This window comes from Anabrus simplex, chromosome 4, assembly GCF_040414725.1.
Source record: "Anabrus simplex isolate iqAnaSimp1 chromosome 4, ASM4041472v1, whole genome shotgun sequence".
Taxonomy (NCBI): Eukaryota; Metazoa; Arthropoda; class Insecta; order Orthoptera; family Tettigoniidae; genus Anabrus; species Anabrus simplex.
Genome location: NC_090268.1, coordinates 109,989,811 through 110,061,899, shown reverse-complemented (window position 1 = coordinate 110,061,899; position 72,089 = coordinate 109,989,811).

The following is a 72,089-nucleotide window of genomic DNA, read 5'->3' as shown; positions in this document are numbered from 1 at the left end:
TATTATTATTATTATTATTATTATTATCTAATCGGCAACTAGGGATCATGATATGTTTCCTTATACAATCTGCCTGAAGTAAATGTGCGCCTATTTAAATTAATGTCTATGCTTGTTCTGGAGCCAACGGCCGTAGCCGTGTTGAAACACCGGATCCCGTGAGATCTCCGAAGTTAAGCAACATTGGGCGTGGTCAGGAGTTGGATGGGATGCCACGCGCTCTTGGTGGGGGGTAAGGGAATGGAGAAGCGGAAAGGAACTGGCCACCCTACCCCACGTAAACTCCGGCTCAGGAACACCTCTGCGGAGGTTCGGACCTGCCTTCGGGCAGAATAACCCCTTACCTTACCTTGTTCTGGAAAATTCTTGTTTGTGCGCGCGTATTCTGAGTCTTGAAAAAATTCTCAGCACAATCGGCATGACTGAAGATTTTTTTCTTACAATTTGCTTTACGTCGCACCGACACAGAAAGGTCTTATGGAGACGATGGGATAGGAAAGGGCTAGGAATGGAAAGAAAGCAACCATAGACTTAATTAAGAAACAGGCCCGGCATTTGTCGTGTGAGAAAATGGGAAAACATGTAAAATGTTCTTTAGGGCTGCCGACAGTGGGGTTCGAACCCACTGTCTCCTGAATGCAATCTGCGGAATTTGGGCCTAATTAGTATCGTACGCCGTTTACTGTAAGAGTCTTAATGTGTTTTTGTCAATTAACGCATAGTCATTCATCTAGATTTTGGGGATGGGAGTTATATATATAATAGTTTCAAGGAGTGCTGATCTAAATTTTTGAATTAAATTCTCCACTTTGAAAATTAGTGCTCTTGAATTACCCGTTATTTGTGGAGAAACACGTAGTTGTGTGGTGATGAAATGCTGATAGTTTCTTGAGAGTTAGGTTTTCTGTAGGGAATATCGTTACAAGACACGCGGGCCTCTGTGCAGCTCGTACAGACTCATCTTGTGAAGCAGTTTTCGTGTTGGTGCGAAGCTAGGACCGTCACCAGGGATTTACGTACTGTAGGTCTGTACGGTACTTCCCCTGATTGGCTCGACTGGGACTTCCCTAACTTTCTACCATAGCCACGTGTTACATTCTTTGGTAAGCTAGTAATTATATACATCTGATGCTACCGTTAGTTACAACATCCTACCTGTAAATCCTTTCTATTACGTAAGGGAGGAAGTATTGCTTAATGAATAAAAAGAAAGTAAAAACTATTTTTATTTCTAAAATATAATTTTCTCTTTAATATGTTGAAACAATAATTATCTCCACTATACCAAAAGATACCGCTGTTGACACAGTATACAAAGTTTTTAATGTGGTAGGTTGTGGGAGAACACTCATGACAGTGCGTAATTTGAATAGACTAGACAAGAGGACGATTAATGGGTGGCGAAATTTCTAAAAACAGAACTTAGAGGGAGATGATTGTGGTGGTGGTGATTATTGTTTTGAGAGGAAGTACAACTAGGCAATCATCCTCTATATAACACTAATCAGAAGGAAAAAAAAAATGGAAGGAATCAGACACTTCGAAAAGTGGAGATATCGGCCAAAGAAAAAAAGAGAGTTCGAATCGTATAGATGAAAATAAGGAGCCTGGCAAAAGTAAGTGGAAGCAATGCCAGGACTAAGTTAAGGGCCCCTTGATCGCCACCCATGCTCCAAAGTTACAATTATTACAGGAAAGGAAATGCCGGCCTGAGTAGCTCAGATGGTAGAGCGCTGGCCTGCTGGGCCCAACTTGGCAGGTTTGCTCGTGGCTCTATGCGGTGGTATTTGAAGGTGTTCAAATACACCAGCGTCGTATCGTTAGATTTGCTGGCATGTAATACAACTCATGCTGAACCCACCATTTCCCGAATTCATGATCACAGCTCTTACTCCTACTACTAAGTTTGTAAACTCTGTTCTTACAGCTACTTGTCAGGCGGACCAGATCCTCACCCGTGCCCGTAGTGTTACATCACATCCTTTTGCCCTATTCTGCTGCCGATGTCAGAGTCATTGACACCCATTTGAGTGTGTCTTGAAACATATGAGAACGGAATTTCCTCTCCTTCCATTTCTAGATATCTGCAATAGTAGCGGAATGGGGCCCGAATTGTGAATCACTTTGTACGTTTTAAAGTTACCGTGTTACTTAGATGAACATCGTGCTTATGTTTCGAACTCTTGGATGGGGTTCAGATCTTCCTGACCAACCCGAAACGAACACAAACACCCAGTCCCCGAGCCAGAGGAACTAACCATGTACTTATATACGCATGTTTGAAGTGATGTGATAGAAAATGAGGATGTTCTTACAGAACGAAACATGCCATCCTTTGTAACATAGTGTGCTGCGATCGTTATGCTGATTTGAATACTTATTTATTTTTATTTAAAGATATACCTGTTAAGACCGGCTTCATTGTTCTCAGTATTTGCATGCTGATCTCGGTGGTATTGTCGATTTTCGGCTGTCCGGGTATTCTCAAGGTAACTGGTTCGATCCTCGGTGAGATCAGTGACATTTGATGGCGTTGACATGCGACAACTCCGTGTTCATAATTTTCAGCTTGTTGAAGAATATATTTCTGAGGTATAATAATAATAATAATAATAATAATAATAATAATAATAATAATAATAATAATATTTTGTGCTTCAGATCGATTTTTCGAAAGTTTGAAGAATGAGATGATGTCGCCTTCTTTTTCTGTAAATTTTATACGTTTTTTTTGTAAATTCTCCATAAATGAAACGCTGATTTAGAAACATTTAAAAAGTACGTTATGCAGATTAATTCTATTGTTTGCACGTGTCTGATTATTTCTATTGCCTTCAAGATTTTTATTTGCATAAATTAAAAATGTCCAAAATGACCGAGATTAGTGTTCGGGTTCGCTAGGCTGATTGGTGACAGTTCCAATGGCAGTTTTTATACATTGGGCCGATAGCAGAAACGATGACTAGTTTTAAGCCTTAGACATCGTCTACCTAAACAACGTCTAAATCAAGCACGACCTTCCATTGCATAAACAATGTTCAGTCGATGTTTAACTAGACATCGCTTAAAGTTTCAATTTTGGTTTGAAAATGGAGACAGAAGTATCTTTCATGCCACTCTTTGCTTGTCGCAAGCAATGAAATTCGTCGGTGCGCGCGCCGAACGCCAGTCAGCTGTTTATCTTCCTACACATTACTCAAATATGGCTGAGCATGACTTGCCCACAGATAAAAGTATCGCTTTCGGTGGAAATTAAATATAATATTATCGACACTGAAGCGACAGTCCACCATACGGAGAAGTGTAGCTTTCATTATAGAGTTCTTACAGTGAGTGTAATCTGCTCATAAATATGGTAGCTTTGACGAAGGCAAGATGAAACAATAGTAATGTGTAACCAAGTGTGCTGTACGGGCCATATAGATGTAGCTTGCATTCTGGAGATCGTAGGTTCGAAACGCATCATCGGCAGCCGCGAAAATTGTTTTCCGTAGCTTCCCTATTTTTACATCAGGCAAGTACTAGGGCTGTTATTATGACCACGGCTCTTCTTCCCCAGTCCTCTTTAAACAATAATCACCACCAATTGCCTTTTCCTATCTGATGATTGCCGAAAACTTATACGATTATATATATAAAAACCCATACAACCTACTTTTTAGTTTTCACTATTATGTGTGTTTACTTGGCAGTAAATGTAAGTGAATCCCTCCCGGTCGATGTATGTGAGTCCTCTGACGATCGGGACACGCAATTCTGATGACTTTCGACGAGCTTTTTGAAAGCAGATCTATCCTGCACAGTGGTTAGCGGATGCCAGTAGCCTTCAAATGCTCCCTAAATTCCTTCAGGCAGTTATTTCCCGTTAGTTTTTGACCCTTCAGACCTCCATGTCGATGGTAGCTGAACTTGGACTTAAGTGTCATAGAAATATCACTGTTCATCTCAGCGACCCCGAAAACCATGGATTCAAGACTAATATAGGTCGTTTTCGATTATATTCATATGTCATTGCCAACGGCCGTAGCCGTGTTGAAACACCGGATCCTGTGAGATCTCCGAAGTTAAACAACATTGGGCGTGGTCAAGATTTGGATGGGTTGCCACCGCGCTGTAGGTGGGGTTGTAAGGGAATGGAGAAGCGGAAAGGAACTGGCCACCCTACCGTACGTGAACTGCGGCTCAGGCATACCTCTGTGGAGGTTCGGACCTGCCTTCGGGCAGAATACACCCTTACCTTTACCATATATCATTCCCTCCCCCAGTCCACATAGTGTTTCTCTCCAGTGGGGTAAGAAGCGTGAGGGTTGAATGGCTGGACAAGGAATTTACTAGAACAGAACATCAAGATCAACGTACCAGCCACGTCTCCCTCTTGTCTAACATACACTTTCCAAAGCCAGTGCAGGGTTCTCATAGAATGACTATCATTATTTTATGGGTTAGTTTTTTAAGTATTTCGTACTAATTGTAAATTCTTTCCGGTTCCTGTATCTGTTAACCTTGATTTATTGCAAGAAAAGGATTCATTACCTTAACTAACGAGGCAATTAATTAATTAATTTATTTATTTATTTATTTATTTATTTATTTATTTATTTATTTATTTATTTATGTTATTGCTGTAACGTGGCACGAGCACATCGAAGGTTTTCGAGGACGCAAAGATCGGAATAGGCCATGGCCCTATTTAAGGTACTGACCCAGAAAGTATTTGCCGGTTATGAAAATGGGGAAACCATGTGGTATTTGAACCCACCACTTCCCGAATGTAAGCTACAGCTAAAATTAATTAATCTATCGGCAGCCGGAAAAATTCCTATCCTCGCCGCTAGAAGGGACTTTATTAATTCCATTCCTGACCCGGTCGTATGACCGGAAACAGGCAGTGGATTTTCATTTCTTTCATTTGTAATACCTATTAATATACGAGAAAGTAATATGAAGTGTATTACGGAAAAGAAGGTTGAGTTTCTTGGGACATTTGATGAGGATGGATGAAAACAGGTTAAGAAAGAAGATATGGAATGCGGCATGCTTAAGGTGATTTTTTTTTTTGCTATTGGCTTTACGTCGCAGCGACACAGATAGGTCGTATGGCGACGATGGGACAGGAAAGGGCTAGGAATGGAAAGGAAGCGGCCGTGCATGTCGCACTCCTCTGGGGCAATGAGTAATGACTGACAGATGAAATGAAATAATAGTGGAGAGTGTTGCTGGAATGAAAGATGACAGGGAAAACTGGAGTACCCGGAGGAAAATCTCTCCCGCCTCCGCTTTGTCCAGCACAAATCTCACATGGTGTGACCGGGATTTGAACTACGGTGGCCGGCGGGCTGCAGCCTGAGCCACGGAGGCTCTAGGTAATACAAATCCTAAGAGTAAACCCGGGCAACTCATGGAGCAATTTCATGCGAAGACACGTTATCTCACCTATGTATGCTGTGGAGCAGAACGCGACATCTAGCCTTTCCTTAAATTATTTCAAAGAACTTAGAAATATATCGAACATTTCCTTTGAAAAATTATTTCAATCCCTATATTTGCCCCATTTTTTCCTCTTGAATTCCAATTTTCTCTTTTGCTATGCTTACGAGCTGCATTCAGGATTATTCATCTACTAACGCCATTCCACGCCATCTCTCCATTGATAGTCCGGCTCCATGGCTACATGGTTAGCGTGCTGGCTTTTGGTCACAGGCGTCCCGGATTCGACTCCTGGCAGGGTCGGGAATCTTAACTATCATTGGTTAATTTCGCTGGCATGGGGGCTGGGTGTATGTGTCGTCTTCATCATCATTTCATCCTCATCATGACGCGCAGGTCGCCTATGGGAGTCAAGTCAAAACACCTGCACCTGGCGAGCCGAACTTGTCCTCGGACACTCCCGGAACTAAAAGCCATACTCCATTTCATTTCATTTCATTTCCCCAGCTCAACGTTTGCAACATTTTCGCAACACTACTTCTCTTGTCGGAAATGCATCGCGCTCTTTCATCGATTTCACCGACGTTTTATCCAGGTGTATTAAACTGTCTGTCTGTTAGGTCATCAGCCCAGAGTCTGGTTGGATCCTCAAATAGCACCACCAAAGGTCACGGGGTTATAAGTAAACCCCAAAAACCAATGGCAGCACCAAAATGAGGCGTACTAGGCAAGGCGAAGAGTGAGGTAGTTTACCATTGCGTTCCTCACTGGGTCAGAAAGTGCTATTGCAGCACGACTGACCCTATGAGCAACACCTTTCATAACACTCAGATGCATTAGTCGTGCTCTGAATGTCATTACTCAGCACCACCCATACCCCAGCTGCTTCCATATTGTCACAGCCATGGATGAGACTGGGACTTCGGTGAAAGCTACATTTTACTCTGGCCTGTGCTAAGAGATGGATACAGAAGTACTGTATCCATCAAGAAATGGCAGCAGGCAAAGTATTAAACTAACATTCCTGATTTACTGCAATTAAATACCTGAGATTTTCAAAGTGCGCGAGTATAAACTAGAATTATTCTGAACTGAAGGTATTTCCATTGAGGGGTGATAAATATACAATAACGAAGGGAGGAATGTTTTGTTAGCAAGAGACATTAGAGGAAATATAATCGGAATGTAAAGTATCGGTGGAAAGTAGGGAGTGTGAGTCTTCCCGCTGGCTATTACCAGTATGAGACTCACGGGTATAAACAGGCTGGTGAATTCATTTCCTCTACCACCTCTTAGAGCAATGCCATTTACGTTCCTGGCGATACAGGAAGAAATAGCTCCAATTTTTTGTAATTGACTCCTCGTTTCGGCGCCATTCCGCTCACAGGAGAGAAATTCTCGGAGCGCTTTGCAGAGCTGAATAATGTTATCGTTTCTTATCTGCCCAATTGATCGTGAATACGAATGGTACTCAATGAGCAGCTCACTACTGTGTGGAGGTGGTGGTAGGGTAAATACTTATTGTGGGTTACTCCACGCCGCACTCTCCCTTTCCCTTTCAAACACTGAAACTTACTCCTTATACAGGATGTATCATAAGTTGACCGACAAGTAAATATTTTATTCAAGAATCCGCGTTCGGCGACACAAGGACGGGAAAGTGATAGGACTGGGAAGGTAGCAGCCGTGGCCTTAATTAAAGTACAGCCCTAGTAGTTTCCCATCTTCACACCAGACTAATGCTGCGGCTGTTCCTGTGTTACAGGACACGGCCATTTCTTTCCTAATCCGAGTCCTTACTTATTCGAACGTCATTCAAAACCAACCAATGTTAGTGTGACATAACATAGCTAAGACTAGAACGTCTGGTTTCAGGCCAAGTACTGTTTGGTATCATGGATAATCGGTGATATGAAAATAAATTAAATCAATAAAGTAAACCAACCGTTCCAGATTCTCACTTGACAAACTATTAGAAATATAAAGGAAAATATACTTAAATTAAATTCTTATAAAATAATTTTATTAAAGCGTCCACCTATTTAATAGCTCTCTTGTTACAATAACAAATATTTAAAACGTCAGAACATGTTTCGGCCAATCATATTTGGCCACCTTCAGCTGCTATAAAATAAAGCTGTACACTTAAAAACCTTAGTGCCATTACACAGATACATGTTAAAAGAACATATTAAAAACATAAACTACACATTGATTTTGCAATAAAATTGTATGCTGTAACGGGTTTTGAATTGCTGATTGTAAGATGGAGAATGTTCCAGTGTTTCCTTCTTATCAAATCAAATGACCAATGCAAAGATGTCACCCAAATGTCACCCATTTTTCAATATGTCATTAAGTTTCGAATCTGCAATATAATCGTCTGCATTGCTATAGAAAGCGTGTCAGGGTCCGGCACACAACAACATGCCAGTATTTTATGTGAGGGACGTCTTTACATTGGTCATTTGACTAGATAAGGAGAACTTCCTAGGCCTTTCCTCTCCCATCGTCGCCGTAAGACATATCTATGTCGGTGCGACGTAAAACAAAATAGCAAAAAAATAACTAGATAAGGAGAAATCACTTGAACATTCCCATCCTACAATCATAAATTCAGCACCCGTTAAAGTGGACATTTTAATTGCAAAATCTATGTGTATTTTTAATATGTTTTTATATGTTCTTTTAGCATGTATCTTTCTGATGACACTCACTTTTCTAAAACGTACAGCTTAATTTTGTCAGAAGCTGAAGATAACCAACTATGATAGACCGAAACATATCCTGGCGATTTAAAGAAAGTTTTACTATGACAAGACAGGTGAACTAATTAATAACATTCTTTTTAAGAATTGAATTTACGTATATGAAACTAGATGATGTACCCGTGCTTCGTTCCAGAATTCTACATTGTACACAGAATTCTACGTTACGTACTGTACACGTTGTGAGTAAGGTTGTATTAAATTTCATAGTTCTTAAGGTTACCCCACAAACGCGAATGGGAAGTCACCATATATCTTTCCTCATGTGAAGACTGGGTCAGGGAATATTCATTGTAATGGTAAGCCATCTTGCCTACCATCAGTCACAATCAATTCGGGGAGTTTTCATTATAATGGAAGGGTCTCATTCTCCAGCTGCCTTTTTACATCCTCAGAAAGAACTGTTTTAGTGGTTTCCCCAACTGAAATCAACATAGATCATTACAATGACGTCAGTAGGAATGTCGCAATTGAAAATCAATGCTATCATATGAAATATTCGATCAAATGAAAAACCACACATTTTCTCACTTTTAACGAACAGTGCTATGCTACCGATCTAACAGTCCAAAGTTCCAGAGCTGGAATGACCAGGCCACAGACAGCCGCAGATCCAATAGGTGAAATACTAAGATGGAACATCTTGACAGAGGAATGGCATGTTAAAGAAGAAACTTATCTAACTCCCCGGCTATTTCCCGCCATTATTCAGGTAGGCTGTTATACTCCGTACGCAGTAGCAATCCCATCAATCGGAGATGAGTGGCAGCAGAAGAGACAAAGAACATCACAACAAATAATGGTCAATGTAATGTTATTGTTGATCAATTTTATGGGCTTTCGATACTGTAGGCCTTCACATTTAGTTTCCTTCCGACTCTGATAGAGCACTCTTATCATAGTCGGTACGGTTAAACCGAATTAAAAAATGATCGGATATTGTGTTTTCTATAACTTTTGTTATGTAGTCCTTTTTAATAGGACCAATGATATAGCTATTTAAAAATGAAATTTACCGAGCTCGATAGCTGCAGTCGCTTAAGTGCGGCGAGTATCCAGTATTCGGAAGATAGTGGGTTCGAACCCCACTGTTGGCAGCCCTGAAGATGGATCTCAGTGGTTTCCCATTTTCACACCAGGCAAATGCTGGGGCTGTACCTTAATTAAGGCCATGGCCGCTTCCTTTCCACTCCTAGCCCCTCCCTGTTCCATCGCCGCTATAAGACCTATCTGTGTCGGTGCGACGTAAAGCAACTAACAAAAAAAATATGAAATTTTAGGCACCTTTCCCTAAACTACCATATCATCCAGTGTGAATAAAATTATTTATAGTCTAGTGTGTAGTCTATTATTCCCCGAGTCTGTATGTGTATGTTGGGTATTCAGCCCGAAGGCTGGTTTGATCCTCTGCAGCTCCGCCAACAGCTGTCATAAATAGCCTAGGCGTCACTGAAGAGGCGTACTAGGGAAATGAGGAGTGAGGTAGTTTCCCGTTGCTTTCCTCACCGAGCCAGCCGCTGCTATTACATATCAGTCTGCCAAGCCCTCTGAAATGCAGGCACCAACTGACCCTATGAGCGATATCTTCACACCATTCATAACAGGGACTGGCTGCATAAGCAATGGTATTACTAGAATCACCCATACCTCAGTCACTTTCATATTGTCAAAGCCAAGGATGAGACTGAGACAGGTCAATGAAAGTAACAAATTTGATATAGCCCATACCAGAAGACATAGTGCACTGTAAACACTACATCTCGCCAGCAAGGGCATTCCCCGAGTCTACATACCAATTTACATTAAATTCTGTTAACCCACTTTCTCGTGGTTCGGCGTTGATGTGAACTTAGCAATAAAAGTTCAAATTCATGAATATCTCTGTTATCATAGCCGGTACGGTGAAAATGTATAAGACATACGTGATCGCAAATTTAATTATCTATAACCTTCGTTATGCAGTATTTATCGATTGGGTCACTAATAAATAAATATTTGACAATTAAATGTTAGGCCTTCCCCTAAACTACCGTTTCGCTCAGCGCGAATAAAATTATTTATAGTCTAGACTGCAGTAGCTCATTCCCTGATTTTACGTACCGAACTTCATTAAATTCTCTTCAGCCATTTGTCGCGATGGGCGTACATACATATATACTGTCCCGGTATTGACAGTGCATTAACTATTTCATAAACAAAATACGTCATAAGCAATTTATGAAGTATTAGCGAGTGTATTTTCAGCGGTCATACTGTGAAGTCTCGCAGGAGGAAGTAGTCAACCCACACAACGCTGACTTCATCACTCACCCAGCACGGCATCATACGATCTGGAAACATCCAAGCAAGAAATTTTCTACAGGGTGAAGCGAAATTCCCGCACTCGGGCGTCGCAGCGCGACTGCTCACTTGCCAGCAATTAAAAAAAATGTCTCTCACAAAAGTTCGTCCTTCGAGTAAATCCGGCAGAAAAAGGGCGTTGAAGAGTGGCAATCTGGCAACACTGTAACCACATGTAGGGTAACTACCTCTATCAGCACGTATTCTTTGTGCTGTACAGTTGGTGTAGTGGATACAATTTTGGATTAGCATTCAGGAGGTCGAGGGGTCGATCCTCGGTTGAAGCGTATGTTTTTTATTTCATAAATGTAGTCCAGGTGGTATGGTATCTGGCAACTAAACAGCGATTACAGCGGGTCCTCTAGAAACCATTTGCATTTACGTACTACGATCCTACAAATGGACGAACAATTCTTTTCATTGGTCAGCTTTGAAAGACGCCCTTTCCACGTCGTGGACGTGAATTTATTTGCACCACTTCATATACTAAATGCGAAACCTGTTTTCTCTGTACCCTCCTCCAATGATCTCATAGATTGGTAGCAACTATTATTCTTGTCTCATTCAGGTCCATTACATTTCGTTAGGGCTTACGTTACCAGTAGGCCTAGCAAAGTATTTGTTGTGTTCAGCGTTACAAAATGTTGTAACCTAAGGTACGGTGTCTTACTGTATTACAGTATGTAATGTCCGATGGAAATTAGTAAATAAAAATTGCGCCTCAACCTAGGATCGAACCCTCGACTTCCTGCATGCCAACCCAAAACTCTATCCACTGCACCAACAGTACAGCACGGATTATTACTGCTGACAGAGGTACTCACCGTACATGTGGTTACAGTGTTGTCAGATTGCCACTATTCAACGTCCTTTTTCTGCCTGATAGACTCGCAGGACGAACTTTTGTGAGAGACATTTTTTTATTGCTGACATGTGAAGAGTCGCACTGCGACGCCCGAGTGCGCAAATTTCGCTTCACCCTGTATATCCTAAAACAATTGAAGTATCGATTCAGAAACAACGACATCATATAGTGCACATTTTAAGCGTCTCCTCATGTTAATTTCTCCACAATCGATCCAGGGATTACGGAGATATTCAAGCTTTTATAAAACATTACGTCAGAGCTTGATCTGTTAAAAAAGGCCATAATACTTCGTCCTGTCACTTCAGTTCACACCGGCTAGCCGCATGATACGAAGTCGGCCTGCAGGGCGAGATTACGATTAAGTGACGTGGCGAGTTGTGGAACATAGAATAATTCCGGCGTTACGGTTCTTATAAACTTTCAGTAAGTAGAAACTCGTTGAGGGACTTACAAATATTGAAGAAGGTGATTCTAAGACTTGTATAACTAATATTTACGTGTATACTAGAAGCCATAATAGTGATATTTCCAAGTGAACTCGACTTAAACTTTTTTTTTTTTTTGTTATTGGCTTTACGTCGCACCGACACAGATAGGTCTTATGGCGACGATGGGAGAGGAAAGTGCTAGGACTGGGAAGGAAGCGGCCGTGGCCTTAATTAAAGTACAGCCCCGGCATTTGCCTGGTGTGAAAATGGGAAACCACGGAAAACCATTTTCAGGCTGCCGACAGTGGGGTTCGAACCCACCATCTCCCGAATACTGGTTACTGGCCACACTTAAGCGACTGCAGCTGTCGAGCTCGGTGACTTAAACTTCAATATTACAATGTGAGTAACAGAATATTCAGAGACTTTACTTTTCGTACAAGAAGTGTTTAATAATTCACTTAGACACTATATCAAGTGCGATAGTGAAAGTGATATTTTTTCTGCGTACACACTTTTCATAATAATAATAATAATAATAATAATAATAATAATAATAATAATAATAATAATAATAATAATAATTTGCAGTTGCTCTACAAGACCAAGTAATAGCTACAAACAATTACAAAAAGTACATCATCAAAGACACCAGCGTACACTCCGACAAATGCAGACGATGCTCCGTACATCTCGAGACCATCGACCATATCACTGCGGGCTGCCCAGTACTTGCCCCCGTAGAATACACGAGACGACACAATCATGTCTCGGGAATCATACACCAGGCACTTGCTCAGGAAAACCAATTAATTCAAGAGCGTATCCCTTATTACAAGTACCATCCAACACCATTCCTGGAGAACGAGTCGATTAAGCTTTATCGGGACACTGCTGTAGTGACAGACAAAACAGTCAACCATAACAGACCAGACATCATACTGGTAAACAAGAAAACTGGGACGGCTTTCATTATTGACATCGCTATCCCCAATGACACCAACATTGACAGGAAGTACAGTGAAAAAATCTCCAAGTACAAAGAACTTGCAGGAGAGATAAAGAGGATCTGGAAGATGAAACTGGTACGAATAGTTCCTGTGATTCTGTAAGTCAACGGCCTCATTCCACACACACTTCACAAGAGTCTGCGAGAACTGGGTCTTCCACCGAACATCTACAAAATTATGCAACATTCTGTCCTCCTGTCAACATGCAACATTGTGCGATCGTTCCTCTCGCAAGAATGAAGATCCCGTGATCTACAGTTTTGTATATACCTGTACATCAACGTTTGTATTATAATGTGTAAATACTTTAATTATGTAAGGCACTTGGTGCATCCCGTGCCCCATTACTACCCATATTTCCTGTGGAGAAGTGTATGAATAATAATAATAATAATAAATGCTTCGCATAGAATGCAGTAGTTAGTATTGCTAGTGACTTTTTCCTAGTGATTTACTCTACACAAATAGACGCAAGTGCACTCATAGACATTCATATACGATGTATGTGAAATTTCCATGTTGTGAACTGAGCTTTTAGTAGGTTGCTTTTGTAGGTCAGTTTCTTTAGAAATATAAATAATTGTAAAGGTGCAGTTATTCCATCAGACGTTCTATTTCTCGACATGAACAGGAATAAACTGTGTTATGATGAGTTCCAATGAGCAGTGCAAATTTTAGTTTGGTAGAAAGACTCTACGCAAGTGACAAGAGTCAAATTTTAATTATTTTTTATGTGGAAACCCACCACAAGTTTCCCAAATGCAACTTATTTTTTAAATTTTACGGTTTGGGTTCTAAGTTAGACTGAGACAACGATTACAATTCACAAAGTGCTGTGATTTGTGTGAATCGTTCCGATACTCAGAGGACAGTTAAAGATGGACACTCGTATAACATAATCAGTGAGCGGTTACCCCGCGCCGGGACCTTCGAGTAGCATTTGTCTGTCGGTTATTAATATGTTTATTACTCTACGCGGTACCCCTGAAAAGGTCCTTGGATCTCTCAGAACTAAGGTGAGCGACAGTTCTCGGGAGCTAGACTATCTTTGAATGATCTCCTGGCTAATAGTACACAGGAGGACGCCACCATTCTTCAACTCTTTTCAGAGCCAATCAAAAAATGTAGTGTATGGGACCCTCACCAGTATTACTTGATTTGAGAACTGGGAAAAAATCCAAACGAAAGCAGCTCGATTTGTTTTGAGAGATTTCCGACAAAAGAGTAACGCTAAGAAATGTTGCAAAGTTTGGACTAGTAAGACTTGGTCTTGCTTGACTAGGTCGTATGTTCAGAGCTGTCGCAGGAGGAATGGTGTGGAATGACTTCAGTAGACGAATAATTTGAGCAGTTTTCTTAAAAGTATGCAAGATGATAATATGAAGATAAAGTTGGAATTCAAGAGTACAAATTGGGGCAAATATTCGCTTATAGAAAGAGTAGTTAGGGATTAGTATTATTTACCAACGGGGATGTTCAATAAATTTCGAAATTATTTGCTATTATTTAAAAAAGCATTAGGTAAACAGCAGATTGGGAAGCTGCCACCCGGGCGACTGCCATAAATACAGAGCACTGGTGATTGATTGGCATAGATTGAAAACCATCTGGACCAGTCTTGAGAATGCAGAAGTAGCAGCCATGTACATGTTGTTGTTGTTCTCTCCATTACATCGGTATTCCAAATTGAATATTAATGCTCGGTGTACGACTGCCTTAAGGTCTCCACACAAATTTTGCACTTTTGTGCATGGTCCGCGTTTTACGTCGATCGCGTAATTTAAATTCAAATTACGTTAAGTATCTATACTAACACAATAACCTCCTGTTGCTATTTATTTTGGCACAGAGCGAAACGTAGCAACCTAAGAACTTGCAGTTCCATTTCATGACTGCTGTTCGGATATGGGTAGTGACGTTAGGAGCATAACCATTGCGTCGGGATATTATGAAGTGTGATAATCATGGGTTCGTTAGTACTGCAGTAGTACCCTCTGGCCAGCTGAGCCTCATCCTGCCTTGTAAGCCTTATCATGTGGATGCTAGAGATTGTTGCGGTTTCGTTACCTTAGGATATAACCACATTTCGGAATGAAGTTTCACTATAACCGCATAACCTTAGGTGGGGCTATTTAGGATATAACCATCCTACGGAATGAAGAATCCGTATAATCGTATAAAATTAGGTGGTGCTTTTCAGCATCGAACCACACTCTAGGATGAAGATTCCGTATAACCGTAATAACTTTAGGTGGTGTTTTTCAGAATTGAACCATCTTTTTGGATGAAGATTCCTTATAACCGTATGAACCTAGGTGGCTGAGCATTTCAACCAATGTAATAACGTGGAAAAAATATTTTCTGTCAAATTATAGTCAGTGTGTATACATCAAGGAAAGAACATCTTCATGCAAGCAAGTTGGGACAGGGACGCCTCAGGATTCTATAATTTCTCTTCTTTTTAACTTTATGTATATTAACTATATTTCATCAAATATTGACAACTCTAAATGTCATCTATAAGCAGATTTACAGGTCTATGCTCAAACGAAAGTAACCGGTTATTACGAAGTAATGTGTAAAATTAATCAAGACCTTGGGCGCGTCGAACTGTGAACTGGATTAAACGGATTCAGAATGAACCCCGTAAAATCCCAAGCTATAATGACAGGTACATCCAAGACCAATTATCACTTAACGCACATAGATATCCCCCAATAACGTTGAATCGAATCATTATTCGTTTAGAAAACAAAGTTAAAAATTTAGGACTAATACTGTACAAAACCCTTGACTGGACAGAACACGCAAGAGCTATATGCCAAAGAGTGTTCTTCTCCCTTCACCCATTTTGAAAGATTCATTTCCTTTCAAGGTCAGAAAGCTGTTGGTTCAACAGCTAATAATACCTCTGTTGACTATTGTAACTTCGTATACGTCAGACTAGTGGCATCTTCTCTAATAGACGTCAGAGAGCTCAGAATGCTTGTGTCCGCTTTATAATGAACATTCCAATGACCTAAGAGACACGCTATCTGAACCGGTATTAAAAAGAAATGTTGGCAGCGATACTTGGACGGACCAAATTGAATGTAAATACACGAATTCTGTTTCCTATTTTGTTCCTTCATTCCGTGTTACTAAATTTGTTTTTATTGACGCATTAGAACAACTTTATTCTGGGTTATTTTACATACGTTTCATTTTTCTTTCCTTTAATGTGTTTTAACTACCTGTACAGTTTATTATTAAGGTCTGTGTGTAGTACGTATGTATGCATTTATTTATTTATTTATTTATTTATTTATTTATTTATTTATTTATTTATTTATTTATTTATTTATTTATTTATTTATTTATTTATTTATATTACCGTCTCTTCACAGCATTCCCCATTACATGAAGGTAATACTACATGCTTTGAGTAATCATATTACAAATGTAAGATAATTTTCTAATTGCATGTAAGATACTTATAATTCGATGGTTGTTATGATGTGCATAAGTAAAAAATAATGTGAACAAAACTATGTCCTTTTTTCACAGTTGTTCAAATACAATTGAGCACGTTTGGGATCCTCACCAAGAGTACCTAATAAAAGAAATAGATAGTGTGCAGAGGAAAGCAGGAAGATTTGTAACAGGGGATTTCAGGAGAAAGAGTAGTGTATCAAAAATATTAAAGGAACTTGGGTGGGAAACTTTAAGTAAGAGAAGGGAGAAAACTAGACTTATAGGATTATATAGAGCCTATACAGGAGACGAAGCATGGAGAGATATCCGTGAGAGGCTTCAGTTGGAAGATAACTATATCGGCGGGACTGACCACAAATAAAAAATTAGAAGAAATTTTAGCAGAAGCGATTGGGGTAAATTTTCATTCATTGGGAAGGGTGTGAAGGAGTGGAACAGTTTACCAGGGGTAGTGTTTGATCCTTTTCCAAAATCTGTACAGATATTCAAGAAGAGAATAAACAGGAACAGAGAAAATAAATGACATGTTAGAGGGCATTCGACCAGTGCAGTTAATGTAAATAAAAAATGTGTGTGAATAAATTAATTCCATCCCCTGGTCTAAGGAGTTTGGACAGCCAAAGTAGGGGACTGCCTGTAGGGGTGAAGTACAGTGGGGACTTCGAGGGCCCTAGGACCGCTACGGTAGCTGTGAAGGCCCTTCAGGAACTCAGAAAAGTGGTGGCAAAAGGGGCTCTGGTTAAGACGCAGCAGGTCGTTATGCTACTTAGGTTCCAAAATGGGTAAAAAAAAAGTAAATAAATGCAATGCAAATTTTAATCTTATACCAGTTCTATAGTAACATTTGAAGTAATTCCACATACTGTATATCAGTTGACTATATTGTAAGTAGTACAGGAGATATTATAAGTAGAATTTTGTAAACAATATAAATTTATTAAGGATGAACTGTGTGTTTAATAGAAAAAATTATTAGCGTAAATTGTATAATATTGTATTATAGGAAAATTTTCTTCATGTTAATTTAATATTTAGTGCTTGACAATTTGCAAATAAAGAGATTTTGATTTGATTTGACGTGCAACGTAAGAACTGTTTAAAATAATTTTTCACTTACCTGCTTTTGATCACTGGCCATGTCCGACTCGTTGGCTGAACGGTCAGCGTACAGGCGTTCGGTTCAGAGGGTCCCGGGTTCGATTCCCGGCTGGGTCGGAGATTTTAACCTTAATTGGTTAATTCCAATGGCACGGGGACTGGGTGTATGTGTTGTCTTCATCATCATTTCATCCCCATCACGACGCGCAGGTCGCCTACGGGAGTCAAATAGAAAGACCTGCACCTGGCGAGCCGAACCCGTCCTGGGATATCGCGGCACTAAAAGCCATACGACATTTCATTTCACTGGCCATGCCTAAAATATCTTGAATTAAAACGCTTTCTTTCTCTCTCAAGTAATTCACAAAGAAATAATAAATGGTCAACAATTTCATCACTGACATTGCATGGACATATGGGACTATCTACAATATTTTAAAACGATGAAAATAAGCTCTTAAATTTTCCATTGCGGTGCAATTTGTCGTTAAATAAATATGTTGGGAAAGTCTGTCTATTACACTGCGAAAAATGATTTTGTTACTGGACCCTTCCTCGTTTGATCCCATTCACTCTGTCATTTTCTTAATCTCTCAGCTCTCATTTCCTTAATCAAAACACTTTTGGGAATTTTTTTGTAACACTGACTAATTTCACTGTCGTGCTTTGCTTCCTAGGCTAGATGATCCGCAAGCTAGTTACAGTAGTTTCCAGCGCAGGACTTAATCCAGGTGAACTCGATTTTCAAGAAGCAATAGGGGGACGATGCCCTTATATGTTAGGCCACTTTAAACAACAAACATCATAATCGTCGAAGCAATAAGTAAAATTTATCAAGACCTTGGGTGTGTCGAACTGTGAACTAGACTAGATTCAGAATGAACCAAGTGAAATCTCAAGCTTTAATAGCACGTACATCCAAGACAAATTATGTGTGTAAATACATGATTTGGGAGAATAGCCGGCTTCATAGTCTGAGTCTCGTCATGTAAATAAAGGAATAATAATAATAATAATAATAGTAACAGATAATATACGGGTTATTCAATTGAATCGATAGCTGCAGTCGCTTAAGTGCGACCAGTATTCAGTATTCGGGCGACAGTGTGTTCGAACCCCACTCTAGGCAGCCCTGAAGATGGTTTTTCGTGGTTTCCCATTTTTACACCGGGAAAATGCTGGGTCTGTACCTTAATTAAGGGCACGGCCGCTTACTTCCCACTTCTAGGCCTTTCCTCTCCCACCGTCGCCATAAGACCTATCTGTGTCGGTGCGACGTAAAGCCACTAGCAAAAAAAAAAAAAAAAATTGAAACATCGTCTGAGCTGGCAACGCTACAAATAATTTGAAGATGTGGCAGCACTGTATGGTTTGGTGTCTGTACCGTAAAAATAGCTGAGAACGTTGTTACTCTGAAACACGCGTCCTCTAGGCAGAGGTAATGGTTGAAGTAACATTCCATGTTACTGATTTCTTCCAAGTGAATACAACCTGTCACGGTTCAGTTCTTGTGATAAGATGCTTTGTCCGGGGAAACGCGCTGCTAAGTCAATGATAGGCAGTAAGCGCTGTTTTCATTGGGATCTTTTGGGCACCTTCCGTACAGGCAAGATGTCTCCACTTGAGACAGCCACGTATTGGGTCTGCTGAAGAAAGGCCTGAAAAGTAAGCACTTCACCACCAATCAAGTGGTGCTGGATCGTACGAAACCCCACCAGCAAATCAGTATCCTTCATTGAAGAGGGTATAAAGAAGATTGTTCGGTGCTTGGAAGGGGTCTGAACGGATGCTGTGATTATGCGCTGTCTGGTGGTATATTTCGTTTGAGGTACTCTTATAGACGAAGACACATTAAGGTGCGTCCACAATTGTACCACATCACGGTATCTACATCATGATCGGCCTTGTGAAAACAGAGGTCTGTATCAATATCGTGTATTGAGCGTGATACAACGATCGGATCTGATATGTTCCCACCGAGAGTCGGTCTTTTACCGTCGCATCAAAGGGAAGATACATGATCCAAATACGGACAGTGTGGACGGAGCGTTTCCCCGATCAGCACTCCGTATCATCGCATCGTGTGCTGGCCATGGTCAGAGTTCCCGTCACTGTTCCCTTCCCGACTATCCTAAACACCATCCTTCCGATTTCGTTACGTTCTGCAGGAACCTTTCTTCGGGGATCTTCCAATTTGAAGAAAAACGGATTCGGAGTAGTCAATGGAAATGTTCAACAGCTGATAAGTGATTATCAACTAAAGACCATTTTGTGGGACTTAAAGGATCCGCACCATCCTAAGCGGTTGAAAAAGAATGACGCGTGGTAGGAAATCGCGAAAAGACATGTATGTTCTATCGAACTGTGAAAAGACAAGTGTATCTGATCGTGGCTCTTAGAAGAGCTGGCATCAGCCAACTCTAGCTGGAGAGCCAACACTCAACTGATGATACAACGAACAGATATGCATAGATGATACAGATCGAGCAGCCTTGTCAAAAGACGGCTGTATCATGGTCGCGTACTAATTCTCGACACAGAAACGCTGATCTGTTAGGGGTTTGGACGCCCCTTTACACATATACGATCATTTAGTAGTATAGTTACCTTTACTTGTTAAACCTCACGGAATTACTAACGGATCTACTACCAAGAGATCTTAATTTATTAACAGGTTGCGCAAAAGATAATTAAAGTTTTTGTTAGACTTTTAATAAATCATATAAATTCGTGAAGTAATGTTCACCATATGATGTACCTTGAAGAACATTTTTCACTATAATAGGTTAATGTAAGGAGGTGTTTTTGGCTTATCTTAAGACGTGTAAAGTGCTGGTTAATCAAAATGTTTTGCTAGGAAATTTTCTCTCGCTGTGATCTCGTGCGCTTTTACGGTTGTCACATCGAGTAATCTTCCTCCGGAAACGTGTATTTTACTTCTTTCACTTGTCTGTGAACTCCTATGACTGCCATGTCAACTTAAGCTTCCTTAGGCATTTTTAATGTATTTTCGGATATTTCTTCTTTCCTTTTTCACACTGTGTCGCTCCACAAGGAAGTTTGACTCATTGTGTACCGAATATGTTCTTGCCCATGATCGGATGTCGTTCATTATCACGTAACAAATATCTCCCATTGTCGATGTAAAAATACTTAATTTGTGGGGTACTTTTTTAAGTGTTGAAAACATTTCGTAAAATTAAGCTATTTCCCCAATTTTGTCGAAAGTTGAAGGGCTAAAAGGCCCGTAAAGGTTTCAAATTGTTAGTCTTGGACAGCTTTAGCAAACTAAAAAATAATTCGAAAATCCCATCCGGCCTAAATGCATCCGGAAAAAGCCTAAAATCGCATGACGAAGGTTCTCGGCCGTTATTCTTCGCTTTCTAGACCGGGGCCGCTATTTCATCGTAAGACAGCTCCTCAATTGTAATCACGTAGCCCTCATATCCAGATAAAAATCCCTGACCATGCCGGTAATCGAGCCCGGGGCCTCCGGGTAAGAGGCAGGCACGCTACCCCTACACCGTGGGGCCGGCAAAAAATGTTAAGGTAATGAAGTCTAAATTTTTAAAAATTGTTAGCCAATGAAAATGTGTCAAGTTTTCTGTAATACATGTAATTGTGTATTTTACAACAGCTCTATGCCTTAACAGTTCTTATACTATAAATGGTGTTCGACAGGTTGAAATGTACTTACACATTCTCATTTATTTTCTTTCATGACTTCATTTCGTATTTGCTACCACATTTAGTTATGTGTCTTTTGTAAGACCCTATTTATATAACTTACATACGAATATAAAACAAAAACAACCTTGCGATTATATAGAAGTTAATTCCAGTGGCATTAATGTTTTTCCTTGTATGGGAATCTATGTTTCCTCTTGTTTTTAAAATCTAGGTACTTCCAGGAATTGAAATTGTACAGCTGTATTGTATGACTTTAAGGTTATTTATGAATTTACAAAATTAAACATCATCAAGAATAACCAGGAAACTAAAGATATGATTAGATACCGTAATAGCTTAGAGTACAATTTCCTGAAAAGCATTTTCAGATTATAAGAAATATCCTAAATAAGAATATCGAATATCTTCATTAAATAGTTCTACAAAATTATTATTGGACTATTGTTATTATTATTATTATTATTATTATTATTATTATTATTATTATTATTATTATTATTATTATTATTATTATTATTATTGTTGTTGTTGTTATTATTCGCCTCTGTAGTGTAGTCGTTAGTGTGATTAGCTGCCACTCCCCGAAGGCCCGGGTTCGATTCCCGGCTCTGCCAAGACATTTGAAAAGTGGTTCGAGGTCAACTGAGTAGAGGGGGGTTCGATTCCATCCTCAGCCATTCTCGAAGTAGTTTTCCGTGGTTTCACACTTCCCCTCCAGGAAAATGCCGGGATGGTACCTAACTTAGGGCCACAGCCGCTTCCTTTCCCCTTTCTTGACCATCTCTTCCAATTTTTCCATCACCCGTCTCCCCACATGGCCCCTGTTTAGCATAGCAGGTAAAGCCGCCTGGACTAGGTACTGGTCCTCCAAACCAGTTGTATCACCCGACCCAAAGTTTCACGTTCCAGGACACTGCCCTTTGAGACGGTAGAGGTGGGATCCTTTGTTGTGTCGTAGGGAAAATCCAGCCCTGGAGGGTTATATAAATAAATAAATAAGTAAATAAATAAATAAATAAATAAATAAATAAATATAATAATAATAATAATAATAATAATAATAATAATAATAGACATGATACTGTATAGGCTTTTGGGCTTACGCCGTGTAAAGAAAATAAGGTGAAATTCTTTACGTTTCTCAGAGAGTTGTTAGTGGAATGCAAAATTATTATTATTATTATTATTATTATTATTATTATTATTATTATTATTATTATTATTATTGTACCGGGTGGTACACCTCCACGCCGCTAATTCAAACTTTGGGCCAGTTGAAACTCCTCTACTGGAGGAAGTCTGAACTTGATCTACTGTGTTAATTTTCAAGTTTCTCAGAAGATGTCACTACTTGTAAATTTTGAAGTTTCTGAACTGGGTCGTTTTCGATGTATTTTTGTTTTGCCTGTAGTAAGAAGTGTGGACATTCTCTTCCAGATGGCACTACTGAAGAACTACAATTGTGCACCCTAGTGCGAAGTGAAAAAACTATGTTTTTGGAGAAATTTTGTGTAAATTGTCTTCTTCTATAAGTCACCTCTCTAGTATGGGATTAGCCCTTGCAGTAACGGCCTAGTGCCAAGTAGGTTTTATATAAAGTGTATTAGGAGTGCAAGAATGCCTCCTCTCAAGTTGGTATTTTAGAGGCCATGTAATTGACCTGTTTCTTTACTTAATAGGCCTCAGTAGGTTGGGCATTTTTACCGCTGTTTTCATGTCCTTGGAGGACAACTTGAAAGTGGAGTTTGGTGTGGCCTTTGATAGGCTCGAACTTAAGAGCAGGTTGCTCTTTCTAAAATTTTGTTTTCTGCGCGCCTCGAGGAGGCTTTACTGTGTAATTGGGAGCAAGTGCTCCTGGGCATGATAGGGGTCTTCTGCCCCTTTGTTGAATTCTATATATCGTAAGGTTGGGCTTATAGCTCAAGAATTGTGTGTCTGGCTCTCGGAGCCCAAATCCTGTAATCTCTGTAATTGTACATTTTCGAATTGTGTTTCGGCTACTGAGTACCTGTTCTATTTCTTATTTCTTATTCTTGAAAAGAAAATATAACCTTGTCAAATTTTATCTTAACTTTCATTTCGTATTTTGAGACCTGTTCACCCCCGCACCTTCTTTCACCTCTGCTAATCCACCAAACCACGGTAACAATTATTATTATTATTATTATTATTATTATTATTATTATTATTATTATTATTATTATCATTATTATTGATTCGATCTCTGAAATTTAACTTTCATATCAGTAACCACTTATTGTTTACCCTTCAAGAAAGAAAAATCATGTAATATGTCAAATTCTACTAATTATCGTGTCACTAGACATGAAAATTACTGTAATATATTGGCTTAGTTACGTAAATTTAACATAATTAGTATTTTAAGGAGATCACAGCCAAAATCGAGCTAGAGCAAAATTTGCCTCGATGACAAAATAATCAGCTTCAGTTGCGAACAAGTTCCGTTAAGCGAACGGCGCCTCGTCGGCGCCAGTCATTGAGAATGTTGGGAGGTAGCGTCTTGCGTCTCGTGCCCCCAAACTGCATGTGACATTGTTGTTTACTGTAACGAGAGCGAGGCTGTAGCAATTAATGCGATAATCAGGCCTCGATTTTCTGGTTGACTGCCCTCGTGTGTCCAGTGTCATAACTCATGCGTCATCACGCACTTAACCGCCCCACACTCGCATCCGAACTGTCTGCTTAGCTTTAAGGTTCCCCAGAGGGTGCTTATTCACTTCACCACCCTAGTCACGCCCGGTTAGGGGTGCACTGAAGATAATAAAGTCAGTGAAACGTAAGTTTTCATTGACTATTTAGCTCATGGCTCCAGTGACCAATCCTGTATGCAATAAACTAGCGTGTACCCGCAGCTTCGCCCACGTTTATTCATTCAAGAGTTATGTGCTTTTGAGCCATTTAATAGAAATCAAAATAAATAACATATTTATTAACAGGAAAATTTATTTATATCTATACTTACTAATATTATAAACAGGAAAAATGTGTTCGTTTGTTTGTAACGAATAGACTCAAAAACTACTGAACCGATTTTAAAAATTACTTCACCTATAGAAAGTTACATTGTCAGTGAGTAACATGGGCTGTATTTTATTTTCAAAACAATTCTAGGTATGGTTCATGTTTGTGGGTTACGTCCTAGTTCGTGAACCATGGGCAACGGCTGAGTGGCCTAGTAAGTGGTCCTGAGAGTCGGGATACCAGTTGCTATGGAATGGGAGTGGGCATCTCGGACATATTCTGAGTATGGCCCTTCTTGTGCTCAGGCGGCTAGGACTATACAATCCACCGGTGGTCCATAACCCGTTAGAGGAGAGATCCTCACTTGGACTATGTGCAAGTAGGGTAGCATCTTGCTTCTTGAATTTATCGAGCTCAGAACACTTTAAGCAAGCCTCGGACCTATGGGAGTAATGGAGTCCCACTCCCATTTGACAGGCGAGGGACTCCTTGGAAACAACTTGGTGAACGAAATGGAATTCGATGGGGAGCTACCAATATTAATGGGGCTTATGGAAGAAAGAAGGTAGAACTGGCTGAGTCAGCAAAGAGGATGCATCTGGATGTGCTAGGAGTAAGTGATATTCGTGTAAGGGGAGATAATGAGGAAGAGCTAGGAGATTATAAAGTGTACTTGACGGGTGTTAGAAAGGGAAGGGCAGAGTCTGGGGTAGGGCTCTTTATCAGGAATACCATTGCACGCAACATAGTTTCTGTTAGGCACGTAAATGAGCGAATGATGTGGGTAGATTTGTCAGTGGGAGGAGTTAGGACAAGAATTGTGTCCGTGTATTCACCATGTGAGGGTGCAGATGAGGATGAAGTTGACAAGTTTTGTGAAGCATTGAGTGACATCGTGGTCAGGGTCAACAGCAAGGATAGAATAGTGCTAATGGGCGATTTCAATGCGAGAGTTGGGAATAGAACTGAAGGATACGAAAGGGTGATTGGTAAATGTGGGTAAGATATGGAAGCTAATGGGATTGGGAAGCGTTTGCTGGACTTCTGTGCTAGTATGGGTTTAGCTGTTACGAATACATTCTTCAAGCATAAGGTTATTTACCGCTACACATGGGAGGCTAGGGGTACCAGATCCATAATAGACTATATCTTAACAGACTTTGAATTCAGGAAATCTGTTAGGAATGTACGAGTTTTTCACGGATTTTTCGATGATACAGACCACTATCTGATCTGTAGTGAACTAAGTATCTCTAGGCCTAGGGTAGAGAAAGTGAAATCTGTCTGCAAACAAATGAGGGTAGAAAGTCTCCAGGACGAGGAAATTAGACAGAAGTACATGGATATGATTAGTGAGAAGTTTCAAACAGTAGACAGTAAGCAGGTTCAGGATATAGAAAGTGAATGGGTGGCATCCAGGGATGCTGTAGTAGAAACAGCAAGGGAATGCCTAGGAACAACTGTGTGTAAAGTTGGGAAAAGGCGAACATCCTGGTGGAATGATGAAGTGAGAGCAGCCTGTAAACGTAAAAAGAAGGCTTATCAGAAATGGCTCCAAACAAGGGCCAAGGCAGACAGGGATTGGTACGTAGATGAAAGAAAAAGAGCGAAACAAATAGTTGTTGAATCCAAAAAGAAGTCATGGTAAGATTTTGGTAATAACCTGGAAAGGCTAGGTCAAGCAGCAGGGAAACCTTTCTATACAGTAATAAAGAATCTTAGGAAGGGAGGGAAAAAGGAAATGAACAGTGTTTTGAGTAATTCAGGTGAACTCACAATAGATCCCAGGGAATCACTGGAGAGGTTGAGGGAATATTTTGAACATCTTCTCAATGTAAAAGGAAATCATCATGGTGGTGTTGCGAACAGCCAAGCTCATGGGGAGGAGGAAAACGATGTTGGTGAAATTATGCTTGAGGAAGTGGAAAGGATAGTAAATAAACTCCATTGTCATAAGGCAGCAGGGATAGATGAAATTAGACCTGAAATGGTGAAGTATAGTGGGAAGGCAGGGATGAAATGGCTTCATAGAGTAGTAAAATTAGTGTGGAGTGTTGGTAAGGTACCTTCAGATTGGACGAAAGCAGTAATTGCACCTATCTATAAGCAAGGGAACAGGAATGATTGCAACAACTATCGAGGTATCTCATTGATTAGTATACCAGGCAAAGTATTCAATGGCATCCTGGAAGGGAGGGTGCGATCAGTCGTTAAGAGGAAGTTGGATGAAAACCAGTGTGGTTTCAGACCACAGAGAGGCTGTCAGGATCAGATTTTCAGTATGCGCCAGGTAATTGAAAAATGCTACGAGAGGAATAGGCAGTTGTGTTTATGTTTCGTAGATCTAGAGAAAGCATATGACAGGGTACCGAGGGAAAAGATGTTCGCCATACTGGGGGACTATGGAATTAAAGGTAGATTATTAAAATCAATCAAAGGCATTTATGTTGACAATTGGGCTTCAGTGAGAATTGATGGTAGAATGAGTTCTTGGTTCAGGGTACTTACAGGGGTTAGACAAGGCTGTAATCTTTCACCTTCGCTGTTCGTAGTTTACATGGATCATCTGCTGAAAGGTATAAAATGGCAGGGAGGGATTCAGTTAGGTGGAAATGTAGTAAGCAGTTTGGCCTATGCTGACGACTTGGTCTTAATGGCAGACTGTGCCGAAAGCCTGCAGTCTAATATATTGGAACTTGAAAATAGGTGCAATGAGTATGGTATGAAAATTAGCCTCTCGAAGACTAAATTGATGTCAGTAGGTAAGAATTCAACAGAATTGAATGTCAGATTGGTGATACAAAGCTAGAACAGGTCGATAATTTCAAGTATTTAGGTTGTGTGTTCTCCCAGGATGGTAACATAGTAAGTGAGATTGAATCAAGGTGTAGTAAAGCTAATGCAGTGAGCTCGCAGTTGCGATCAGCAGTATTCTGTAAGAAGGAAGTCAGCTCCCAGACGAAACTCGGTCTGTTTTCAGACCAACTTTGCTTTACGGGAGCGAAAGCTGGGTGGACTCAGGATATCTTATTCATAAGTTAGAAGTAACAGACATGAAAGTAGCGAGAATGATTGCTGGTACAAACAGGTGGGAACAATGGCAGGAGGGTACTCGGAATGAGGAGATAAAGGCTAATTTACGAATGAACTCTATGGATGAAGCTGTACGCATAAACCGGCCTCGGTGGTGGGGTCATATGAGGCGAATGGAGGAGGATAGGTTACCTAGGAGAATAATGGACTCTGTTATGGAGGGTAAGAGAAGTAGAGGGAGACCAAGACGACGATGGTTAGACTCTGTTTCTAACGATTTAAAGATAAGAGGTATAGAACTAAATGAGGCCACAACACTAGTTGCAAATCGAGGATTGTGGCGACGTTTAGTAAATTCTCAGAGGCTTGCAGACTGAACGCTGAAAGGCATAACAGTCTATAATGATAATGTATGTATGTATGTATGTATGTATGTATGTATGTATGTATGTATGTATGTATGTATGTATGTACAATTCTAGGTGTGGGGCACGGGGGGGGGGGAGATATAAAACTAGGCTAATATAGGCAAAATATCGAATTTGTCGTATAAGGACGAAACAAAGTTCAATTTAATCCTCTTGACGCAAAGAACAAAACTCGGTAAGCCCTACGGGCCCGAAAACCATGTTTTAAGGCCCTAAAACCAACCGTTGCGGAGATATTGGCACCACACTTCCCCTGCTCTAGGAATCGGATAAAGTAATGAACTGCTGTAACCATGGCAACGTCAGCTCCAGGATTCTACAGCAGCGAAATTATCTACAGTAAATCACAGACACCTAACATGTTACAGACATGAAAACTGATATTTGAAATCCCCTTTAAAAATAAAAGAACACAAATATTCGTTTTCGGAAAATCCACTTAAAGGGGAGGGGTTGGGTGAAAAGAAGTGAGGAAGGAGTTGAATTATTTCTATGAGGATACATATATCTCAAAAAATGAAGATGAAACAGACTTTAAAATTGGTACTTGGAATCTCCTTTAAAAATGAACACACTCTTTTTGGAAAATCCACTTAAGAGGGCGAAAAGAATAAAACAGCGGGTGAATTTTTAAAATGAGTATCTTCTTCTTCTTTCGCTTTACCCACACCTGTGGGGTTGCGGGTGCGAACTGTGTAGCACATGTGGATTTGACCATGTTTTACGACTGGATGCCCTTCTTGACGGCAACCGTATGTGTAAGGATGTAATCTATACTTCTATACTAATATTATAAAGAGGAAAAAATTGTATATTTGTTTGTAACGGATAGACTCAAAAACTACTGAACCGATTTTAAAAATTACTGCACCTATAGAAAGCTACATTGCCAGCGAGTAACATCGGCTGTATTTTATTTTCAAAACAATTCGAGGGGGGCGACGGGGGGAGATATAAAAATATTAAAATAACAGGCTAATATAGGCGAAATCGAATTTGTCATACAAGGACGAGACAAAGCTCATTTTAAGCCCCTTGACGCAAAGAACAAAACTCGGCAAACCCTTCGGGCCCGAAAACCATGTTTTAAGGGCCTAAAACCAGCCGTTATGGAGATATTGGAACCACACTATCCCTGCTCTAGGAATCGGATAAAGAAACGTACGGCCGTAACCATGGCAACGTCAGCTCCAGGATTCTACAGCAGCTAGATTGTGCATGTATGTTTTTGCATAGCTGCCAACCAAAATTGATACACATATGACTTACTATCTGGAGAAAATAAACTGTCGTGTAAGACGCTCATAGCACTCCTTTGGGCGGGGATGGAAAGGGAGTGAAGTATAAAAATAATAGCCCTGGAGATCTCCGTACAGCGACCAGCGGTTACCGACGGGCCTCCGTTTTTACGTACGGGCTTAGGTTTCAGCATTTTGCGGAGTCTGTTACCCATAGTTTAAGCTATTTTCTCTCTAATCATGGAGTAGTAGGATCATTGATGTTTTTAAAGCCGATATTTGGGCCACTTTTACGATCATTGTAACCATGAATACAACCTATATACTCTTAACATTTAAACTCAGATTCATTATATGATGTGCGACATGAGTGACAAGCCCTGGGAATTATATTACTCGATAATTATAGCAGTTTCTTTTATGCATCGCGTATTTCCTTGATCATTTGTAATAGTTACTAAATGTCGGATCAAACAAATACATTCAATAATATCTATATTTGTGGTACTATCTAGTGGGAGTATACTTAAACTAAACCTGCAGCTTTGTGAAGGGAGCAGGTATATGTAGGTGGGAATGAAGGTGACACATGGTAGCAAAAGATCTTATAGGTCGACGCTAATTAGGAACTAATATTTAGAGGCCCCCATGAAGAAAAGAAAAAGAAGATACAGTATAATTCCAAACATGACAAATAATTTCTACGTACATAAGTAAATACACCAGTGATATAAATATCTAATGAAGTCAGTCACACCGATAGCATGAGTAACTAAATACAGTTTCTGATAATTCGTACGAAGAACGGGTACTTCTGTTAGTTTTTACATAAATTGCGTGAATTACATTATTTTAAGTGATACTGTTATTTTCAGTGCTTGGTAAATGGTACAAAATATAGTAAAACAATATAAAATAACATATTCTCCGACTAATTAGTCAGCGTTGAGGCCTTCGGTTCAGAGGGTCCCGGGATTTTAATCGTGTCTTATTAATCCTTCTGGCTCTGGGACTGAGAGTTTATGCTTGTCCCAACACTTCCCTCTTCATATTCAGACAACACATTACACTACCAGCCACCATAGGGACATCCAATAGTGATCACATCCCTCAATATAGGGCTGGAATCAGGCAGGGCATCCTAACGTAAAGCAGGGCCAAATCCACATGTGTGACAGAGCTTACACCCAGGACCCCACAGGTATGAGAAAAGCGGAAGAGGAAGAAGTTTATTATTAATATTATTATTTACAAGTTGCTTCACGTCTCACCGAACATGTAGGTCTTATGGCGACGATGGGACAGGAAAGGGCTAGGAATGGAAATGAGTGGCCGTAGCCTTTACTAAGGTACAGCCCTAGTATTGGCCTTGTGGAAAAATGGGAAACTGTGGAAAACCATCTTCAGGGCTGCCAACAGTGGGATTCGGACCCACTATCACTCTACCGCACTTAAGCGACTGCAGCTATCGAGCTCGGTGATTGTTATTATTAAGGCCCGGATGTTGATGACGTGAAAAATATTTTTAAAATGCCTTTAAAAATGTTAAAAATGACCTAAAGATAAGAAAATGGATTATAAAAATGTTAAAAATTAATGTTTAAAAACGCTTCAGAAAATAATAGGTTAGACAAAATCTTATAAAGTACACAATATAGACATTTTATTTGGTGGCTGCTAGGAGACAGAGAATACACAGTACAATGAATCTTGTTTGAAAAAGGAACAGTTTGGAAATAACTAGAAATAATAAATGGCGATTTGTCGAATTAACGCCAAAAGCCAGTGGAAAGCAATTATAACATACAACTCGAGAAATTAAATTCTACAAAATTTAAAATATAAATATGATTCAGAAATAAAGACTGGAAAGAAAGAATACTTAATATTAGGCCTGCTGTGTGTTGATTTGTTTTATTTCAATATTTGTATAACTACTAGTTACGGCTTTCAGACGTAATTTCATAAAATAATATTGTAACGTGACAGAATGACCTAAAGAGACAAATATCTCCAAAACATGACCAAAAATTCCCCCAAATCAAAGAAAATGATCTTAAATATATATAAAGTTCGCCTCTGTGGTGTAGTGGTTAGCGTGATTACCTACCACACCCGGAGGCCCTGGTTCGATTCCCGGCTCTGTCACAAAATTTGAAAAGTGGTACGAGGGCTGGAACGGGGTGACCTCAGCCTTGGCAGGTAAACTGAGTAGAGGTGGGTTCGATTCCCACCTTACCCATCCTCGAAGTGGTTTTCCCCACTTCTCCTCCAGGCAAATGCTGGGATGGTACCTAACTTAAGACCACGGCCGCTTCTTTCCCTCTGCCTGTCTATCCCTTCCAGTCTTTTCATCCCCAACACAAGGCCCCTGTTCAGCATAGCAGGGGAGGCCGCCTGGAGTTTTTAAAAATAGGAAAGAAAATAACATTGGAATTCAAGAGGACAAACTGGAGCAAATATTCGTTCAGAGGAAGACGAATTAGATATTAGAGATATTCGATAACTTTCTAAGTTCTCTGAAAAGTCTTGAAAGAAAGGTTCTAAGTAAAATGCAGATCAATGGTAATTCATTAAATACATAGATAGAAAAGTATGTCTGACTTGGGTTTTACTTACAATTGTCCATACATCATTTAATCAAGGGAACATAACTGCGTTATTAGTGTAACGTTAAGTTTTCATGGACGTCGGGTTGAGTGGCTCAGACGGTTGAGGCCCTATCTTTTTGACCTCAGCTTGGCAGGATGGATCATGGCTCAGTCCGGTGGTATTTGAAGGTGCTCAAATACTTGCCCTGTGACGGTAGATTTACTGGCACGTAATGGACCTCCTGCGGGACTAAATTCCAGCACCTCGACGTCTCCGGAAACCGTAAAAGTAATTAGTGGGACGTAAAGCCAATACCATTATTATTATTATTATTATTATTATTATTATTATTATTATTATTATTATTATTATTATTTTCATTAACATGGCTGTCGACCTCATCACAGTAACACACTTCCACACTATTGATTACACTGGTCAACAATGATTTTGTTAAATGTATAATTTATGGTGATTCTTATGTACTTTTGTGTGCTGATTACGAATATGAAACCAGAAACTTCCCATCACCCACAGTTTTTTTTGTAATTTCAAATCTTTGTTTTCATATTTACGGGTTAGCGTGCTACCATTAACATAGATTAATAAACTATTATAATTGTTGGTTTATCATACTCTTACTATATTTTTTACTTTTTATTCTCTTAAGAATGTACAGAATTCCATATTATTGATTGTTACCACAACAATTAGAAACTTTAAAACATTGCAGTTGTCAGTTGAATTAGATATTTCTTTCATGCGACTGTCTGCATAGAGTTGTGCTTCCAAAGTCTATTGAAAGGAGATAGTTTGTGTTCAATATACAGTAGTGTTTTATTTTATTGTGTGAAAAATGCCTCGCAACTGTAAAAATAAGCCAGATAGTTTCTGTAATATATGTGGCGAGTTAACCCTTAAAGCGCAGAGGCGAAGTGTTACTACTTTAATTAAGGAAGCTTATGAGTTGTATTTTGATTGCAAGATGGATCTGAATCAGAATTGGGCCCCTAACATATGTTGTGCTTCATGTGTAGCTCTACTGACTGGATGGATGACCGGGACTCGCCATATGCCTTTTGGAATTCCGATGCAGTGGAACCTACGGATCATTTGACCGATTGCTATTTTTGTGTGACTAATATCTCTGGTATATCTTCAAAGTCAAAACATACAGTTGTATATCCGTCTCTGAAATCAGCAACCAGACCGGTTCTACATGGTCCAGGGCTTCCTATACCTTCTCCACCAGATAGATCGTTGATGCATGGAGGTGAAGAAGTTGATGTTGGTGAAGAGTTATGTGATGATAAAATGGATGATGACCAACCCTTTGTAGAAAGTTCTGTTGCTTCTTCTGAGCCTCATTTACTTACACAATCAGATCTAAATGATTTGATTCGTGATCTTAATTTGTCTAAAGCCAAATCAGAATTACTCGCTTCAAGACTAAAAGGCTGGAACCTTATAGAGAAAGATACCAAAGTCTGCTTCTTCCGCCAACGTCAAAAGGAATTTGAGCATCTTTTTTCTAAAAAGGAAGAACTAGTTTTCTGCAATGATGTTACAGGTCTCTTCGAGTTACTAGGGCAGCAGCATAATCCAGAAGAATGGCGTTTATTCATTGATTCTTCAGAAAAAAGTTTGAAAGCGGTACTGCTTAACAATAGAAATACATTTCCATCAGTTCCTGTAGCCCATGCAGCTAACTTACAGGAATCATATGAGAACATGTAAATGGTACTATCCGCTATGCAGTATGAAAACTATTCCTGGCAGATATGTTCAGATTTGAAAGTTGTAGCTCTCTTACTTGGTTTGCAGTTAGGATATACGAAATTTTGCTGCTTTTTCTGCAAGTGGGATAGTCGAGATAGAAATAATCACTATATAAAAAAGAACTGGCCAAAAAGACAGTCATTTACTCCAGGACAGGAAAATGTCGTTCATCAGCCTCTTTTTGCATCTGACAAAATCATACTGTTCCCATTATACATAAAACTAGGTTTGATTAAGAATTTTTTAAAAGCACTTGATCATAGTACGGATGCATTTCAATTTCTCCAAACCAAATTTCCAAAAATATCTGTAGCTAAACTAAAGGAAGGCATATTTGTTGGTCCTCAGATCAAAGAACTGATGAAAGATACAGTGTTTGAAAGCAAGTTAAAAACATACAAACCAGCTGTATGGTCATCATTTAAGAAGGTGGTCACAAACTTTCTAGGAAACGACAGGTCAGAGAATTACAGGGAACATATTAGTGAACTTCTACAAAACTATAAACACATGGGATGTAATATGTCTCTTAAAATACACTTCTTGAACTCGCATCTTGACTTTTTCCCTGAAAATCTCGGCGCTGTCTCAGACGAACACGGGGAACATTTCCATCAAGTCATCGTCGAATTTGAAAGCCGTTACCAGGGAAAATGGGGTCCAAATATGCCGGCTGACTACTGCTGGTCACTCAAAAGAGATGTTCCTCAAGCTAAGTTCAGCGGAAATCTACCTCTCATACTTTTTAGGTATGTAAATGAAATTTAAGTTTAGATAATAAATTTTAGTAGGAACAACAACATTCTTTAAATTTTTTGAAATTTACTCAAAAACTGTGAGTGATGGAAAAATTTTAAAAACGGATTTGAAATCAGCAGAAAAAAGTGTATGTAAATTAAAATGCATGTAAATTCAATTTAAGTTAAGATAATAAATTTTAGTAGGAATAACAGTTTTTAACATTTTTTCATTTTTTGAAAATTACTCAAAAATTGTGCGTGATAGAAAAATTCTAAAAACATGCTTGAAATCAGCAGAAAAAAGTGTACCAGAAACACCCTTTCACTTCCATTTAACAAACAAAAATTTAAATTTTGTTGCCCAGTGTTATTTACATAAATTCGGCAGAGACAACGTCGGACATTTCCCACTTCTGCCAAGTGGTGATACTGGTTTTGAAACGAAAACCTCTTCATTATACATACGCCTTTATTCCTTTACTGGAAATAAGACCTAAATGATCTAACTTCGTTAAGCACAAATACAAGTTGTCACGATCACGCTAGCCACCATTTACCCCCTGTGGGTGTGAGACGCAGACGAAGAGTACACCCCCCCGGTATCCCCTGCTTGTGGGAAGAGGCGACTAAAAGGGGCGACCAAGGGATGATGTCCTTAGAACCATGAGACTAATTGTGATTAGTACCATTACGTGCGGAACACCATGGGTCGACGTTACTTGCGTCTACTAACACCTTGCGAGGAAAAGCATGTATATAGGAACAGTACCTTTATGCAAGGAGCACTGCGGGTCTGGACGTTGCTTGTGATAATCATCGGGTGTGACCCACCGATCAGTTCCACTGTGTTCAGAACGGATCTGCATTAACTATGAGTAGTACCACTTTATGAGAAACACCATGGATCTACGTTACCTGTGATTGGTACTACTATGTGAGAAACATCACGGGTTTGCCTGGTGCCCATGATTAGTACCTCTATGTGGAAAATTCTAAATTCCCATGGAGGGAATTAGATATTTTTCACCAATAGAGCATGTCAAGAACATATCACATGTAAGGCTTTTCAGGCGTTTGCTCTATTAACCAGCGTTTCGTCTTAGGTCTGACACATCCCACTCTGACGAGTCTAGTGTCAGACCTAAGACGAAACGCTGGTTAATAGAGCAAACGCCTGAAAAGCCTTACATCTGATATGTTTTTGACATGCTCTATTGGTGAAAAATATCTAATTCCCTCCATGGGAATTTAGAATTTTCCATTCGGAATTGCTAGGCGGGCAATAATTCCATTGTGGAGATTTATCTCCTGTATGCAGTTATCAGACTGTGCCTCATAAATAGGCTTCTGATAAGCTCACCTGCATGCACCCAGCGTCAGTGGGTAGGGTCTGACACATCCCACTCTGACGAGTCTAGTGTCAGACCTAAGACGAAACGCTGGTTAATAGAGCAAACGCCTGAAAAGCCTTACATCTGATAGTACCTCTATGTGAGGAAAAACATGGGTCTACGTTACGTAGGAGCAGTACCATTATGCAAGGAGCATTACGGGTATGGGCGTTGCTTATGGCAAGTGTCATCGTGTGTAATCCACCCGTAAGTTCACTGTGTTTAGAAAGGGCTTTCATCACCTATGAGTAGTACCACTTTATGAGAAACACTGTGGGTCTATGCTGCCTGTGATTAGTACCACTATGTGACAAACACCACGGGTTTGGCTAGAGCCTGTGATTAGTACAAATATGTGAGGAAAACCATGGGTCTGCGTTGTCTGTGAGTACTACCATTATGTTAGAAACACCATGGGTGTGCGTTATCTGTGGGCGTTACCATAATGTGTGATAGACCATGGGTCTGCATTGCCTATGATTAGTACCACTATGTGAACAACACCATGAATATACCTACGTGGCCTGTGATTATTTCCACCAAGTGAGGAACACCTCGGAAATATCGGCACCCGTGATTAGTCCGACTATGTGAGGAATTCAATGGGTGTGCGTTGCTTGTGAGTAGTACCCTTATGTGCGAATCACCATGGGTTTGTGTTGCCTGTGATTAGTACCATTGTGTGTGACATACAATGGATCTACATTACCTGTGATTGGTACCACCATGCGAGGAACACCATGAGTCATGACCGGTGATTAGTAACACTATATGAGGAACACCATGGTTCTGCTTTACCAGTGATTAATACCATTATGAGGTGGCGGTGACCTGGATTTTTGATCCCTTTAGATAATAAGCATCATCCCAGTAATTAAGGCATTGTGAATTGGGTCCACTGATTTTTTTACGATAATTTTTCCACTATCATCCGTTTTAGATTATGCAGTGGATACATTTTCAAGTTTTAATTACCGTCTCATTGACCTCGTACCATTAGGGGCCAATGTCCTAGCTGCCAGGTCCCTTTAAAAACAAACATAATTTGCCCCATTTACTTTTATTGCTGGGAACTTCAAAATTCTCAAATGAGACATGATACTAAACAGGCTTCATTACTCGTAGTCGTCATCCAGTAGATAATTCTGTATTTCAATTTTTCCCCCGGAAGTTGCGAGTTGATGATCTCCAAACGATTCTTTTCATTTCTTCGATTTTAAGACTAGTTTGAGGGACAGACATTGGAAATTATCAGCTTATTTTCCGACTGTAAAAGGCTTGGCGTGCCAAGATGACTACTGCCCAGACAAGTGGCTTGTATATTTTCGAATGTCTGCCGAGCTAAATGGCAGTGCGGTTAGCGTTGGGTAGCTGTGAACTTGCATTCGGGAGATGGTGGGTTCGAAATCCACCGTCAGCAGCCCTGAATATAGTTTTCCGTGATTTCCCATTTTCACACCAGGTAATTGCTGGGGATATACCTTAATTAAGGCTATGGTCACCATCTTTGCAGTCCAGGACCTTTCCCACCCATGCATCGCTAAAAACCTTGGATGTGTTAGTGTGACGTTAAACGACTAGCAGAAATGCGTGGTTTTCATGACCAATTGTTTCTACCTCTCGTATCAGATAGCTCTCCGTTGGTCACACGAGAATGAGTGAACTCCAGCCCCCAGTTAAATATTAAAATGCTTAGAATAGACGGGATTCGAATCCGGGTCCTCCTCGTAAAGGAAATTCACCATCCTTCCTCATACTATCCCACATACACCCCCGGCACTTAACGCCCTTGAAAGGACCTTGGCCTGCCCAGCGACCGCTGCTCAGCCCCAAGGCCTGCAGATTACGAGGGGTCGTGTGGTCAGCACGACGCATCCTCTCGGCCGTTATTCTGGGCTTTCGAGACCGGGGCCGCCATCTCACCGTCAAATAGCTCCTCAATTCTAATCACGTAGGCTGAGTGGACCTCAAACCAGCCCTCATGTCGAGAGCCACGAACCTGCTACGCAGGCGTAGCAGGGGGAGAGGTGATACTCCCATGTGGCGCGTCCCAGGTGGCGGATACGGGGGTCCTAACCGGCTTGCCGGCGGACTTGAGGGAAATAAAATACCTCTCGCGGACCAAACACACACCCCCTGTGGGTGGGGGAGACAGACGTATAATACACCCACGGTATCCCCTGCCTGTCGTGAGAGGTGACTAAAAGGGGCGACCAAGGGATGCTGGTATTAGAACCATGAAACTACTATTGATTAGTACCATCACGCGGAGAACACCATGGGTCGCCTTTACTTACGAGTAGTACCACTATATTTGGTACACAATAGGTTTGTGATTAGTAGCAGCAGAGAGTGGTTCCCCTGTGGGTTTCCAGTACCCGTGCGTCGTGCCCATGTGAGCAACACCGCGGATCTGGGCGTAGCCTGTGAGTTGTACCACTATATGAGCGACACCGTGGGTCTGCGTTGCCTGTGACTAGTATCCCCTATGTGAGGAACACCACGGGGCCCGTGGGACCGGCATCCGTGACTAGTACACCTAGGTGAGGAAACTCATCGGTTTGCGTTGGCTATGAGTGGCGCCATTGTGTGAAAAACACCATAGGTCTGCGTTACCTGTACGAAGTACAATACTTGTGATTAGTACCATCTTGTGTGGAACACTGTGAGTCTTCGGTACTTTTGATTGGTACCCTAACATGACAAATAGCATGGTTCTACTTTACTCGCGACATGTACCATTCTGTGGGGTATTAGGCGCGGATTTTGCACCCGTTTCGACATCAAGCACCCTCGATTCAGGATTCTGCTTTATGAGTGGTCCCTTGGGCAGTAATAAATTATATATGATCCTTTTTTTGAGTTGAATCCACTAATTCTTTTGTTTGCTCGTTTTTTGTTGTTTTTTTGCTACATGTCCATCCATTCCTTCTTCATGATTTTTTCTTTTGGTCAGTTTATGATTTTGAATGTTTTGTTGTCATTTCATTTCGCACCATTAGGGGCCGATGACCTCGATGTTAGGCCCCTTTAAACAACAAGCATCATCATCATCATCAGTTCGAGAGAAAAATCCCTGACATGGCCGGGAATTGAACCCGGGGCCTCCGGGCGAGAGGCAGGCATGCGACCCCTATACCACGGGGCTGGCACCCCACATACACTCATCAGTACAATCGTGCATGTTATCAAACTTCGCACCTATTAAGTACTCACGAGAATGAAAGTATACGAGTGGGGCTGGGGTAGGTGGGGGACTTCCTTGCTGGATATTCGTGGCAACGTAGTACTCGGTAGGTCTGACCTTGGGGGAAAAGAAAGATTTATTGCAGTGGAAGCCATAATAACAGAAAATGACGGGGCGTTCCATAGCACTCCGCTCGAATGGTTTGGTTCCACTTTGTTCAGAATCGGTTTGCGTTACCTATGATTAGTGCCACTATGCGAGGAATAACACGGGATTGCCCATGATTTGTACCACTATGTGAGGAACACGAGGGGTCTGCGGTGCCTGAAAGTAGTATTTTTGTGAGAAACACCATGGATCTGTGTTTCCTGTGGGTGTTGCTATAACGTGTGATACACCGTGGGTCTTTTTATATTTTTTATTTTTAATTTTTTTTTTGCTAGGGGCTTTACGATGATGGGATAGGAAAGGTTTGGGAGTTGGAAGGAAGCGGCCGTGGCCTTAATTAAGGTACAGCCCCAGCATTTGCCTGGTGTGAAAATGGGAAACCACGGAAAACCATTTTCAGGGCTGCCGATAGTGGGATTCGAACCTACTATCTCCCGGATGCAAGCTCACAGCCGCGCGCCTCTACGCGCACGGCCAACTCGCCCGGTATTTTATTTTTTAAAAGCTTGTTGTTCCGGGCGTCGACCTAGAAAGATTTTTTGCCCCTACTTGCACCATATGTGAGGAACCTGCGTGTATTTTGTAAATGGCGGAAGTGTAAAGTGTTGAATGTGAGGAAAGGGACGTTAAGGACGACACAAACACCCAGTCCCCAGGACAGGGATATTAATCATTTACAAATAAAAACCATGACCCGGCCGGGAATCGAACCCGGGGCCGCCGGATAACAGGCGAACGCTTTGCTCCCTACACCGCGGGGCTGGATACACCGTGTGTCTACATTGTCTATGATTAGTACTACTATGTGAACAACACCATAAGTATACGTAGCCTGTGCTTGGTACCACTATATGAGAAACACCACGGATCTAGCCGGCGCCCGTGATTTGTACCTCTTTGTGAGGAACACCATGGGCCTACGTTGCTTGTGGGTAGTACACTTAAGTGAGTGGCCTCATGGGTCTGCGTTGCTTGTGAGTTGTACCCTTATGTGGGGAACATCCTGGGTCTGTGTTGCTGTGAGTAGTGCCATTATGTGTGACATACCCTGGGTGTACATTACCTTTGATTAGTACCACCATGCGAGGAAATCATCCTGTGATTAGTACTACAAAAGAAGAAACACCATGGTTCTGCTTTACCAGTGATTAGTACTATAATGACGGGTCGGTCACCTGGATTTTAGACCCTTTTGGACAACAAGCATCATCATCATCATCATCATTATCATCATCATCATCAATAAATGTAACATAAATTATTTTGCACTTTTCAATACTATTCATCAATTCATATGTTATAAAAATGTCTGATTTGAGAAGATCTGATGATGATCCTTCAAGAACGAAACGTGTCCTTGTATTTGAATTGTTTGTTTTCAGGTATAATCTATTATTATGATTTCTTTTTCAAGTATTTTCTAAATGCTATTTTAAATTAGTTTAGACAGTTGGACAGTTATTTAAGAAATGAAAAAGGGCACATTAGTCAATACAATACAATTTTATTTACAAGTGGTTATTGATAATTGCAAAATTAGTACAATGGCATTGTAGTGGCCAATTGTTCACCATAAATAAATAAATAAATAAATAAATAAATAAATAAATAAATAAATAAATAAATAAATAAATAAATAAAGAAACCCCTTTGCCTCCATAGCGTAACGGTTAGCATTATTAATTACCGTCTTTTGGGTCCCGGGATAGATTGTCGGTACTGCCAGAGACTTGAGAATGGCAGGGGTGGGGGTGGGGGCGGAGGAGAGGACTCGCATGTGGTTAAAAAATTTCATACGGCTGACCTCCACAGGGAATGTGCCTGAAAAGAGCCACACCACCTCAAACCGAGGACACGAATTTACAAATAATATTCATTTACTTAATTAATTTATTTATTTACCGAGTAGAGTTGCCTCCTGCCATTTCTTGATGGATACAGTACTTTTGTATCCATCTTTTGGCACAGGCCAGAGTAAAGTGTAGCTTTCACCGAAGTCCCAGTCTCATCCATGACTGTGACAATATTGAAGCTGCTGGGGTATGGGTGGTGCTGAGTAATGACATTCAGAGCACGACTAGTGCATCTGAGTGTTCTGAAAGGTGTTGCTCATAGGGTCAGTCGTGCTGCAATAACACTTTCTGACCCAGTGAGGAAAGCAATGGCAAACTACCTCACTCCTCGTCTTGCCTAGTACGCCTCATTTTGGTGCTGCCGTTGGTTTTTGCGGTTTCCTTATAACCACATAAACTTTGGTGGTGCTATTTGAGGATCCAACCAGCCTCTAAGCTGATGACTAACAGACAGACAGACAGACAGACAGACAGACAGACAGACAGACAGACAGACAGACAGACAGACAGACAGACAGAGTAGAGTGGGCGCGCGCGTGAACGCGCTACAGCTATGGAGCTGAACTCTGCATTGGGGAGGCGCGTGGGTTCGAACTTCACCGTCGGCTGTTCTGAGAATGGTTTTGTATAGTTTCCTATTTTCACTTCCAGGAAAATGCTCGGACAGTTCCTATTCATAGGTCACAGCCGATTCCTTCCATCCCATTACGCAATTTCATTCACTATCATTAATTTTAACCTCATTACCTCCTCTACCGAGGTTGGCATCGGAAAAGGCATCCGGCCGTCAAAAAAATGCGATACAAATTCATCCCACTTCATCTCCGATCCGTTATCAAGAATGGGACTAGGAAACAGACATACATTTAATTAATTAATTACTTAATTAATTTAGCTTATGGCTTTTGGTGCTGGGAGTGTCCGAGGATATGCTCAGGTCGCCTGTTCTGTAGGTGCTTTTCCTAGTTCGCGCCATAGGGGAGAGCTGCACGAACCGCTATATCCGTGCGGCCAACCGTAGCGTAATTCCGCAATGCGTAACGGAATTTGATTGTCATGGTAACAAAGCGGCGAATTTCGAATAACATTACAGGAAAAAGTAGCGGATTTTGGGAACACTGCAGTTATCGTTCGACTTACGGTTTTTATTCCCCAAACCAAAGTATAAAATTGCTCCATACTCATCAGTCATTGCTTGTCATCACACAGTCACGGGTCGTTGGTATCAGACGTAATTTCAGTTGATTAAACGATGAGTGATAAAGTCGGTTGTTCAACGGCCCACAAGCAGAGAGGGAGTACGGACGTGAAATTACGCGCGAGCAAAAAAGAAAAGAGAAGGAAATCAAGGAAACAGTTGTTCTCTCTAAATGGTTAAGTGAAGAGATTTTTTTAATAGTTCTTAAAAGCAGTTTGTAAGAAGAACAGAAAATGTAAAGTATGTAACATGGTATTAGGTGTGGAGAGAAGTGACTTGATGAAACACATAGAAAATGAACGACACAAAGTCACCGCGACAGTAATTGTTATTGTTTGGGTCATCGGCCCATAGACTGGTTTGATGCATCTCTCCATACCACTCTATCCTGTGTTAAACTTTTACTTTCTACGAAACTACAATACTACAGTACCTAACAAACGTTTAAGATCACTAGCGAAAATCAGTTAATGAACTCCTGGTCCTACAGTTATAGTACGAATTGGTCTGCAAATAGTTGCGGCTTATTCGTCTTGAAATGCAACTTGTGATAAAGACCCAATATCGAATGAAGTTTACGAGTTATATTACATGGAAGTGACAAATGGAGATCAACATTTTTTCCGTACGCAGAATTATACCTGAAAGAAACTTAATTAAAATATTTTTTTTCATGTATAATACTGTTGTAAAATGTTCTGTTTTCCAGACAGTTTATAAATTTATGTATTCGAAATTAGTTTCGTCAGACTGGAGAAACTAACAGTTATAAATTAGCTGAGGTGAAATTGCCACGTTTGAGCCTTCTGTTCGCATTAATTTCTTTTAAAATAGTGCTCCTGGGGCATTTTCTGTTTGTTTTTCTTTGTTTTGTTTCCCTACTAGAAGTCTGTGGACACGCTGGGTATAGAAAGTGTAATTACCAGCAAGTATGAGAAGACGTGCGTTATCCTCGAGATACCTACAGAAAAGAGTTACTGTGTCAATGACGTGAGAAATGTCTTCTGCGTCTTACTTTCGGGAAGGAGAGATATATATCTACATTGCAGTAATTATCGTACTGTATTTTGGAAAAGGATATTACATAAAAAGTGAGCATTCCCTTCTTTCACATGACTGAAATACAACCAGAATTGGAAGGCAAATAAGCACTTAACACTTAGGAAATAGACATTTAAAAACAATTAAAATGGACACTAAAATAATAAACACGATTTAATTTAAGAAACTTAATACATATCTGCATCACATTTTAGTAGACTACTTAATATTACATAGTTCCCGTGGTATTTGAAGGTGCTCAAATACGTCAGCGTCGTGTTGGTAGATTTAATGGCACGTAAAAGAACTCCCGTGGGACTAAATTCTGGCATCTCGGCGTCTCCAAAAACTGTAAAAGTAGTTAGTGGGACGTAAAGCAAATTACATTATTATTATTATTATTATTATTATTATTATTATTATTATTATTATTATTATTATTATTATTAATCTTACATAGCAGATACGGGACCTAAAACCCTCTCGACCAGTTGGCTTATGGAGTGAGATTTTTACTAGAGACGTGTGTAATACGAAAACATCATTTCTGAATTTTTTTGGTGATATCTGAACTGAAAAATAATATTTTAATAAAGTTGTTAATTTTTTATCTGGAAAGATATTAGTACCCCACTTCATCAAACTATAGCAGGTATTACGGACACTTATTTTTTCTAAATGCCTGTCCTATAGAATGTATATATCCGTAAGAGTCGAAAGATGGAAGTATCAGAGTGTCATTTTTTTTTTTTTTTGCACTTTTCGCGACACTCGCACTTCCCAGCCCTAACGATGACTGTAACATCAAATATAAGACGCCAGCCAGCGATAATTCTCCATCTGGAACATGTATCAACCTCCGCAATCAGTTGAACGAAGCCTCCACTACGTGAGGAGTGCAGTGTGGGTAACAGTAGTTCGTTCTAAATATTTTTCAAGCATTTCTAAATGTTGTGTTAGTTTTTATTATTGAAATGCGAAATTTCATAAAGAACATTCCCAGAAAAAATGACCCTATGATACTCTCATTTTTCGTCTTTTATACGTATTTACAATCTACTGGATAGTTATTTCGATAAAATAGCAATATACCTTCTGTTGTTTAGTGAACAGGATGGTATTTACACCCAAAATTTGGATATTTTTATAGGTTCTCAAAATGTTCGAAAAATGAGAACTCTTAAACTTCATTCGATATTTAAACGGTTTTCTTCTAGTATACTGTAAGTTCTATATCAACACGAATAAGTCGAAATATATTTGCAGACCAATTCGTACCATAATTGTAGGACTAGGAGTACATTAACTGATTTTTGCTGGTGTTTTTAAACTGTTGTTAGGTACTGTACATCCTACATTAAGCTTTTCTTGTCTCTTGTAAAATTTATTAACATTTAAATGATCTCTATAAATCGTGCCCTTGAATTGTTTGGCATAACCAATGAGATGGATTGTGCAGAAATCTAAATATTTAAATTCGTTTTGAAGAAAATCATGGTAGAAAAGAATGTATAACATGTCTGTAAAAATCCGTTTGGACTAATAATATATTCATTCAAATTTGGTTTCAAAGTATCCTTGTGGCAATTAGTGACATTACTTACATTGAAGTACATAATTAGATCCCGGTTTGTTAAATACTGTAGTCCTCTGGACGTTAAAATGCCTTTTCCTTCAAAACATTTGTGTTATTGACTTATGGAGGAGTAAAAGAAAATAATAATTTCAATTGGAGGTTCCAATGCAAAATGTCGTTAAGTCCAATTTTCTTTTTGTAAAAATGAGTGTTTGGATAATTTCTGCAGGGTGTGATTACGGGAAACTGATAGTGCTGATTTCAAACGTTTAAACACCTGTGAGCCCGTGTTCGAGTCATTGACGTATAGTGGTATATCAGTATTTTCAAGACAAGATTTAAATAAATCATATTACCAATAAAAATGCGGTGAATTCCAATAAATTCAGTTATTAAGTTGATAAATTCAAATAATGCAGTCGCTCAGCCTTATAATTCAAAGGGTGCGTTAGAGTACTTGAATCTGAACGTCACCTATCCTTCAAGGATTAACTTATTTAACATTTTTCATTCATGCTTTCTATCATTAACATTACCGTCCAAGACAATTACAAAAAATTTACACTTCATTGTTGATATCATCTGTACCACGAGTCTCTACCTGTCGGCAAGCATTGTCTCGACATTGCTGGACATGTGGGATCTGAAAAGACACCTAGTTGTATAAGGGAACAGTAAGAAAAAATTGCATCAAATTGCAGAAATACGATGGACGTATCCCAATTAAAGATGCAAAGCTTAAGTACATAGAGCATGTGCTACAGTTCGTTCCACAGGAGAACTTCGGATTTTAGAAAATAATTCTACCTGCAGCAGTAAACTCTGAAGAGTATTATGATGAATAGGAGTAAATAAAGACCTGAGATGCGTATCTCAATTAAAGTGATCACTATTGCTTGACTGCTCTTCTGAAAATAATTTATTAGAATGAATATCCTAATACAAAGTAAAAAATAAAGAAATACAAATTCATACTTAAAAAAATAAATCTTGTAATACAGATGATACGTTTCTGTTGGTGTTCTTTTTTACCTTCTGTCTGTCTTGTCTTTTGTTAATGTAATATTATGATAATTTTATTGCAAAAGTGAAAAGTTGTAGTGTGTAAAGATTGTTTCTTCTTATTTCCTCAAGAAATGTGGGAAATGGACTTACTCCAGTTTTGCATTGCAACCTTCTTTATAATTGAAGTTGCTCCTTGTATTTTTTGTGTATCTCATCAAACATTATATTTGCATGTTAAGCTTGTTACATTATTACATATCGTTATTATGTTTTATTAGTAAATTACAAATCATTTCCGATCAAGACCATAAACCGCCGTTGCGCCTAGAGAAACCGATATCTAAAATATTTTAGCTTAGAAATCTGGTCGGAAACGTCCTGCCATCTGACATTCAATATTGTATGACTTCAACCTATGTCGAAGAATTCTCGTTCGTGACAATATATGTGCTGAGGGTTAGTATTTTTCCGACAGCATCTTCGTATATCGTTCCTTTCAAGCGCAACGAAGAAATGGTACGTTCATATTGGAAAATACTCAAGTACAGCAGAACTAGTCCGCCTCTGTGGTGTAGTGGTTAGCGTGATTAGCTGCCACCCCCGGAGGCTCGGGTTCGATTCCCGGCTCTGCCACGAAATTTGAAAAGTGGTATGAGGGCTGGAACGGGGCCCACTCAGCCTCGGGAGGTGAACTGAGTAGAGGAGGGTTTGATTCCCACCTCAGCCATCCGCGAAGTGGTTTTCCGTGGTTTCCCACTTCTCCTCCAGGCGAATGCCGGGATGGTACCTAACATAAGGCCACGGCCGCTTCCTTCCCTCTTCCTTGCCTATCCCTTCCAATCTTCCCATCCCTCCACAAGACCCCTGTTCAGCATAGCAGGTGAGGCCGCCTGGGCGAGGTACTGGTCATTCTACCCAGTTGTATCCCCGACCAAGAGTGTGAAGCTCCGGGACACTGCCCTTGAGGCGGTAGAGGTGGGATCCCTCGCTGGTCCGAGAGAAAAGCCGACCCTGGAGGGTAAACAGATGATGACGATGATGATGATGATGATGATGACAGCAGAACTAAACATTGCTATTTTTGTAACGCACATAAATTGATAAATATTCTTGTAAGAGTGTTGAAAGGAACCTCGTGTTGTCATTCACTTCTTCTTCTCCTCGAAGAATGCCGTACCTCATAGTCTTCTGAAACAAAAGAGGATGTTATTTATTGCAATGGTATGAAACTTATTATACTTTTGTTTGTTTGTTTATTAGTTTAAGTCCTCAGTACAAAGCCTGGTTGGATCCTCAAGAGATCCTCCATCAGCTGTATGTAATTGATAGCCTAGGTGTCCACTGAAAAAGCATGCTTGGGAAGTGAGGAGAAGTGGCCAGTGACGAACGCACTGGTGGTTTGCGTTGCCTTCCACAACTGTGGCATAATGCGGTAGCAATGGAGCTGGAGTTTCTTCTGCCAACAAAGTCATGTACAAATTACATCACTTTTTTACTGAACGTATGTAGACATACCGATACAGTCCGTTGCTTTTACTAGCTTGTTTTGGGAACTTACGGCATCTTAGACAATCAGTCCCAACTGATCATAAACCAATGCAAACCAACCCTATGGCGACCCAGCCCTCATGAACCTTGGCCAACTAAGAGACTGCTGCTTAGCCCGAAAGTCTGTACACATGAGATTACGCGTGGTCAGCGCGACGAGTCCTCTTGGTTTTCTTGACCGTTCTGCATGAACTATGTCAACAAATTTTTGTTCTAAATGATACGTGTGCTGCGGGTCAGTATTTTCCTTTTCAACATTGTCACATAGCGGATTTTCGAGGCGCCTAGTGGTCAGTAGACCGGTTTAAATTAATATTGATTTAAATAATACTAGTTGTTATTCCTGTCATTGATAGTTTAGCGTTTTGTACAGGTGCTGCAGTAATGAGAGGTGAGTGGCTTGAGAGAGAGAGAGACAGAGTCGTCAACTAACAATGCCAGACAATGCAATGATATTGCCGATAAGTTACAGGGAATTAAGTAATTGTATTCCCGTGTACTTGTAATAAGCCTAAACGTGTCTGATAAAGCATGTTATTGAGCGGTAAATGGAAAAGGAAAGAAAATAAAAGGAAATAAATCACGAGGATTAATTGTGTAAGAAAGCACATAGAAAGCCCGGACATGTTAATTGCAAAGAAAGGTCCTTCAACACAAGCACACGCTTCACTCGATCAGCAAAATCCGTTATTGAGAACTTTGGTGCGATGGAGGTAGATTGAGATCGCACGACTCAGATGTGGGGAGGAGGTTCTGGTTCCGTGCTTGCTTGCTTTGCTTCCCTTAGAGAGATTTTCAATTAATAATTCGCTTACATTTAATCAAAAATGGATTATTTTTGGCAATTAAGGTAATGGGAGTGGTAGCTGTTAGTGTATTTGGTGAAAATGAGCTTCTGTTTGCATTTATTATACGCTGAGTTTCTCTGAAGTGCCGGAAGCGTCACTGCCTCTTACGCGGAGGCCTCAGGTTCGATTCCCGTCCAGGTCAGGTTTTCTTACCTGGATCTGAGGGCTTGTTCGAGGTCCGCTCAGCCTACGGGATTGCAATTGAAGAGCTAGCTGACGGTGACTTGGCGGCCCCGACCTAGAAAACTAAGAATAATGGTCGAGAGGATTTGTCGTGCTGACCACACGACACCTCGTAATCTGGAGGCCTTCGGGCTGAGCAGCGGTCACTTGGTAGGCCATGGACCTGCGGGGCTGTTGCGCCATGTAGTTTTGGTTTACAGTTTCTCTGAACTAGAATTCGAATTCCTGTGGTTGGGAACTATGTCTCTGTATTGCCCCGGTTCGTTGGCACTTGGCTTCACTTCGTGGAGATTCATAGCGTTTCCTAAGAACATTGCTAAGAATATAAAAAAATTAAATAACCTTTGGTTTGAATTCAGAGTGTCAGCTATACCTACGGAAACTTTAGTTCAATCCGTCCATCCGTTTTTGCGCCAGCTGTTGCAGTGTAACGACAGCTTGAAGAGATATAAAACAACTGATTTATAATTATTCTTTAGAGAGCTAAGCGAAATATGTGGATAGTGCAGTGACTTAGGTTTTTGACTTCTACTTAGACGGTCGATATTCTAATCCCGATGAATTCCAATGTAGAATTTTCAAATGAAAATATCACAAAACGTTAGGAAGGAGATTTACACTTAACTCCAAATGAAAGTGCAAAATAAGCTTGGGTGACTCCAGATATAATTGGAGATAAGCTGAAAAACGTTTTAATATTAAAATTCGACACTATTTTGATGGATTTTCCATGAATTTGTCTAGAAATAACGAATTTAGATAATCTACGTTTGAACAGAAACTTCTAAAAACATACCTTTATTAACTGAATATATTCTACAGTATGAATAGATGCTCTGTTACTTTATGTCTACCGCTTGGTCCCGTTTCTTGATAAGGGGTCGAGAATGGGGTGATATGAATTTATTCCGCATGCTTTTACGGTCGGATGCCCCTCCTGACGCTGACCTCAGTTGAGGAGCTAGTGAGGATGAAATGACTGATACTGAAAGAAATTGGGTAAGGAGATGGAAAGAATCGTCTGTGACCTATGAATAGGATCTGGCCCGTCATTCACGAGGACCATAGGAAACCGTCCTCAGGACGGGTTCGAACCCTGCGCGTCTCCTTATTGCAGAGCATGGATCCATAGCCTTAGCACATTAACGAGGACGGCCATTCCCCTCGGTAATAAATGCTCGGTTGTTAATATTAATAACTACTTTCTAAATTGTTCGCCTCTGTGGTGTAGCGGTTAGTTTGATGAGCTGCCACACCCGGATACTCGGGTTCGATTTCCGGTTGTGCCATGAAGTTTGAAAAGTGGTACGAGTAATGGAACGGGGTCCGCTCAGCCTAGGGAGGTCAACTGAATAGAGGGGGTTCGATTCCCACCTCATCCATCCTCGCAGTGGCTTTGCATGGTTTCCCACTTCTTCTCTTGGCAAATGTCGGGATGGTACCTAACTTAAGGTCACGGGCAGTTCCTTGAATATTCCTTGCCTATCCCCTCCAATTTTCCCATCCCCCACCAAGCATAATAGGCGAGGCAACCTGGGCGTGGTACTGGTCTTCCTCCCCGGTTGTATTCCTGACCAAACGCCTTACACTCCTGGACACTGCCCTTGAGGTGGTAGAGGTGGGATCCCTCACTGAGTCCGAGGGGAAACCCAACCGTAGACGGAAAACGGATTAAGAAAGATTGGAAGACATTTCTATATTACTAAAGCAACAATACAAAATAATCCAAAATAGAATCGATTCTCTCGGGTCATCAACAAATGTTATTGCGATTGAACTTTTCAATGTCTATTTTTTCTATATTTGCTTTACGTCACACCGACACAGACAGATCTTATGGCGACAATGGGGTAGGAAACGCCTAGGAGTGGGAGGGAAGTGGCCGTAGCCTTAATTAAGGTACAGCCCCTACATTTGGCTGGTGTAAAATGGGAAACCACGGAAAACCATATTCAGGGCTTCCGGCAGTTGGGTACGAACCCACTCTTTCCCGGATGCAAGCTCACAGCTGTGCGCCCCTATCCGCAGGGCCAACTCGACCGGTAATGTCAAAATTATTCCACTGGTCGTTTATAGGAAACTTGTATTGGTTAGTGAGATTTCCTCATGAGGCTCGTAAATAATTGTTTTAATGTACGTTGATGATGTGCTCTAGAATGCATCTATGGATGAAAATTCTTGTGACGCGCTTCCTCGGCAGGTATGTGGCTGTTATGATTCATGCCCGCTGCAGCAGGGAGGGTGGGGCGCTATTCTAATCTGCGACAGAGCACTGCCGCCCGCGATAGAAAATGGTTTTCCACTCGATTGAGCGGTTATTATGGAAGCTCCAAGCACAGCCCTGCTGCCTGACTTGCAGTGATGCTGATAAGGGCTCGACCAGCCTTGATTGCTACAGCTTTCTCCACAGTGCCAGTGGACTGGCTTTCCACGGCTGAATTTTCAACTGTAACGAGAGTCCCTCAATCTGTGTTAGGTTGAAGGATTATACTCGGGTGGTCACCACTCTCGGCTACTGACAGAGTAGTAATTAGTTCAACTGTCCCTGTCATAGCCTCTGACTCAAAATCTAGTAAAAAACGTTTTAAAAATGCTACAACGGACAGAACTAAACGTTTAGAAAACCGAATAATACACTTTTAAAATATATGTGTGGGTGCTAAGCAGCAACTTGTCATTATGAGGATACCGTCTTGTCACTCATAGGAGAGCCAAGACCCGTTTAACTCTACACAGGGGATGAAAGCTAAGAAAGTGCTCAGATTACGCCTGCATACCATGAAATGAACAACTATTACTTCATATTGTGTATATATAAAACTGTACGCTAATGTCATAGGTCGGCTAAATATAATAGAGTATATTTTTATTTATCAATAATAAGAAGAATATTAGTGCGGGTCTTTGCTGAATGATCAGCGCACTGCTCTTACCGAGCGAGTCAGCCGTGCGGTTAGGGGCGCGCAGCTGTAAGCTTGCATTCGGGAGACAGTTGATTCAAACCCTACTCTCGGCAATCCTGAATATGGTATTCCGTGGTATTCAATTTTCACACCAGGCAAATGATGGGGCTATACCTTAATTAAGGACACGGCCGCTTCCTTCCCACTCCTAGCCCTTTCCAATCCCATCGTCGCCATAAGACTATCTGTGTCGATGCGACGTAAAGCAACTTGTAAGGTAAAACGTACTGCTCTTCGGTTCAGAGTATGCTAGATTTTATTGTCGGCCTGCGCGGAGATTTTAACTTCGTAAGAATTTCCCCTGGCTCGGGGTTTGGTGTTTGTGTTCTTCTTAATACACTCCGTTTCCTTTACATACAACACAACACAATACACTACCAACCACCACATATGGACAGAATACTGAATACATTCTTCCAAATACGCTTGCCGTCAAGAAGTGCATTCGGCCGTAAAACTGGGTCAAATCCATTACCATTGCCGAACTAGAAAAATGGCATAAACGCCAGGGATAATAATAATAATAATAATAATAATAATAATAATAATACCAGGTTACACGTTCCCAGGCTATATAAACTGTGCGCCTTCTCTATGGCCATCTATGACAGTGACCAAGAGATGTTAAGATTTTCTAAAACTTGCTTCTCCGATGGTGAGATGGCTCTGCCATCTATCTTCTAGAGATCTCTGGTGGACTAAGCACAAATTAATTTCAAAAGATATTTCAGATTTTGTAGTTGGTAAACTTTTTCTGATTATTGTTTATTTTGATGTGTTCAAGTTGTCAACACTTCACTTGGTTCATCCTGTAATGTAATCTGCCTATCACGTGCCTGTAACTAAGTTCTCTAGCCAATCAAACCCGACGGAGTGTATGGAAATTTAGCCTATTAGTGCTCTGGATTTTTATTTTAGGGCCGTCTTGTCTGACTTAATCCGGTTATTGAGAGTGCGACTTGACCAAAGTTAGAGGGGGCCAGAAGGCAGGGCGCAGCCGGTTTGAAAAGATCCATTTGCTAAAAGGTAATGGCAGAAATTACTTAATATAAAATAGTGCCGGCTTGTGTTTCGAGGGGAAGATTTCAGCAGTTTTCTTAATATCTAACTTGTAAACTTATCTTTTGGGGATGAAATGTAAGAACTTCTGCGCAGTCTTTATGTTCCCTACTGGAAAAATATTTAATGTAAGGGCGGACGAGTGGTGACCCTCATTACTCTCCCCTTTTATTTTTGAATGGGTGACTAAAATTTACAACCTCCAAACTTTGGAAGTCTTGTCTCGGCCTTTAAATTTTACCCCTTTAGTCACCATTTTTAATATAGGATTTGCCTCTGTGTCACTGGGCCTTAAGCCCACTCAGGTTCTTGTCTGTTCGCGAATGTTCGTTAAGGAGTGCTGGTGTTTCGCCTCCTTGCCTTTTGTTAATGACCTGTTTTGTGTAACCTTTTCTTTTTATTCTTAAGGCCTTGTAGTATGGGTAATTATGCCAATGCATTTTCTGTATGGTTCTTTGGGAAACCGCGTCTATGTTTAGGCTCGCTTGAGGAACAATACTTAACTCGACTGTGAAACTTTGCAATAGATAAGCCCTCCGTGGGACAAACTGCATATGAACTGTATGAATTGAAATCACCCTTAGGCTTACCGAGTGTAATTGAGATTGTAAATAGCAACCATCTGCTTTATTGAGGCTAGCTTCTATTGTATCTTGGAGCTGAGAATCCTATAATATAGTATCTGTTCGGAGCGACCTGTCAGGAGCAATTCTGCTCTTTCAGATGCAGGTTAACGACTGGGAGTTTCTCCCAATAAATCTTGTAACTGATTAACAACTTCTAAGTAAAATGCATTGTTGGAGCTGACGTGCTCGTCGCTAATGTGAATATCCCCAAGCAATATTTCAACTGTTTCTTATTATGTCATTAAATTACTCTCTCTGAATTTTAAGCAAGGAAAGAAATAGCATTTCTAATTCCTTTTTACAGTAAATGTTTGCTCCAAGTGATCGTCTGTTCAACCATTCAACCCAGGTGCTGCTTATTTCTCTGTGAGCCACGGAAACACGGTAACAATAATAATAATAATAATATGGCCTCAGCTACCGCATACAGGCATTTTGATTTGAAACCTTATAGGCTGCTTACATGTCAGTTTCGACGACCCTCTTGCCGGTAGAGAAACTGGAACTCTGTTGGGTGACCTATGGGGGAGTTTGTAACATTAATTCTAACGAGTAAACAATGAATACATACCAGAGATCTTTATATGCCATCATCGTACGACATGGAGTGCCGATTAGACAGTTTACTACTCTTAAAATATCAGACTTTGTCTGTCGGATTTGAACCCGCAATCTTGGTATCTGAGGCAGACACTCTATCGCTGGTCTAGGGAGCAGTAATAATAATAATAATAATAATAATAATAATAATAATAATAATAATAATAATAATAATAATAATTTACAAAGGTAAAGTCCTGTAGTGTGTAAATAAATAAATAAATAAATAAATAAATAAATAAATAAATAAATAAATAAATAAATAAATAAATAAATCTCCATTGTGTGATCCATCTACTCGTATCTCCTCGTCACTTAATTTGTGATGTGACATGTACTAGGAGATCTCACGGATTGTCTGGTGCCAGTAGTATTTTTGCTCGATTAGCACCACCCAGGGGACATGTGAAGGGCAATGAAGAAGGAAAACTTGCGGACGTAGGCAACGGTTATCCCCCAACCGTACAAAAGGTAGCGACATTGTTAATATCTCTACTGTTAGTTATGAAACTATCTTTTTTTCGCTTCACTTTGATGGTTATTTACGGTATTAGTCGAGGAACTAGTTTATATTTGTTGTGATGTGATATAAGCCATGCGTTAAATTAAAATAAATAAATAAATAAATAAATAAATAAATAAATAAATAAATAAATAAATAAATAAATAAATACATCAATCAATCAATCAATCAATCAATCAATCCTTCCTCGTTGCTGGCCAGAATTCAGTTTCGGAGAGTAGCACTGGAATCTTAGTTCGCCGAGGATATCGGTCACTTGGCGCCACTTCACCCTTTGTAAGAATATCGGAGGCTCGTGCGTCTAGGAGGGTATTATTATCAACTGTTACCCTAGAACAGCCCACCTGGTGGTGGTGTTTACGGTCTGAGACCACGGTTAGCCGGTTAGAGTCCCGGTGGTAGAAAATAATTTCACCTCCAGAACATTGGTTGGCAGGGTAAGAGAGATGGTGGTATATGATTTTTGGTAACTTTATTAGATTGCTTGCCAAAAGCCTCAATTCAATTGCAAATCTATCCACTGTGTTCATACTGAGGTAGGGCTTATGACGCTGTTGATGCTGATTCATCCGTCGGATGGATATGTTAAGCCTAGAGCAGACCCCTTGGTATTATTCGACAGGAATAGGCCATGTGCCGACACCGGGTTTCACCCTCTCACCCCGTCCTTGGACACTCCCGGCATAAAGGCCATACTTCAAAATAAACAAAAGTGTGGAACATGCCGGGTGAGCAGAATATCAGTTACCCGTGCGCGCGGTGGGCCCGGTTCTCGTGGAATGTTGGTCACAGCCGGCTAGCAGGTTCGTGGGAACTCTCAGCTAAACAGCTGCTGAAACCATAAAGACGGTGTGCGAGAATTACCTCGTATCTCACAATGCTCTTCCTGTCCATTATTCTCCTTAATACTGGACACGCCTCCCAGCCACACATGGAAATGCAGGCCATCCAGACCAATGTTTGTTGCGTACAATTTTTATGCTAGTGTGCAAAGGAAAATTAACCTTGTTGTACCGTAATGTAGGAATGTGTATTTTCATGAAGTATTTACGCACACCTACAGTATAATGCATTTAAGGTTCATTTTCCTTTACTCGTCAGCACAGGGAAATGAACACAACGAACGTTGTTTTGATGGACTGCATGTCCTGGGAGGCGAGACCAGTCTTCAGGAGGATAGTAGATCGGAGGAGTATTGTGGGATGCGAGGTATTGCTCGCGAACCGTCGATATATGTACAGTAGCGAGCTATGAAAGGCACGGCTAATAGTCCTTTCTGTTACAAAATAAATGTTTATTTACGATTCGTATGTGCATGCAGAGCTGGTCCGTCTTGGGAATACCGAGCTCCATAGCTGCAGTCGCTTAAGTGTGGCCAGTATCCAGTAATCGGGAGATAGTGGGTTCGAGCCCCACTGTCGGCAGCCCTGAATATGGTTTTCCGTGGTTTCCCATTTTCACACCAGGCAAATGCTGGGGCTGTACCTTAATTAAGGCCACGGCCGCTTACTTCCAATGCCTAGGCCTTTCCTATCCCATCGTCGCCTTAAGACATATCTGTGTCGGTGCGACGTAAAGCAAAATAGCAAAATAGCAAAAAAAAAAAAAAAAAAAAAAATTTAGCGTCTTGGGAATTCAAGAGAAATTCCGTGATGATCGAACTCCAAGTCGTACTGCGATGCATAAATTAATTAAATCTCGAGAAATAGGGAGACAACGATGCAAAACGCTCAGAAAAAACGCCAGCGATGACACCGGTATAGCCTAGAAAAACTCTTTAGCGCCCTTCTCAGCAGTTGGGAGTTTTCTATGGTCCTGTACGAGCGAACGGGAAGTTACTTGAAACCATTAGTGTTGAGTCCGACTCGCTGGCTGAATGGTCAGCGTACTAGCCTTCTGTTCAGAGGGTGCCGGGTTCGATTCCCGACCAGGTCGGGGATTTTAATCGCTTCTGATTAATTCTTCTGGCGCTGAGACTGGGTGTTTGTGTCCGTACCAACACTCTTCATATTCAGACAACATACCACACTACCAACCAACCACAGAAACACGCAATAGTGATAACATCCCTCCATATAGGGTTGGCGTCAGAAAGGGCACCCGACCGTAAAACAGGGCCAAATCCACATGTGCGACGGAGTTCGCTCACGCGACCCCGTAAGTGTGGGGAAAAAGAGGTAAGAAAAGAAGAAGAAGAATATTAGTGATTAGTGTAGAAAACTATGTCCAAATCATTGTAATGGAGATTACTGTAGGTCATTGCTAAGGACGTGTCTTGCTATAAAGGTAACAAGTTGGTTCATCAATTTAGGCCCGTATTTATCAAGGCGAGTTAAGAAGTTTATTTTGGTTTAAATCTGAGAAAACCGGGTGAGTTGGCCGTGCGGTTAGGGGCGCGTAGCTGTGAGCTTGCACCGGGGGATAGTTAGTTCGAACCCCACTGTCAGCAGCCCTGAAGATGGCTTTCCGTGGTTTCCCACTTTCACACCAGGCAAGTGCTGGAGCTGTACCTTAATTAAGGCCACGGCCGCTTCCTTCCTATTCCTAGACCTTTCCTATCCCATTGTTGCCATGAAACCTATCTGTGTCGGTGCGACGTAAAGCAAGTAGAAAAAAAATCTGAGGAAACCGAGACAACAGTTGAATTGATTGCACCAACAACATTATCGCGGATAATGGATATTATATCGGTTTAAAATTTTATTGGAGAAAGGTTGGCCGGTAAAACAGGAAGATGGCAGCTCGAAGACGACTCTAATATTTAACTGAAAGAGAAAATAACAGTGAAGAGGAATATAGCCTCGCTTACGCAATAAAACGTCCTAGGTGGATATAAAGACCGCACTACATACTTTGATAATAATAATAATTTTGTGACCGGGCGAGTTGGCCGTGCGCGTAGAGGCACGCGGCTGTGAGCTTGCATCCGGGAGATAGTAGGTTCGAATCCCACTATCGGCAGCCCTGAAAATGGTTTTCCGTGGTTTCCCATTTTCACACCAGGCAAATGCTGGGGCTGTACCTTAATTAAGGCCACGGCCGCTTCCTTCCAACTCCTAGGCCTTTCCTATCCCATCGTCGCCATAAGACCTATCTGTGTCGGTGCGACGTAAAACCCCTAGCAGAAAAAAAAATAATTTTGTGTGGCTTTCTAGCCGGGTGCAGCCTTGTAATGCATACCCTCCGATGAGGGTGGGCGGCATCTACCATGTGTAGGTAACTGCGTGTTATTGTGGTTGAGGGTAGTGTTATGTGTGGTCTGTAAGTTTCATGGATGTTGGAGACAGCACAAACACCCATCCCCTGAGCCAGTGGAATTAAACAATGAAGGTTAAAATCCCCGACCCAGCCGGTAATTGAATCCGGGTCCCTCTGAACCGAAAGCCAGTACGCTGACCATTCAGCCAAGGATTCGGACACTACGTACTTTGATGAGGACTAATGACCGACTAATGACGCTGATTTTTAATTATATTTTAGGTTATCAAAACCCGCATGTGGTGGGGGACGCAGGCGAAGAAATTCACGTACGGTAAGTATCCCCTGCCTGTCCTAAGAGGTGATTAGAACCATGAGACTGTTTGTGATTAGTACCATTACGTGCGGAACACTGTGGGTCGACGTTACTTGCTTCTAGTACCACCTTGCGAGGAAATCCATGGGTCTACGGTACATAGGAGCAGTACCATTATGCGAGGAATACTACGAGTCTAGGCGTTGCTTGTGATAGGTGTCATCTTGTTCATTACACCGGTGGATTCTACTGTGTTCAGAATGGTTCTGCATTACCCATAAGAACTTCCTCCTGGACATTCTGAAAAGTGGACAACATGGAAGGCTCTCAATCGATTACGCTCCAGTACCACGAGATGCAAGACCAACCTACAGAAATGGGGCCTTCCTGTGGAGACAGTTTACTGCAAGTGTGGTACTAAGCAGACTAACGAACATCTTCTACTGTGTCCATCTTCTCCAGCCACTTGTACCATTAAAGATCTAATGAGAGCAACTCCAAATGCGCTTGTCGTGGCCAATTTTTGGTCAACCAATGTTTAAAATATTTTGGTTTAATTTTTGTCTCTCTTACTTTGTACTTCTGACACGATAAATAAATAAATAACCCATAAGTAGTACCACTATACGAGAAACACCACGGGTTAGCCTGGTGCCCGTGATTAATACCAGTATGTGAGGAAGACCATGGGTCTGTGTTACCTGAGAGTAGTACTATTATGTCAGGAACACTATGGGTTTGTGTTACCTGTGGGTGTTACCATAATATGTGATATACAGTGGCTCTACATTGCCTGTGATTAGTACCACCATATGAGCAACACCATGAGTATACGTGGCCCGTGATTAGTACCATTATGTGAGGAAGACCATGGGTCTGTGTTACCTAAGAGTAGTACTATTATGTCAGGAACACTATGGGTTTGTGTTACCTGTGGGTGTTACCATAATATGTGATATACAGTGAGTCTACATTGCCTGTGATCAGTACCACTACATGAGCAATACCATGAGTATACGTGGCCTGTGATCAGATCCACTAAGTGAGGAGCACCACGGGAATACTGGCGCCCGTGATTAGTTCCACTATGTGAGGAACACTACGTGTCTGCGTTGCTTGTGAGTAGTATCCTTATGTGCGAAACACCATGCTTTTGTGTTACCTGTGAGTGGTGCCGTTGTGTGTGACATACCATGTGTTTACATTACCTGTTATTAATACTACCATGAATCTACGTTACCTGTGATTAGTACCACTGTGGGAGGAACACCATGGTTCTGTTTTACCACCGATTACTATTATAGAGGGCCGGTGACCTGGATTTTGGACCCTTTGGACAACAAGCATCATCCCTGAAAATAAGGAATTGGGAATTGGATCTGCTGACTATTTGGAATCATGGTTACTTTTTCATCAACATTCGTTGTAGATTATATAGTCAGTGGATACATTTTGAAGTTTTAATTATCGCGTTGTTTTGTTGCAGCTCGTACCATTAGGGGCCGATGGCCTAGCTGTTAGGCCCATTCAAACAACAAACATCATCCTCATCAACATGATCAGGTTCTCTAAAGCTGGACACTGTCAGTGTTATACATGATCGAACATAACCTGGAATTCTCTAAATATAGTCAGGCATAGGATGAATTTTCGATTACAGCTTATATCTTGTATTGTACACGATTGCGTATGATATACTAATGAAGAACTAAGAAATAATGCATTCCTTTTTAAATGAAATATACTATTTGTAAGCTATAATTTGTTATTCCTTTCTCCCACCAAATTCAATAACAGTTCATTATCTTGGAACGTCATATTAGGCCGCCTCGTTTCTGGCAAGAGCGGACAAAATTTATGTTAAATTATTTGAAAACACCGAAATGTAATTAAACATTTGTTTACATTTCTATAATGGTGGCAGCACGCATTCATTTTGTTTCCATTTGTGTGAACAATGTAAGGTTCAAATTCAGATTGAAACGGAAACGGAAAAAAAAAAAAAAAAAAGTGATGATAAATTCTGTGGTGAATACAGAAGTGAACCTGGCTTATTGCAGTTTTAGAAATCTGAAGTAACAGCAAAATTATCTGAGGTTGGTAAACACGGGCTTTAAAGGTGTTTGCTTGTAATTAAACATTTACTTGTGCAGATTTCAGACAGGTGACTGTTGAGATTTATATCTCACAACTTTCAGAAACATGACTGTAAATCGTGACAATTTCTGGAGCTTAGTCAGAAATGGTTTGCTGTCCAGCAAGGTCGAAAATTGCTTTATATATGTGTTAGCATAAAGTACGCGAAACACGTACAGCCTTAAAAGGATTGGGATTGTATTAAATCAAATGCTACATCTACGAGTATGCTTTTAACCAAATAACGAAGTAACAAAAATAATTAGAATTACAATGACAGTTGAGTTTGCAAGCAAAGCTGAACGTAGGGGGATTAGCCGTGTGTTTTTGTCTATGTGTCACCTCATACTTAATATAAGAGGGCAAGGCAGACGGTTACAATGCTGGAAAGCGGCTGTAATTCTAGAAAACAGTCAGGGCCGTGGGGTGAGGGGGAATGAAGAGAAGTCTTGCTACGGCTCTGTAATCCTAGCCAACTGGAAAAGTCCCCTGCATGGAAGAAGAAGAGAAAAAAGATTTAGCGAGGGAAGTTCAAAAGCCGGAAGGCAAGAGCTACCAGACTTTTCAATTAGAAAAAGTATATGTTGTAGAGAGAGTAAGTGAGTGAGTGAGTGAGAGGTAAAGTGGGTGAGATGAAGAGAGATGGAGAAGAAAAGTCGACAGGCGAAGAAGCACCAAGTGAAGGGAAATGGTAGAGAAAACTAAACCAAGCCGCAAATAAGAGTCCTTACAACCAAAGAGAAAGGGAGAGACTACGATAAGCATCCAGAAACTTTAAGAGTGAAAGGAAGGTGCTCTTCAAGACTGTACGAGGATAGTTATTGTTTCTGCCATTTTGAGCAATAAGGAGACGTGCGGGAATGTGAGGTTCTCTAAGAATTCCGGTTCAAGAGTAAATTTTCTACTTAATTATTCCGTCTTAACTGAAGCTTTTATTGTCAGGCTACGCTTCCTATGCAAGATGAACACAAGTACACTTCGCTCTGTCTGTTGTACTGTATCATTTTAACAGTTAGCAGCCGTCTGGTGAATAATGAGAACTAAAATACTTATATGACTATGAGAGCAGTATTATTGACCGCCTTCTTGACCGAACGGTCAACATTGTATTCTTCGGTTCAGAGGTTCCCGAATTCGATTCCCAGCTGAGACGATAATTTTATCCCTGTAAACTTCATTCCTTTGGTCCGGGAACAAAGTGTTTGAATTCATGTTCGTACATTTCTCTTTCCGCTTGTTTTCTTCCGACTTCGATGGTACTAGGTTTGCGAGGTCTAGGGAGTCTGACTTTATGCCCGATACCTTCATTCTTCGAAGTGTCAGACCTCATCCTTTTTCTCTCTCATTAGTGATAACAGAGAATGGTTGCCCAGTTGCACTTCATCTTAAAAACAATAATCACCTCATCTCCATTCAAAAGATGATGAGCTTGAGCCTTGGCTGTGACACATTTCAAGATATTCCCGCTTGAATTGCCATTTTCACATTTGCAAAATGCAGGGATTATATCTTAAGTCCAAGGTTACTTCATTTCCAGTCATAGCTCACTGATATTCACATTTATATTCTCCCAGTGTAACTCACTGACTTGTTCAGTTCGTATCATGATTCAAATAGGTTTATTTATTCTTGTTATACTTTTGGTTAGTTATAAATATGGAATGGATTTTAAGGTGGAAAGTAACGTCTGAAAAGGGCCAAAAACCGGTTCTGAAAATACGTACAAAAAGTTGCAAACAAAAGGTGTTGATAAAATCATTTTATTAAGATTTAAACAAATTACATGAACTTTATTTATCACAATTACTCGGTTGTAGCAATTAATCAACATGCAATATTTGATTACACACAGTAAGTCGCTGGCGCTTTGAGCTCAGGAGATCCTTATATAGCGAGAAACTCATCTCGACCTCTACACAAACCAATGGAGCATATCTCGTCAGCACTCGTAAAGGGAGTTCAATCGAAGTTGCAAATACTGCATTTCCACATGTGGATTGTTCTTCAAATTTATTTCGAAATTGTCTTTAGCAAATCCATCGGGGTTGTCCCTAGCTTCTTCCACTGTTCCTCCTCTACATCTCCTTCACCTTCGACATGCTTTTGTGTTGTGAAAATTACACTCTGGTCTGGACTCGTAGAACATTAACATGGCCAATAAGAGAGTACACAGTAAATAGGTGGAACCGTTAACTAACTCAAATTAGTTTAAACTGTTGCAAAATCATTGTTTAAATTTTAATTTGATATCACAAACTGCAGATTGGCCATTATTGCTGAGGTTGGCCATTGTTGCTGGGATATAAATTACTGGTGGAAAACGTTAAACATATGTTCAAGAAAGGAAAAAAGTCTAATCTTTTAAAAGCACAGGTAAATATGGGGACGAAAAGGTGCTGAAACATGTAATGGAATGGAATAGGTGGAAAAATATAGTAACCTTACAAAAAGGTGCAACAAACTGTCTTTATTTTGCCTCATTTCATGTCCCAACATACACACATTGACATATTTGTATGACCACAAGAAATAAATTTCATAATGGAATGACGTATGGCTTTTAGTGCTGGGAGTGTCCGAGGACAAGTTCGGCTCGCCAGATGCAGGTCTTTTGCTTTGACTCCCGTAGGCGACCTGCGCGTCATGATGAGGATGAAATGATGATGAAGACGACACGTACACCCAGCCCCCGTGCCAGCGAAATTAACCAATTAAGGTTAAAATTCCCGACCCTGCCGGGAATCAAACCCGGGCCCCTGTGGCCAAAAGCCAGCACGCTAACCATTTAGCCATGGAGCCGGACAACTTCATAATTAATCCGTATTGTCAGCCTCAACAAGTTAGAAGTTCTTAATGACTGAGTGACTTCACCTTTAAAATACAGTACAATATTGTTCCTTATTTTACTTTATTTAAAAAAGGGTCAGTTTATTCTCTTCCTTGTGGGACATCTTCAGCATAAAATATCATGGTAATCACATGATATTCTTAACACTAAAAACAATGACATACCCTTAAAATGTTAAATATGTTAAAATGTAAATGGTACATCTTGACCTGGATAATTACTTTCTTGCGGTTCTATGTCAGTCCAGTTCGCAATTACCCCTTCATTGGTTCATTCAAATATTGAGGTAATGCCAATAATAACATCACCTACATCGACTTAAAAAATTCCAGTTACCGAAATTTCCCATTACTTGCGAAGCACCTTCTACTTCGCTGTCACTTTCACTTCCTTCAGGAACAATTTTCCTGTTGGAATTAACACAATGATCTTTGCCACCATCAGTACAGTCACTAAGATCTTCGAAAATTTAGCGCTCGATTTCAGAATCGTTAACAAGGCCATCTCCATTCTAAAAACGTATGAAAGTACTTTGACTTGTTCAGCAAAATAAACTTATCCGGACCGTTGCGTGCTTTTCAAAGACTTTCGAAAGTGAAGATAAAAGTATCAGTATTCAGTTGGTATCTATATTAGTGCAATGTGGTGTCCAATTATAAACCTACGGTGGGATAACGACACCATTTTTCAGAAAGACAATATATTGGACTCCACGAAACAGTACACCGCCTTCCAGAAAGACGGTCCGCAGTTCTAGGGTTAATGAACGTAGGTTTTCGTGGCTCATTGTCACTTAAATAAATAAATAAATAAATAAATAAATAAATAAATAAATAAATAAATAAATAAATAAATAAATAAATACATAAATACATAAATAAATAAATAATTGTATCTGGATTGAAGCCACTCTATATTAACGAATCTAACAATTTTCATTGGCTTTTGTAGGAAAAACCATGTGAAGGTCTGCTACTGACTCGTTAATATAAACTGGCTTTAATACAGATCAATATTTATTTATTTATTTATTTGTTTATTTATTTATTTATTTATATTCAAATGATGTTAATCTAAAAATTCCAAATATATTTTTAGTGCAAGTCTTCATTTTTGCATATTTTGTAGCATTTATATGTGAAATAATAACAATGTATGTGGTGTTTTGTACACACATTCTATTTTGAGTAGGATATGAAACGCCTGTCAAGTAAATTACAAAAAAGGGAATCACAATGGTAATATACAGCTATGTTCAATTATCTATCTGTAATTGTAAACATACTAATACAATTCAATCGCACGATCCAGAATGATAGTTATCGTAGAAACACGCAAAACAGAGAAGATTACGATATTTCGCAAATCTAATGAGTGAATTTTTTTTTTTTTTTTACAAGAACAAGATTTCTTCAGATCATCTATTGGGAAGCACTCCTAATTAACATTCCAAAGAAACCACATGTATCATGGCAAAGATGATCTGTGAGGAACACTGATGGTGAACAATAGATTGAAGTTTCACACAATCCTCTCGAAAATTGATTTCACGCTCTTGCTCTGTTTAAACTGCAGTTTTGTATACGATTTAATAAGGATTATTTTACCTGATTTTAGAAATAAATATTACATGGTTGAACCAAAGGAGTGCATTGTGGAGGAATCATATTTGATAGTCTACGTCGTTGGCCTAACATCATCCTGAAAGATTTCATCATGCAACGCTGGATTTGTTTGCCCTCCCCAAAACTCGATTAGAAAATTGCCGAATTGTAATTGATTATTTTTTACTTAATCCGTTTACCCTCCAGAGCTAGATTTTCCCCGGACTCAGCGAGGAATTCCACCTCTACCGCCTCAAAGGCAGTGTCCTGTAGCTTGAGAAATATGGTCTGGAATAAAACTGGGGAGGAGGACCAGTACCGTACGCAGGTGGCCTCACCTGCTATGCTGAGGTGAATGGGGGATAGGAAGATCGGAGGTGATAGGCCAGGAAGAGGTAAGGAATTGGCCGCGGTCTTAATTAGGTTCCATTCCGGCATTTATTTTCTGCGAGAAGAAGTTGGAAACCACGGAAAAACGACATCGAGGATGGCTGAGGAGGCATCGAACTCCTTCTACACAGTTCATCTCTTGAGGCTGAGTAGACCCCGCTCCAGTCCTCGCACAACTTTCGAAATTTCTTACCGGAACCTGGATTCGAACTCGGGCCCCGGCGAGTGGCAACTGATCACACTAACCACTACACCGCAGACAGAACTAATATTTCCGAAGATGAATGAAATTTGGGAAAGACATAATACACGTGAATATCTCCATCAGTTTTTCTCGTGTGTTAAAACGTATGAAACCAGGCGAGTTGGCCGTGCGGTTAGAGGCGCGCAGCTGTGATCTCGCATCCGGGAGATAGTGGGTTCGAACCCCACTGTCGGCAGCCCTGAAGATGGTTTTCCGTGGTTTCCCATTTTCACACCAGGCAAATGCTGGGGCTGTACCTTAATTAAGGCCACAGTAGCTTCCTTCCCGTTCCTAGGCCTTTCCTGTCCCATCGTTGCCATAAAACCTATCTGAGTCGGTGCGACGTGAAGCAACTAGCAAAAAAAAAAAAAAAAAGTATGAAAGGTAAAAGATCAGATAATATTTTTTGTGCAACTGTAACACGAGATCAAATATTATGTACAGTTCTTCGATACATTGAATATTAACGATTTTTAAAAATTTATGTTTTTCTACCATAACGTTGGTCCGCCTCTATATATTAATCAGTTAGCATATAGTCGACTATACAATTCAAATATATAATTTATTATTGAAATGTTTCGTGGCAAACTACGTGTATTTTATCATATAAAAATAATCTGTATATAAATCTGATAGTGAACAATCGATTGAATTTTTATACAGTCCCCTTGAGAATTAATTTTACGCTCTTGCGGCTTTTGAGAAATGATGTTTACCTATTTCTCAAGTGATATACGACGAACTAACGAAACAACGAATACAAAATTGAATCTCTCTTTATGTATTGCATACCTAATCGAAAATGAAAACGAAGTGTGAGATATAAACTTGAAGTATACCAATAAAATAATTTTATTTATACGGATTGAATGAATAGATTCAATCCACAAAGTATATCTTTAATAAATAAGCATTCAGTTGATGTTGATATCCTAATCATAGCTATGGAGCTTCCAGTTTTACACGGAATTTAAATCTCGGGGACTTGAATTTCCATTTTACTTGTATTTTATTTTTGGCGACGATGGAACTGGAAAGGTCTAGAAGTAAAAGGGAAGCGGCCCTAGCCTCAATTAAAGTACAGTCCCAGATTTTACTGGTGTGAAAATGGGAAACCACGGAAAACCATCTTCAGGGCTGCTGACAGTGGGGTTCGAACCCACAATCTTTCGAATGCAAGCTCACAGCAGCGTGTCCTTAACCCCACGGCCAAATCGCTCGGTAATTTCCATTTTAATAACTCCACATTGATTGACTGGGGTTCGAACTGCGGGTATTCACCTATCACGCCGATATGTCGTCAGTTCCTTTGAAACTAACTACAAATTCCTTTGCTCTGAGCAGATACGTCAACTTCTGTTTCACTGTCGCCCTTCGATGAAGTACACAGAGTAAGTCCCGCCGGCAGAGCGGCTAAGAGTAAGGCAGTGATAGCAAATCACGAACATATTGTCCAGACTGCCAGAGTGCTGGTCGTTGTTTCCTCCAGCCGCCCGCCCGAATTAAGAAGGTACGGCGGTCATTAATTGAATCCAGAAGAGCGCCCTGGAAGAAATCCGATTAAACGTTTAATTTGAACGTCGAGCTAGCGTGAGGGGAGACAGACACACAGGTTGGCTGGCTGCACTCTGCACGGAGAGTTCCGCTATGTATACGTCATGAGAGGAGACCATGGAGCACACGGGCTGACCCTGTTACAAGTACAGTGTGAGCCTCAATCCAGTTGTCGGTTATACCCTGAGTTTTGTCTGGGCGAATGAATGAAGCAATAGTCGCTTGAGCCGTTACCGATGTCATGGTCACTGATAGTCTGCGATAAGCTTCCGTCTAGCGTAAAGCATGATTGCTTTTCAATGTTGAAAACAATTCTTATTAGACAAAGCAGGGGTACCCATATTACGAAAAACAAAAAAATGAAGCATTTTCCTCAATTCTGCCGAAAGTTGTAGGGATAAAGAACCTGCAAAGGTATCAAATTCTGAGTCTGGGATAACTCTCTTAAACTAAAAAAAATTTCGAAAACCACTTCCGGCCTAAAAGCAGCTCCGGAAAAACCAGCCTAAAAATCGCTTGTTTTTTTACTCGTTTTTCATTCAAATCCTAGCCAAATTAACTTATTTACACAATTCTTTCTGTAATATGTTCCTCCTATGTTCAACATGTTAGGCGTTTTTTAGACTGTTTGAAAAATGTCCACACCTAATGCAGTTATAAGTGCTTAAGTGCAACTCTGCGCTGACTCACATTAGCGCTCGTAGTGGTGCTTAAGTGAAACTCTGCATTGACTCACATTAGCGCTCGTAGTGGTGCTTAAGTGAAACAATGCACTGGCTCACATTAGCGCTCGTAGTGGCAGAAAAGGGCAAACTGATAAACTAATCGACAGGGAAATGATGATTAAGAAAATTAATGCATTTTTCAGGAATAAATAGATTTTTTTTTTGCTAGTTGCTTTACGTCGCACCGACACAGATAGGTCTTATGGCGACGATGGGATAGGAAAGGGCTAGGAGTGGAAAGGAAGCGGCCGTAGCCTTAATGAAGGTACAGCCCCAGCATTTGCCTGGTCGGAAAATGGGAAACCATGGAAAACTATGGAATAAATAGAGATTATATTCTCATATATTGTTATAATTTATTTACCTATAATTCGTACCTGATGCCTGTAGGATGTTCTCAATATGGAATTGCTTGCCTGAAGGGCTGCAACTTTGGATTTTGTAAAGGAGTAATTGATCGGTTTAGTGCGTGTCATGGCTTCTGAATTAAGTATTGGGCAGCGTGTTTTTGTGTGCTGCGGATTTTAAAATAATATTTTCACCGACATTTTCAAGATTCAAGAGGGTGAGTTGGAATGTTGTCACACGCTGTAACGCTTGTCTACAGGCTGAGGGAAAACATTTTCAACATTTACTGCAATGGGATAAGTTTCAATCTGATTATCCATTCGTCGAAGTTTGTGGGTTTTCTGCGGGCGTAAGGGAACGGTGGGACGTCGACCAAGCACTCGTTTTCCGATATGTGGCATGGAGGAAGGATGGCAAATTTTGAGTGACTCACCGTGTACTATGCTATGTATGAGTAGCGTCAGGTCTGGTTCCATGGCTGAGTGATCAGCGTCTCGACGTTTAGTCCTCGAGGCCACGGCCTTCACACTCAATACTGCCTTCAACCACGGGCTGAGGATCTCAGACGGTTGAGCTGCTGGTTTTCTGATCCTAACTTGGCAGGTTCGGTGCTGGCTCGGTCCGGTGGTATTTGAAGGTGCGCAAATACGCCAGCATCGTGTTGGCAGATTTACTGAGACGTAAAAGTACTCCTGCGGAACAAAATTCCGGCACCTCGGCGTCTCTGAAAACCATCAAAAATAGTTAGTGGGACGTAAAATATAATCATGTAATTGTTTTTACGTCCCACTAAATACTTTTGATGGTTTTTGGAGACGCCGAGGTGCCGGAATTTTGTTGCGCAGGAAATTTCTACGTGCCAGTAAGTCTACCGACACGAGGCTGACGTATTTCAGCACCTTCAAATACCACCCGACCGAGCTAGGATCGAACCTGCCAAGTTGGAATGAGAAGTCCAGCGCCTCAAACATCTGAGCCACCCAGCCCGACATGACGTAAAATCAATAATATTATTTATTATACTAAAAGACAGATTCTCCATACATAACAGACGCCACCCACCCCCTCCTGGTAGGGTCTACGTCACAAGGACTTTTCTTTATTTTACAAGTTGCTTTACGTCGCACTGACACAGATAGGTCGTTTGGCTATCGAGCTCGGTTTTTCCCATTTTCATATCAGGCAAATGCTGGAGCAGGATAAGATCGAGAAACAGGAAACGGTGCAATCATCGAAGAGAACCAATCAGAATACGGAATTCACTCTCAAATTTCACATTCACCAATTAGCAATCCAAACCAAACCACATGGCACTACAGCCCTTGAAGGGCCTTGGCCTACCAAGCGACCGCTGCTTAGCCCAAAGTCCTGCAGATTACTAGGTGTCGTGTGGTCAGCACGACGAATCCTCTCGGCCGTTATTCTTGGCTTTCTACACCGGGGCCGCTTTCTCACCGTCAGATAGCTCCTCAATTCTAATCGCGTAGGCTGAGTGGACCTTGAAGCAGCCGTCAGATCCAGGTAAAAATCCCTGACCTGGCCGGGAGTCGAACTCGGGGCCTCCGGGTAAGAGGCAGGCACGCTAACCCTACACCACGGGGCCGGCATTCGCCAATTACACTAACTCTTTATTTTCTCCAATCAAAAGGCTCTTCGTTCTTGCTGACAAATGTTCGAGAAAAGTCTTCGTTTACGCTACAGGAGAAGCGCTTCCAGAACTGCACGTGTAGGTACAAGCCGTTTTACAAATTTTGACAACAAGAGATAAATATTAAAATTCACAGATAAATGATAATTTTGATATAACACATAAGGAGTTTCTAAAACAGAGTTCCTCCGAGTCCAAAGGCCCAAACAACATAAAATCTTATGCAACAATAAAAATTAAACAATAAATTAAGACATTCCAATCAATTCCCACTGCTGTTTTAATACTGCCACACTTCATATCACTGATTTCGCTGTGATATTATAGCGTAACGGTGCAAGCAACTTACATGAAACTTGCGACCTTGTGATCTTCTCTCCATGATGTATTAATTGTGTTCATTTAGTGAATCAGTTACCTTCCACTGAGTATGAATGACTAGTAGATAAATATTTGAAGATATTTTGATAAAATGCGATTCCGTAAGTATAGTCAAAATCAATTATAACGATCCCGAAGGGACCGCCATGAAAGGTCGTTTTAGCCGATAGTTGCACAAACCCGTTATTTTGTTGTTGTTTTTGTTGCTAAAATGCCATATCTGTAAGATTTAGGGTGCACACTTACATCCTTAATTAACAGAATCAAGTTAAACTAAAAAAAAAAAATAAGTGAGATAAGAACCATATTTGTGAAATAGGGGAGTGAGAAATGTCATTGGCCTTTGCTTGAAAAGTAGGTCTATTGATCGGAAAAATATTTGTCCTTTGTTTCTTGAACTACCTATCTAAGTAAAGATTCTTCACTATCTTTGTGCTCGGATGATCTGGACCGCTTGAATTTTAAAGTTTCTCTTTTACGAAGAGACTTATTTTCTGTCTATCCTTCGAAATTGTAGGAATTTTTCAGTGTAATGCACCGCATTCCTTCGCGATGCTGACGTTTTTCTCCCCATTTTGTAACCACCATATTATGCGTGACTTTCCTTCAGTTTGAAACTCTTTGCTTCCTTTTCGCGAAATCTTCACAGCGATGTTTCTCTTGACTGTTTGACAGATTGATTTTAAATCTACAATAATAAGCGTTACATTGTTGTCAGCAAACCCCAAATACGTGACAAACAAAAATCAGCATTGGAGGTTATAGCCGGTACGTTTCTTCGGAAATGTGATCAAAATACGCCGTTTGATACGATATGTCGTAATAAGAGATGTCGTACTAAGCGATTTTTAAAATACAGTGTTTATATAGGATTTAGACGGGGCCATTAGATGCCACAATAAACGGTCTCGACTGTATTTTTAAATATATATTCAGGGAATGGAGGTCATCTGTTTTAATAATGCATGGATTTTGTGCATTGTTGTTTGAGGTAAATTACGGAGAAAGTTGTGAAAAGTTGGTTAATGTGGGTATCAATCAATGTATCTCAACTAATCTTTCAGATTGTTGTTAATTTACTTTACTTGCGATCATACAAGGAGAATCGCTATCCAGCTAAACATATCATGTTACCACACCGGTATGTGTGAGAATAAATATTGTAGGCCTACTTATCAGCCAAAGTGAGTTTGGATTATTTAAATAAAGTGCCAGTATTCTATCTTATTTAAAGGTTCTAATTTTCGTGTTTAAAAAATACAGGGAATGTCGCTATGTACGTTGCTATCGCATTCGATAAGGAAGAAGGCTAAGGGTCGCAGCTTAGAGTAACAAGGACCCAATGTATTCATCGCTCCTTCCGTAGGGCGGACAATTTTCCGCCACTTAAAATGCTCGTAAGACGGGATAAGGGTTTGGCGTCCTATCGGCGTGACAAATTGCCTCACTTCCTTAGTGTAGCAAGGTATGACGTTGGAATGTGAGATTAAAGATTAAAGATTAAAGGAAGACTTACGTAGTTCTTATCGCCAAAGACTCAACAGAATCCACTCATATTATGGTATCCTCCGTCCTGTATGATAAGCTATCTCTGGTGATTATATTGTAGGCAATTTTAACATTCTCCTATTGTTTCAGAGTAGAGTAGATGGTATGAAGGTGTAGTTTCTACAGGGAAAATAACAAACTGGAGACTCAGTCACATCAGCTATTAGTTAAAATTTGCACATCTAAACTACTTAAATGAAACAATTTTCACATCATTTATTCAAAGAAACAGCAATTTGAAAACGGAATCACTATTATTATCATTATTATTATTATTATTATTATTATTATTATTATTATTATTATTATTATTATTATTATTATTATTATTATTATTATTATTGTTACCGTGGTTTGGTGGATTAGCAGAGGTGAAAGAAGGTGCCGGGGTGAACAGGTCTCAAGCTACGAAATTAGAATTAATTTAAAATTTAACGAGGTTATATTTTCTTTTCAAAATCAAGAAATAACATGCATGGCAGGTACAGAGTAGCAGGCAACAAAAGTACAATTACAGTATTTACAGGATTTGGGCTTCGAGCCCCGAACTCACAACTCTTGGGCAATTAGCCCAACTTTACTTTAAAATAAGTTTTAATAGAGGGGCAGAAAAACCCATTCATGCCCAGGAGCACTTGCTCCAAATTACACAGAAAAGCCTCCTCGAGGCATACAACACTCAATTTTCAAGAAAGAGCCACTCGCTCTCAAACTTTAAGCCTATCAAAGGCCACACCAAACTCCACATTCAAGTTGTCCTCCAAGGACATGAAAACAGGGGTAAAAATACCCAACCTACTGAGGCCTATCAAGTAGAGAAACAGAAATATTACATGGCCTCGACCATACCAATTTGAAAGGAGGCGAAGCTGCACTCCTAATACATTTTGTTTAAAACCTACTTGGCACTAGGCCGTTAATGCAAGGGCTAATCCCATACTAAAGAGGTGACTTATATGAGAAGACAAGTTACATTACGCTAAGGAAGAATAGGTTGTGAAAAATAAGTTCACCTCAAAGCAATATGAGTGGGAGCTCGAGAGGGTTAAGCACTCTCTATCCCAACATGTAGCTTTAACAGAGAATAGATGCTAAGAGTCTTTACATTTTAGGGAAAGGTTACATGGTGGAAACGCTTCGGACCCGCCCCGAGAGTTAAACTGCTGAGCTAGCAAGAAAAGAAGTTATTAAACGGCCCTTACCTTGTTGTTGAACTGCTGCCCGAAGAAAGAGGCGCTTCCCGCCCCCTGCTATGTACTTTACACTTTGAAAGTTGGTACTGAAGTGGCGCAGAGACCCGAAAATCAGCAGTTTATATACTCTCGTGGAAAGTTCGAGGCGTTTCAGGAATGAGAACACCCGCCCACAAAAACTTTATTGGCTAGGGTTAAGCAAGATATTCAAGTTGGAGAAGATACACCAGATTGGTCAGAAATTAATTAAAGAAATTCTGGATTGGCTAAATTCAAAACCAGGGGAAAG